At 36.3% G+C, this 72,089-nt stretch overlaps 1 protein-coding gene across 1 annotated transcript; it reads right to left on the bottom strand.

Annotated features, from left to right (window-relative positions):
- Positions 1–35,018: 35,018 nt before the first annotated feature.
- On the bottom strand, positions 35,019–66,640 carry VEGFC (vascular endothelial growth factor C). The gene is made up of 7 exons (XM_049772658.1): positions 66,617–66,640; positions 66,056–66,269; positions 63,693–63,883; positions 52,916–53,067; positions 39,227–39,333; positions 38,609–38,942; positions 35,019–35,178 (listed from the first exon to the last, which is right to left on the bottom strand). The coding sequence occupies exons 1-7, from the start codon at positions 66,638–66,640 to the stop codon at positions 35,064–35,066; spliced, it is 1,137 nt and encodes a 378-aa protein (XP_049628615.1). The 3' UTR covers positions 35,019–35,063.
- Between the last annotated feature and the right edge of the window lie 5,449 nt (positions 66,641–72,089).

The following is a 72,089-nucleotide window of genomic DNA, read 5'->3' as shown; positions in this document are numbered from 1 at the left end:
GAAAGAAGCAAGAGACCACAGAAAAGCACAGGATGAAAACTGTTGAGAATTATAAATGCTTTGAATCTGCTGGAATATCTGGCAACTTTGCTCTAAAGTCTTGTTTTCATTAAAATGGTTTGGGCTGAACCTTTCTTTGATAATTTAAAATTCCTTTCCTCTCTCCCTCCAAACCCCAGTGCTTAAAACAGCATTGGTATTTTGGCAAATCAGGCAAACTGAAAAACAAACTACTTGCTTACATTTGGTTGAACATCTGTCTAACAATCACACACACACACACACACACACACACACACACACACACATATTTCCAATGCCACAATTTATATTGACTGTTATGGCACCTACAGTTGCCTATTGACCCCCCACAGGAATAGTACAATGTGTGTATTGTCAACGTGTCTCATTAGTTCTTTCCAGTCACTTGAGTCCCTCTGTTGCTTCTAGCCTTGTTTTGGTTACTAGTTACTATGTGAGAAACGGTCTATACACATCACTGTAAATCTGAGACCTGTATGCAATGCTCACTGATTCTGTGGGTAAAGAATTCATAATGGGCAGAGCACGGATAGCTAGTGAGGGTCCCATAATGCCTGAAACCTCACCTGTGGGTGATTCAAATATCTGAGGGCTGGAATCATCTAGAAGCTTCTTCACTCACATATCTGGTATCTGAGTTGGTGTAACTCCAAGGCCATAATCAGATGTTGACTGCAACTTCTAGTCATTGACTATCCGAGTGGGTTATGATGCATATGGGCAGGTGGCAAGGTCTTGTACAATGGGACATCCAAGAGGCAAAGTCTATAGAATATTTGACTCTTATTATGCTGACCTTAAAAGCAGTTCCCCCTCAAAATCACACAACAGCACTTGTACTCTAGAGTTGATTGGTTGAAACAGATACTGTGCCAGTCAGACTTAAAAGGGTGTGTGTGCAAAGAGAAAATTCTTATTGAGAACTCACAAAGTTCTTTTCAGAATAAGCATTTTGGATGGTACATATTGAGCATCTTTACAACATATCATGTGCTATGATACATTCTCTTTTGGTCACAGCCTGAATCTCATTACACAGCCCTAAGTATACAATTACCTTCTCCCAAGATCTCCTAAAGTCTCATTCTCTTTTGTTTTCCAGCTTATATTCAAGAATCAAATCTTGTCATTTATGCCAGAAGAAAGGTGTGCAATTATCTCTCAAAGTTTTTCTCACAATCTTGATTTGGAAATAAACTCTCATCTTCCTTGACAGCAAACATCCAAGGGTTAAACAGACTTAGGATAAGCATAATAGGTATTCCACTAAAAAATAGTTCCGGTTTCCCAGTGAGTCTAAAAGCCTTAAAGGGAACCAAGGCTGTTTCCAGTTCCTTGAGTAAGGTTTAGATCTCATATCTGAGAAGTGTTCCTCATAGCTGTGGGAATCATTCTAAGTTCTTTTTCTTTCCATCTAAGTCTTTTTATTATTTTGTTTTTGTTTTTGTTTTTGAGGCCACACCCTTTTGGTGCTCAGGAGTTACTCCTAGCTAAGCGCTCAGAAATTGCCCCTGGCTTAGGGGGACCATATGGGACTCTGGGGGATCGAACCGCGGTCCATTCCTTGGCTAGTGCTTGCAAGGCAGCCACCTTACCTCTAGTGCCACCTCAACATCCCCTAAGTCTTTTTATTTTTAAACTGTAGTTCTTGTTTAAAGTTGAGCATATTTTTGTGGGTTGTTTTTAGTTTTTTAATCCTCTGTCTTCTCTGTAGAAGTTCAAAATGAAATGGCCTCTTTTCATTTTTCTTTCTCTGCCTTTTTCTGTCCCAGCAGATACAAATTCTTTAAAGATTTTGTGGGTTTCTTATGTGTCAGTTTATGAACCTACCCCTTTAGACAAAAATAAAATCAATATTCTTGAGTCTCTTGAGAGAGACCTATTACCACCTTGGATTCCTGTTTGTCTCCAGATTTTTAGAAACACTTTTTTGTTTTCTTAACAAAGACATGCTCTAAAGATTATGATCTTTTTTTGGCCCTTCTGATGGCATCCAGAGGGTCCAATAATAACTTGTTGAGGACTTCACCTGGGCTCTGGAAACCCCATCTTTTAGTCTGTGCCATTTTTCTGCTAGCTCTCTGGGGGAAATCAAAGATTTCCCCTTTCCTGTCTTTTTTTTTTTTTTTTGAAGTACTATTTCTGTATGGGATTGCTTTCTTAAGCCATCAATTGTTGCTATTGAATTCTGTTTATTTAATATTGAATTATCTTGAATAATAATTATTTTTGCTCAATTTTTGCTCTCCCATTTTTTAGCTCAAGCCAGGAAGAAGGAACCACATTGCACCTCAGTTTCTTTTGGGTCAAGATACTACCTTGATTTTGGAAAGTGCTTCGGCTCTCATAGCATCTAAATTATGTATATGGCTATAGTAAGGGAGTCAATATTTTCTGGTCTATTAGGAATTCTGTTCTGTTTTCATCTTTTAAAGGGAAGTGTTTCAAAAATACTTGACTTGATACCTTGACACTAAGTCCTAAACCTTAATATATTCTCTGTGCCCTACCAATGTTCTCTTTATCACTTTGATTATATTGGCTTCCACTTTAAATTTTTTATGCCAATACACTTGGTGTCTAACTCACTCATAAGAAACACTAAACCTGAGAAAGTTGAATAGTCCATTCATTATTTTCAGATGCTATGTTTAAAAGCCTATTTTCTAATTTTCCAAACTTCTAAATGGGGACTACTGTTAATTGTATAAAGTATCTACTATAGTATTTAATACATGAGAACTTATTTTCTAATAGTTAAAAAGTAACTTATTAAAAAAAGGTTCTTTGTAATGAGGATAATTCCATATTATTAATTTAAAATGTAAGATTTTATTTATCTGTGTTACCCATTAAGCATGAAAGCCAAATTTTGGTTCTCATATCCTTCACTCAGACTTATTTTCTGGTAAATATTAGACCAATATTAAATTATGTGATATAAATAGCCTAATATTATATATATAATTATATTTTGTAGATGTTGTGACTATTTATTTACAAGCTTATAGTAAAATCTGTTTATTCTAAATTTAAATTTGGAGAAAAAAACACAATAATCTAAAACTAGTTCTATCCACTTCCAACTGCAAGAGTTTTGCCTCTTTGGGACTAAAACCATTGCCACCTACATGAAATAGTTCTTTGGGGTTTCTAGAAAATGGAGCAGGCAACAGTTGTCTTATATTTTGACTATGCAAGGTACTAGACAGTAACATATAAATTTGTGTTTGTGAACAATGAAAGAAAGGTAGAGGAAGTTGACAATGGCTGTTCCTTGTCAATGACTTGTGACCAATGAGAAAATTTCTCTCAGCTTCATATTGTCAATGTAATTCTCAAAATCCAAAAATAGAACTGAATCTCTCTCTTGTCCAAAATTTGATGAAGATGGAATTTTCTAGAGTATATGTAGAAATAGAGTGCATTCTACATAACAACATTTAGTCACAGAAATAAAAACAATGTAAATTCACAAGTACATAATCCAAGACAATGGTAAACTTTGAATCGTGATTTACTGTATGGTTAGGTGATTTCAATGTAGAGAATGAAATTAATAAAAAAAATAGAAAGCCAGTATGCAAAGTAAAACTCAATAGGGTATATATATATATATATATATATATATATATATATATATATATATATATATATAGAGGAACCAAATACCTGAGTAAACAGAACTCTAAAGAAGAAAATGAAAAATGGTGATGTGCATAAAAGAAACAATATGGTGACACACACACACAACACACACACACACACACACATATATATATAGCTGTACAACAAGTTATAACCAGATTGAATAACTTACAAAGATATATATTTTTGCTATCCAGTGGTTCCTGAGGAACAGAAATCCATATGCTTTTGGGAGAGAAATTTTGATTCTCTGTCTCTCCTATGATTATGTTCAATCCACATAATGAAGCTGAACTTGGAGATGAATATTGAAAATATTCACTGTCATTGAAAGTCATGCTAGTAGGGATAAGAAGGATTAGAAAGATAGGAGAAAGAGCCAGAAAGAGAAAGAGATTTTAGAAAAAGCATCTCTGGATTGGGAAAGATCATCAACCTGAAGTCTACAGGGTTTACACATTTGCTGGTCAGATCTGTTGATAAATGTGCACACATATTTTCTATAAATGATTAAAATATTTTATTGTAAGTGAAAATCAAATTGTTACAAGGCACATTTTTATAAAATATTATAGAAGAAAAGATTGGCATTTCTGATGGAATATTGCCCCCCAAAAATGGAGAGTATCTACATACTAGTAAGGTAAACAGGGCTTAAGTAGTACTCTACTGAATAAGTCATTTGCCTTGTGACCACTCTGAATTAAATTCCAAACACCTGACCACTCAGCCTACCTTGAGCATCACGGAGTGTGGTACTGAAACAACAAAACTGTTATTTTTTTTTGCATTCTAGATAAATACAAGATAATGTATTTGTTCCAAATATAAATAAGAATTTAACATAAACTTATTTCATTTATCTCAGATAGGGAAGATAAAAGAGGTGGAATATAGGTGTAAGATTGAGGCATGAGGGGCCGGTGAGGTGGCGCTGGAGGTAAGGTGTCTGCCTTGCAAGCGCTAGCCAAGGAAAGACCATGGTTCAATCCCCCAGCGTCCCATATGGTCCCCCCAAGCCAGGGGCAATTTCTGAGCACTTAGCCAGAAGTAACCCCTGAGCATCAAACGGGTGTGGCCCGAAAAACCAAAAAAAAAAAAAAAAGATTGAGGCATGCATACAAAGCATTATATGCAAGACAAATAACAAAAAGGAACTCCTTAAGAGGCAGTATAGCATAAAATGCATTTTATTTTTTAATAGTATTCTATATAAAAACCTTGATTAGAAATATGATTGTACTTGTGTTTCAGTCATGTAAAGAATATGCCCCTTCACCAGAGCAACATTCCCAAAACCAATGTCCCAAATCTCCCTTCAACCCAACCCACCATGGCCTGTACTCGAGAGAGGCTTTCTACTTCTCTCATTCATTCACTTTGTTATGATAGTTATCAATGTAGTTATTTCTTTAACTGCACTCAACACTCTTTGTGGTGAGCTTCATGTTGTGAGCTGGCCCTTCCAGCCCTCCTCTGTTTTGTCTCTGAAAATTATTGCAAAAATGTCTTTTATTTTCTAAAAACCCATAGATGAGTGAGACAATTTTGTATCTATCTCACTCCCTCTGACTTATTTTACACAGCATAGTACATTTGATGTACATCCATGTATAGAAAATTTCATGAATTCATCTCTCCTGATGGCTGCATAATATTCCATTGTGTATAAGTACTACAGTTTCTTTAGCCATTCATCTGTTGAAGAACATCTTGGTTGTTTCCACAGTCTGGCTATTGTAAATAGTGCTGCAATGAATATCTGTGTGAGGAAGGGATTTTTGTATTGTATTTTTGTGTTCTTAGGGTATATCCCTAGGAGTGGTATAGAAGGATCATATGGGAGTTCAATTTCCAGTTTTTGGAGGAATCTCCATATTGCTTTCCAAAATGGTTGAGCTAGATTGCATCCCCCCCAGAGTGAATAAGAGTTCTTTTTTCTCCACATTCCCACCAGCACTGCTTGTCTGCTTGTTCTCATTCTTTGTGATGTGCGCCAATCTCTATGGCATGAGATGGTACCTCATAGTTGTATTGATTTGCATCTCCCTGATGATTAGTGATGTGGATCATTTTATCATGTGCTTTTTGGCCATTTGTATTTCTTCTTTTAAAAAGTGTCTGTTCATTTTTTCTCCCCAATTATTAATGGGATTAGATTATTTTTTCCTGTAAAGTTCCATCAGTGCCTTGTATATTTTGGATGTTAGCCCCTTATCTTATGGTTATTGGGTGAATAGGTTCTCCCACTCAGTGGGTGGCTCTTGTATCCTGGGCATTGTTTCCTTTAAGATGCAGAAGCTTCTCAGCTTAATATATTCCCATCTGTTTATCTCTTCTTTCACTTGTTTGGAGAGTGAGGTTTCTTCCTTAAAGAAGACTTTAGTCTCAATAACAGGACTGCTTTACCTATGTGTTGTTCTATATGCCTATGGTTTCAGGTTTGATATCAAAGTCTTCAATCAATTTGGATTTTACCTTCGTACATGATGTTAATGGGGGGGGTCTATGTTTGCTTTTTTGCAAGTGGCTAACCAGTTCTGCTAGCACCACTTGTTGAAGAGGTTTTCCCTGCTCCACTTAGGATTTCTTGCTCCTTTATTAAAAATTATGTGATTGTATGTCTGGGGAACATTCTCTAAATACTCAAGCCTATTGAGTACTATTGCACTGATCTGAGGGTCTATCTTTATTCCAATACTATGTTGTTTTCATAACTATTGCTTTTTATACAGTTTAAAGTTGGAGAAAGTAATGCCTCCCATATTCCTTTTCCCAAAGATTGCTTTAGCTGTTCGAGGGTGTTTATTGTTCCAAATGAATTTCAGAAGTGTTTTATACACTTCTTTGAAGAATGTAATGGGTATATTTAGAAGGATCACATTAAATATGTACAATGCTTTGGGGAGTATTTCCATTTTAGTGATGTTAATTCTGCCAATCCATGATCAGGGTATGTGTTTCCATTTCCGTGTGTACTCTCTTATTTTTGGAGCAGGGTTTTATAGTTTTCTCTGTATAAGTCCTTCACATCTTTGGTCAGTTGACTCCAAGATATTTGAATTTGTGTGGAACTAATGTGAGTGTGGATGTTTTCTTAATGTCCATTTCTTCGCTATCATTATTGGTGCATAAAAAGACCATTAATTTTGTATGTGAATTTTGTAGCATGTCACATTGCTATATGAATGTATTGTTTCTAGAAGCTTATTGGTAGAGTCTTTAGGGTTTTATAAGTAGAATATCATGTCATCTACAAACAGTGAGAGCTTGACTTCTTCCTTTCTTATCTGGATTCCCTTGGTATTTTTTACTTGCCTGATTGCTATAGCAAGTACTTACAGTGCTATGTTGAATAGGAGTGGTGAGAGAGGACAGCCTTGTTTTGTGACAGAATTAAGAAGGAAGGCTTTTAGTTTTTCTCCATTGAGGATAATATTTGCCACTGGCTTGTGATAGATGGCCTTAACTATATTGAGAAAGGTTCCTTTCATTCCCATCTTGCTGAGAGTTTTGATCAAGAATGGGTGTTGGACCTTATGAAATGCTTTCTCTGCATCTATTGATATGATCATATGATTTTTATTTTTCTTGTTGTTCATGTTGTGTATTTTTTTGCATGTTGTGCATTATGTTGATAGATTTACGGATGTTAAACCATCCTTGCATTCCTGTGATGAAACTACATGATCGTAGTGAATGCTTTTCTTGAAAAGGCTTTGGATCCTATTTTCCAGGATTTTGTTGAGGATCTTTGCATCTGTGTTCAGCAAGGATATTGGTCTGTAATTTTTTTGACAGCATTTCTGTCTGGTTTTGGTAAGAAGGTGATGTTGGCTTCATAAAAGCTATTTTGAAGTGTTCTAATTTTTTCAATATCATTAAAGTGCCTGGATAGAATTGGTAGTATTTTCTCTTGAAAGGTTTGAAAGAATTTATTAGTGAATCTATCTAGGCCTGAGCTTTTGTTTTGTCACAGAAGTTTGATACCGTTTTAATTTCCTCAATAGTGATGGGGGTGTTTAGATATGCTACATCCTCCTTATTCAACCATGGAAAGTTATAAGAACCCAATAATTTATCCATTTCTTTCAGGTTCTCATGTTTAGTGGCATAGAGTTTCTCAAAGTAGTCTCTGATTACCCTTTGAATCTCTGCAATATCTGTAGTGATCTTCCCTTTTTCATTTCTAATATGGGTTATCAAGTTGCTCTCTTTTTTTGTGAGTTTTTCCAATCATCTATTAATCTTGTTTATTTTTTTTAAGAACCAAATTCTGCTTTTGTTGATCTTTTGGATTGTTTTTTGGGTTTCCACTTCATTGATATCTGCTCTAAGCTCTGTTATTTTTTTCTGTCTCCCTATTTTTGGTTCCTTTTGTTGATCATTTTCTAATTTTATAAGCTATGTCATTAAGCTACTTAGGTATGCACCTTTTTCCTTCCTGGTTTGTGCTTGCAAAGCTATAAATTTTCCTCTCAGTACCACTTTTGCTGTATCCCATAGATTCTAAAAGTTTGTGTCTTCGTTGTCATTTGTTTCCAGGAACCTTTTGATTACCTCTTTGATTTCATCTCAGACCCACTGGTTGTTCAGTAGTTGGATGTTTAATTTCCAGATGTTAAAGTTTTTCTTCTGTGTCCCTTTGTAGTTCTTATTTAATTTCAGAGCCTTGTGGTCAGCGAATGTAGCCTGCAAAATTTCTATCCTCTTTATATTATGGAGGTATGTTTTATGTGCCAGCATGTGCTTGATCCTGGAGAATGACCCATGTACATTGGAGAAGAATTTATATCCAGGTTTTTGGGTTGGAGTGTTATATATATATACTGGGCCTCTTTCTTCCGTTTCTCTTTTCAGGGCTAGTATATTTTTGTTGGTTTTCAGTCTGGTTGACCTATAAAATGCTAAGAGGTTTGTGTTGATATCTCCCACAATTATTGTGTTATCATTGATGTCCTCTTTCAAATTTGTTAATAAGTGTATTAGATATTTTGCTGGTCTCTCATTGGGTGCATATATGTTTAGTAGTGCGATTCCTTTCTGTTGCACATATACCTTTATTAATATGAAGTGTCCATCTTTGCCCCTTAGAAATTTTTGAGTCTAAAGCTTGTGTCTTCTGATATTAATATGGCCACCCCAGCTTTTTTAAGGGTGTTGTGTGCTTGGATGTTTTTCTTTCATCCTTTGATTTTGAGTCTATGCTTGTTCTGACTAGTCAGGTGTGTTTCTTGTAGGCAGCAGAAGGTTGGGTTCATCTTTTTGATTTATTAACCACTCTGTGTCTCTTAATTGGTGCATTTAGTCCATTGACATTGAGGGAGATGATTGTCATGGGATTTAATGTCATCTTTGTGTATTAGTTTGGTGTGTCTGTCTTGTCTTAAAGTAGACCTTTCAGTTTTTACTTTAAGGCTGGTTTTGCATCTGTAAAGTTTCTGAGCCGTTGCTTATCTGTGATACTGTGTATCCTTCTTTCAAACCTGAAGTGAGTCAGGCTGGGTGCAGTATCCTAGGTGAAGCATCCATTTTATTCAGTCTTGTCACAATATCCCACCACTATCTTCTGGCCTTGAGAGATTCTTGTGACGTGTATGCTGTAAATCTTAAGGATGCTCTTTTGAATGTAATTTCCCCTTTTGATCTTGCTGCTTTCAATATTCTATCTCTCTGTCGGATTCGTCATTTTGATTAAGATGTGTCTTGGGGTGTTTTTCTTTGAGTTTCTTTTAGCTGGTACTCTTCTAGCATGCACAACTTGATTGCATTCAGTCTTTAGCTCTGGGAATATCTCTGTGATGATGTTTTTGACATCTACTTCCAGTGGATCTCCTTTTTGGGCCTCTGGGACTCCAATGATTCTTAAGTTATTTCTGTTGAGTTAATCAAAAACTTCTATTTTCATCTGTTAACATTCTTTGAGTGATTTTTCCATTGTATGATCATTTGCCTTAAGGTTCTTTTCCAGTCTTTTCTGCTGTATTGCGTTGTTCTGCATTTGATCTTCCAGTTCACTGATTCTGTCCTTGGCTATTTTACCTTGCTGAAGAGGCTGTCCATTGAGTTTTTCAGTTGAGCTACTGTATTTTTCATATATGTTATTTCAGTTTGCAGTGTTCTGATTTCTGCCTTTGCATTTTATTCAGCTAGAGCTATAGTTTCTTTGATTTCCATAAGGATTCTCCGTGTTTCTATTCTAAACTTTTTATCTGAGAGATTAATCAGATGGTTGGTATTTTTGGGTCATCAGAGCTATAATCTTCATTCTCTGTGCATGGTGTTTGCCTGTGAGATTAGCCCATTTTTATGCTTGTAGCTAATTTTTTTCTGCATGCTATGGTTAGGTTCTTTAGTTAGAAAGAGTGCATGGCTGTGAAGAAAAGCAGCCATGCTCTTCTGGATCCTCTAGGAGAGAGTTTTTGCTGTGCCCTTTTTAGCCCTCCCAGGAAAGTTTCAGGAGACAGAAGAGAAGAGAAACACGCAAAGCCGACATATGAAAAAGACATTTTTATTTTGATTCTATTAAATGGTAAAGCACATAGCTGTGTGTGGCATATAGAGAACAAATGAAGTTGCCATTTGAAAATGAGCTGATGATTATACAACAAAAATTAGAAAAAAATAAATTTCATTATGAAATAACTCCTGAGTGCAGCTGGGAGTGATCCCAATAAACATGTTACTCCTGAGAGCAGCTGGAAGTGGTCCACAATAAACAAATACTTTAATGAAAGCCAACATCCCCCCCACTTACAACATAAAATCCATACTTTCTCCCTAAAATTGCACAAAATTCTAAAATGCACATATTAATAATCCTCTCAAGAAATGCTCAGGGTATTTAGGAGAACTGCTAGTGATTTTAGGTCAACCTAATCAGTGGTTCTAAGCTCAGTCTTGTCCTGTAACTCAGTGGTGCTGCCACAATCTTACAGTACTTTAGAGCTTCCAGAATTGTACTTGGTGAGACCCCAAGGCTCATTGTGGTTCTGGCAATTGAACTGGACTTGTTTCATCTGGCTCTGTTGCTTTAGATCAAAAATACATATTTTTATATTTACACAAGTAGCTTAAATCAATATCATCAATATTTCATGGATAAAGTATATAATTCATGCTGAATACTTTTGTTTAAATGCTATAAGTTTAGAAATTGTCTAGTCAAAGCATTCTTGAGTGCCATGTTCTTCAACCTGGTAAATGAATTAGAGTATAATATTTACAATAGAGTAACTATATTGAGTAGTTGAATTGTTTTAATGCTCAGAAGAATAAAAATATACAGAATTTCCTCATTCATCAAATATTTGACTTCTTAATTGTGTCTTAGTCCTACCTTCAGCCCAGTGATAATTCCCTTGCCCTCATAGCAGGACATTTCAATGTCCCAAATAAGAATGCATTTGACCCCCTTTTCCAGGAGTTGAACTTTCTTCTGTGTTTTTAGTGGCTGCAACTAAAATTCAATAGTGACCATTTCATTGCTAATTGAATCAGACTTTGTATTACACACAATAGTTTAGTCAGGCAATGTACTGAAAACAGGAAACACTGAAATGAAACCCATTCCTTTTGTCTGAGACAAGTTGGATTTTAGATAATATCTCACAAGTTAACTTTTTCAGTTTACTTGGTGATGGAGAAAACATTTCAGGGAATATGAAATTACATGGAAATTTCTGATCTGCTATAAATAGAACTTTGTGGCACAGAAGCTCATGAGGCATGGGGAATTTAAAGTTATTTTGTTATCAAAAAGCCGAGTAGTTAACAGGCGGCTGTAGAAAAGAACTAAGCTAGACAGGATAAGGTGAGGATTGAGAACCTGGCAGTGTTTTTCTGGCTGGACAAGGCTCTAAAGGTGCTGTCTAATGTACTGAAATTGGGTCAGGAGGGAGAGAGATCTGAAATGGCTCAATTCCTGACACCACTAGAGCAAGCACAGAGCCAGGAAGAGCTCACAAGAACTGCCAAATGTGGGCCCCCAAACTCAAAGATCAAGGACTAAAGTTATTCTCCATCTGCAATGAACTCTGAAGTAGATAAATAAAAGTTCAGATTTTTTTTTAGTGATAGACATTGATAGACTGCTTTGACTATTTTTAAATGGAAAAGATCTATAACATTTTGAATTTGAATCTGTCAAAGGCAGCATTGTTCAACCTTTATTGACATTTGTGGACTGGCACCTCGCATCACAGTCTGGTTACCACAACTAAGGCGGTAGACCATGGCGTTTGACCTTTCTACACTTGGAGATCAGCTCTGGTTCATGAACCAATGTTGAGGAGCATTGATAAGGGGCCAACAACTAAATTAACACCTAAATTAAAATAGTACTTTTAGAAACTTATGATTTTATTCATTTATTTTAGAGCTTTTTAGAGATTTATTTAAAATTAGATCTCAGGACTAAAAAATATGGCTCAGTGTTTGATTATGCACTACTACTAAGACACGTTAAATGTTTACAGTGTGGGCTTCCATTGCAGTTATTATAGAAACACGAAATAGATCTAAAATCAAGTTTAAAATATATTGGCTACTTAGCAGAAGACTCTGTGAGGGATATATGTCTTAGAATGTTGAAGTATGGAAAGAGGAAGAAAATAAGGGCAGTAAGAAAAATAAAATTTAGTTCTTCTCCAGTTCTCCCATTGAGACTTGACTATTTTTTATATTATGTGAAGACATCTGCATGGAAAGGTGCTGATGAACATCCTTTAAAATTGATTTTGCAACCTGAATGCCTTTGACTTCTTATGGAGAGAACATAAATGTCACCAAAAGAAAGATTTTGTAGTTCAGAGAGATCTGAAGTGATATACTTCTCCTCCTTTGTTAATTTTTTTTATTTTAAGTAGTTGAAGCTTATAACAGACACCATCCAACTTTTAATCTAACACATTACTTTGAAATATCTTACTGCTACTGAGGGGTTTCAGTGGGAGAAGACTAGAGATAAAAAAATTTCCAAGAAAGAAAATATACTTTCTTTATATTTACTAATTATATACAAAAAACCCATATGAATACTCAGAAAACTGAATGTTTTGGGGAAGCTGTCAGGTAGGTCCAAAATTAAAAAGAATGTTCAAATAGGTCCACTAATGCACACTGAATTATCAGTGTTTGTAATTGTAACACACTTTTTCAGAGTGCATTACTAGTAATTATAACTAATCCCCTTTAACTATTTAAAAACTTCAGAATTTGACAAAACACATTGTGCATATTTTTGTATGAGTAATGCAAGTATGTAATTCCAAAGTTGAGGACTTTTTTCAAAATCAAAATCTTAGTGAATTGGTGTACCTTTCAAATATAAAATTAAACTAAATTTAAAGCATGATTATATTCTGCTTAAGGATCCTCATTTTAACTTGTTAGATTAACCAACCAACAAATAGAAATTTATGTATCTGTGATAAGGCCATTTCATTCTAATAGATTTAAATCTTAGCCACAGTTATACCACAACTTGACTCTAAGCTTCCAGGGGAATCTAGATATATCTACTTTGATATCTTGCATTTCTTTGTCCTTTTAATTACAACAGGTAAATGAGAACATTGAGTATTTGTTCTTCTTTGACTTACTTTGCTTAGCTGAAATAAGTTGATCCAGACTATAATAACCAACCTTAACAAGGTAATTGTTCAAGAGAATGGGCTGAAGGGTGGGAGGGAACTTGAGGACATTGGTGGGAGAAGTCCACACCAGGGGAGGAACTGATGTTGGAATATCATATGTCATTCCTTAACTAGAAATAACTTTGTAAATCACTGTGCCTTAAGAAAAAAATCATCTATATATCTAAGGCACAAAGTCAAAACATTGAACTTGTATGGTTGAAACTTTATTTTTAGTGGAATCTCTCTTTTTCCAATCTTTCAAAAGTTCTAGACTTTAACCTTTGAAACTTTTCATCAAACTGCTTTGCACCTTTTTGATGAGTCTATACTTATTCCTTTCTAATGAATGATGTATACCAATAAATAGATAGTCTAACATTTTCTTTTTTCCCCTTTCTTTTCTTTTTTTATATAAATAATTTTTATTTTGATCAAAGTGGATTACAAATCATTCACAGTAGTATTTCAGGCACATAGTTACATTGAATCAGGGGCATTCCCACACCAATGTTGTCCTCCCTCCAACCCTGTTCCCAACATGCATCCCATATCGCCCCTCATTTGCCCCCCAGGCTGCTAGTATAAGTGGTCCCTTCTGTGGCCCTCCTTCTCACCCCCTCCTCAATGGTGGACTGCTGCTTGATAATAGAATCAGCTCCAGAAGGACCTCCAGTGCAAGAACTCTACCTGAGCCCTTTCTGCTGCAAATCACTTCAACAGGAAACTTCAACATTCAACAGGACCAGGATGTGTGATGAAAATATGCCCTAGATTCCACCCCCCACAAGAATATCCCAAAAGACAATGGGGGAATCTATATTTCCTCTGTATGTTTAAGACCTATATAAAAATATCTCTTAACCTGTTTATCTTCAAATGCAAGATAGTCTCCTCCAACACTTGGTTCCCTTAATTACTTTTTAAACTCATTTTTGTTTATTTTTCCTTTATATATATATATGAGTATATATATGTATATATACATATATATTTGGTCCTGTTTTTGCTTTCTTCACTTCCTTAACTTCACCTGTTTTGGTGTTTTGGTTCTGCTGGGTACAGAAACCTACAAGAAAAAATCTTGCCTGGGATTATAGGATAGGTCAAAACCAGGGCACATAGAAGAGGGAGCCTGAAACTCTCACCCCCAAATTCACCAGCAATATAAGATAGCACCATTTCTTTTTGCAAAGGCATACTAAAAAAAGGAGAAATTTTACATATAAAAACAAGCTCTTGGGGCCAGAGAGATAGCACAGCTGTAGCGAGTTAGACTTGCAAGTGCTGACCCAGGACCAATGGTGGTTCAAATCCCGGCATCCCATATGGTCCCCCAAGCCTGCCAGGAGGGATTTCTGAGCAGAGAGCCAGGAGTAACCGCTGAGCATCGCCGGGTGTGGCCCAAAAACCAAAATAAATAAATAAATAAATAAATAAATAAATAAATAAAACAAGCTCTTATCTACTAGGGATAAGAGTTCATACTTTTTTACAATACAGAGTCACCTCCTACCTTTAACATATGTCATGTGGTTCCCAACTTAGACTCCATATGATTGGACAATGACCATCCCAAACCCTAGATCAGGGGTCCGCAGGCCATTTGCGGCCCTCCATACATCATTAAAGAGCTAAAGAATACATGTGATCAAATCGTGCATTCCGAAGAGTACCAACTAAAAAGACCTCAGAAAAAAACCCAAGACACATCCTAGTCACAATGACGAATGCCACAGATAGAGACAGAATTCTGAAAGCAGCAAGATTAAAAAGGGAAATTACAGTCAAGGGAGCATCCTTGAGATTTACAGCAGACCTGTCACAAGAAACACTCAAGGCCAGAGGGCAGTAGTGGGAAATAGTGATAAAACTCAATGAAATAAATGCTTCGCCTAGAATACTGCACCCAACTAAACTCATCTTCAGGTTTGAAGGAAGAATATGTGGCTTCACAGATAAACAACAGCTCAGAAACTTTACAGATTCAAAACCAGTCTTAAAAGAAATACTGAAAGACCTACTTTAAGACAAGACTGACCAACAGATACACCAAACTTCGACACAAAGATGGCACTAAATCCCATGACAAGTCTTTCTCTCAATGTCAATGGACTAAATGCACCATTTAAAAGACACAGAGTGGCTAAATGGATCAAAAAGCTCAATCAAACCTTCTGCTGCCTACAAGAAATGCACCTGAATAGTCAGAGCAAACATAGACTCAAAATTAAAGGCTGGAGGAAAATCATCCAAGCAAACAACACCCATAAAATAGCTGGAGTGGCCATACTTATATCAGAAGATGCAAACTTTATACTCAGGAAAGTTGAAAGGGACAAAGATGGACATTTTTTGGGGCTGGAGAGATAGCATGGAGGTAAGGCGTTTGCCTTTCATGCAAGAGGTCATCGGTTCGAATCCCAGCGTCCCATATGGTCCCCCGTGCCTGCCAGGAGCAATTTCTGAGCATGGAGCCAGGAGTAACCCCTGAGCACTGCCGGGTGTGACCCAAAAACCACAAAAAAAAAAAAAAAGATGGACATTTTGTATTCAGCTGGAAAGAATCATTCTCATAAACATATATGCACAGAATGAGGGGCCAGCAAAATATTTAATACAATGTTGACAAATCTGAAAAAGAATATAAAAAAACAACACAATAATTGTGGGAGACCGCAACACGGCTTTCTCAACACTTGATAGGTCAACCAGATTGAAACCCAACAAGAGTATACTAGACTTGAAAAAAGAAATGAAGAAAGAGGCCTACTATATATATCTATATATCTATATCTATATCTATATATATAGATATAGATATATAGATATATATAGGACACTCCACCCCCAGAACCTGGATAGACATTTTCCTCCAATGTACATGGGACATTCTCCAGGATAAACTATATGCTGGCACATAAAACATACCTCCATAATATCAAGAGGATAGAAATTTTGCAAGCTACATTTGCTAAATACAAGGCTCTGAAATTATATGTGAATTCCAAAGGGACACAGAAGAAAAACTTTAACACCTGGAAGTTAAAAGCCTCATACTGAATAACCAGTGGGTCCAAGATAAAATCAAAGAGGAAATCAAAACTATCCTGAAAGCAAATGATAATAAAGACACGAACTATCAGAACCTATTGGACACATCAAAAGCGGTACTGAGAGGAAAATTTGTAGCTTTGCAAGGACACATCAGAAGGAAGAGGGGCCTACCTGAAAAGCTTAATGACGCAGCTAATAGAATTAGAAAGTGCTCAACAAAAGAACACAAAAATGGGAGACAGAAGGAAATAACAAAGCAGAGAGCAGAAATCAACAAAGTGGAAACCCAGAAAACAATCCGAAAGATCAACAAAAGCATAAGTTGGTTTTTCAAAAAATAAACAAGATTGATAGACCATTAACAAAACTAACAAAGAAAGAGAGAGAGAAACTTGATAACTTGTATTAGAAATGAAAAAGCAGAGATCACTACCAATATGGCAGAGATTCAAAGGGTAATCAGAAACTATTTTGAGAAACTCTATGCCACTAAAAATGAGAACCTGCAAGAAATGGATAAATTCTTGGACTCTTATAACCTTCCACGGTTGAGTATAGAGTATGTAGCATATCTAAGCACCCCCATCACTATTGGTGAAATTAAAACGGTAATCAAATGTCTGCCCAAAAACAAAAGCCCAGGCCCAGATGGATTCACTAATGAATTCTTTCAAACCTTCCATGAGGAACTACTACCAATCCTAACAAGACTCTTGCATAAAATAAAAATCAAAACAAAACAAAACAAATAAAACAAAACGGGAACACTCCAAAATTGCTTTTAAGAAGCCAACATCACCTTGATACCTAAAACAGACAGACATGCTACCAAAAAAGAAAATTACAGACCAATATCCCTGATGAACACAGATGCAAATATCCTCAACAAAATCCTGGCAAATAGGATTCAATTCCTCATCAAGAAGATCATTCATTATGGTCAAGTAGGTTCATCCCAGGAATGCAAGGATGTTTTAACATCTGTAAATCTATCAACATAATACACAATATCAACAACAAGAATAAAGAGAATCACATGATCATATAGCAATATGATAATAATAATAATAATAATAATAATAATGGATGCAGAAAAAGCATTTGATAAGGTCCAACACCCATTCTTGATCAAAACTCTCAGCAAGATGGGAATGGAAGGAACCTTTCTCAATATAGTTAATGCCATCAACCACAAGACAGTAGCAAATATTATCCTCAATGGAGAAAAACTAAAAGCCTTCCCTCTAAATTCTGGCACAAAGCAAGGCTGTCCTCTCTCACCACTCCTATTCAACAAAGCACTGGAAGTACTTGCTATAGCGATCAGGCAAGAAAAAGATATCAAGGGAATCCAAATAGAAAGGAAGAAGTCAAGCTCTTACTGTTTGCAGAAAACATGATGCTGTACTTAGAAAACCCTAAATACTCTACCAAAAAGCTTCTAGAAACAATAGACTCTTATAGCAAGGTGGCAGGCTACACAATTAACACAAAAAAATCAATGGTCTTTCTATACACCGATAATAATAGGGAAGAAATGGACATTAAGAAAACAAGGACCCAGAGAGATAGCACAGTGGCATTTGCCTTGCAAGCAGCCAATCCAGGACCAAAGGTGGTTGGTTCAAATCCCGGTGTCCCATATGGTCCCCCGTGCCTGCCAGAAGCTATTTTTGAGCAGACAGCCAGGAGTAACCCTTAAGCAACGCTGGGTGTGGCCCAAAAACAAAAAACAAAAAACAAACCCATTAACTTTAGTGCCACACAAACTCAAATATCTTGTAGTCAACTTTACTAAAGACGTGAAGGAACTATACAAAGAAAGCTATAAAATTCTTCTCCATTAAATAAGAGAGGACACACGGAAATGAAAACACATACCATGCTCAGAAATTGGCAGGATTAACATCATTAAAATGGCAATACTTCCCAAAGAATTGTACAGATTAATGAGATCCCTCTAGAGATACACATGACATTCTTCAATTAAGTGGACCAAGCACTTTTGAAATTCATTTGGAACAATAAACTCCCTCGACTAGCTAAATCAATCATTGGGAAAAAGAATATGGGAGGCATTACTTTCCCCAACTTTAAGTGTATTACAAAGCAATATTTATCAAAACAGCATGATAATGGAATAAAGACAGACCTTCAGATCAGTGGAATAGGCTTGAGTACTCAGAGATTGTTCCCCAGACATACAATCACCTAATCTTTGATAAAGGAGCAAGAAATCCTAAATGGAGCAAGAAAGCCTGTTCAACAAGCGGTGTTGGCACAACTGGCTAGCCATTTGCAAAAAAGCAAACTTAGACCCCCAGCTATCTTTAGTAAGAAGGTAAAATCCAAATGGATTAAAGACCTCAATATCAGATCTGATACCGTAAGGTATAGAACAACACATAGATAAAACAAACAAACAAACTCCATGACTTTGAGACTAAAGGCATCTTCAAGAAGGAAATTGCACTCTCCAAACAAGTGAAAACAGAGATTAACACATGGTAATATATTAAGCTGAGAAGCTTCTGCACCTCGAGCAAAATAGTGCCCAGGATACAAGAGTCACCCACTGAGTGGGAGAAACTATTCGCCCAATACCCATCAGATAAGGAAGGGGCTAATCTCCAAAATATACAGGGCACTGACAGAACTTTACAAGAAAAAGAATCTAATCCCATCAAAAAATGGGGAGAAGAAATGAAAGACACTTTGATAAAGAAGAAATACAAATGGCCAAAAGGCACATGAAAAAATGCTCCACATCACTAATCATCAGGGAGATACAAATCAAAACAACTATGAGGTACCACCTCACTCCACAGAGATTGGCACACATCACAAAGAATGAGAACAAGCAGTATTGGCGGGGATTCGGAGAGAAAGGAACTCTTATATACTGCTGGTGGGAATGCCTTCTAGTACAGCCTTTCTGAAAAGCGATATGGAGATCACTCCACAAACTGGAAATTGAGCTCCCATATGATCCGGCTGTACCTAGGAATATTCTCTAGGAACACAAAAATACAATACAAAAATCCCTTCCTTACACTTATATTCATTGCAGCACTATTTACCATATCAAGACTCTGAAACAACCAAAATGCCCTTCAACCAATGAATGGCTAAAGAAACTATGGTACATATACACAATGGAATATTATACAGCCATCAGGAGAGATCAAGTCATGAAGTTTTCCTATACATGGATGTACATGGAATCTATTATGCTGAGTGAAATAAGTCAGAAAGAGAAAGACTCAAAATGGTCTCACTCATCTATGGGTTTTATGAAAATTGAAAGACATTCTTGCAATAATTTTCAGAGACAAAGGAGAGAAGGGCTGCAGTTACAGCCTACTTCATGAACCTCACCACAAAGAGTGAGGAGTTTAGTTAGAGAAATAACTAACTATTGCGAACTATCCTAACAATGAGAATATATGAGTGAAATAGAAAGCCTGTCTAGAGTACAGGTGGGGGCGGTGTGGGGAGGAGGTATATTTGGGACATTGGTGGTGGGAATGTTGCACTGGTGATAGGGGTGTCCTCTTATATGATTGAAACACAGCCAGAATCATGTTTGTAACCAAGGTGTTTAAATAAAAAATATTATTTAAAAATATGTTTTTCAGTCCCTTTATTTCATTTTGGATTTTTCTGATTTTTGTCTTTGTGGTTTCTTCAGCTTGATCTATTCTTTCTTTGAATTCTATGAACATCCTCCATATTTCTTCTCTAAACACCTTATCTGAGATGCTAACTAGGTGTTTGGGACTTTTTGTGTTATCAGAGCTGCCATCTCTGTTCTCTATGATTGGTGTTGGCTTGCATTGTTTCTGCATTGTCTTGCTTGAAGTGTATTTTTTTTTAACGTTATGCTGGGGTTCATTGGTAGAAGATGTGGCAGCTGCTCTGTTTCTCTCAAGGTCATGCTCCTCTGACTCCACCCTTTGTGGGCAGGACAGCACACCTCTGAAGATGTGTTCCCATGAAACAATGGGCAGGGAGGACCAGGGACCAGGACACAGGAGAGTTGAGAAGGTAATCCAGAATGGCTGCATGCTGTCTTTCAGAGCTCACATCAACAACCTGTTCTATGGTCTTTAGCAGACAATTTTTCTTCTCTCTCTCTCTCTCTCTCTCTCTCTCTCTCTCTCTCTCTCTCTCTCTCTCTCTCTCTCTCTCTCTCTCCCTCTCTCTCTCTCTCTCTCCCTCTTCCTCTCCCTCTCCCTTTATTTCCTTTTAAGCATTATGGTTTGCAATATTGGTACTAAAAGTGTGTCATGCATATCACTTTATCTTCTTTCAGGAAACAGGAAGCTTGCACAAATAGCAAGGGAATGCAGTTAGTGCAGGTAGGAACCACTATAAAAATATAGTTGGAAATGATCACTCTAAGAACTTGTCTACAAATTTTCTATCCCTAAATAAGACACCTCTATAAGTATAAAAAAAAGGTACTTGGATTGATGCACTAAAAATGTGATGTGAATTGAACTAACTGTATACAATGGAATAAATTCCAAAATGTGCTACATAACACTGATTTCTATAATCACAAGTCATGATAAATTCTCTCAGAACTTCGTTGCAATCAGTCAAGTGTCTGATCATTTAAACTGTGCTCTGGAAGATAATTACTAAGACTTAAAGAATTACTTATTGAGGCATTATTTTGGATCAAACACTGTTCTACACATTAATGTATTACCAATTCTTCAGTCAGCAACCAGGAAATGAAGTAATCTCTTTGAAGTTATCCACTTTGATTCTGTTTCTTAGTTACCTATAGAATTCCAGTACTGAAGAAGTCATTAGTTTGTATTTGTTGCTTGCAAATCACTCACAGATTGCCATTTATCCCTGTAGTTTCCCTTTCAAAGTTAATAACTGCATTGGGAATGCATGAGCGCATATTATTTAGAGTTCTCTAAAAAGTCTTTTCAATGTGAGGACCTTGATGTACAACTATTTAAGCAGATAAATTAAAAAATAAATCCAACTTGGAGAAAAAAATGTTGATGAATAGAGATACAGAAGATCAGTTAATGTCCTCTTTTAAAACAAACATTCCTAGACAGATTTTCTGGTATAATTGGAATTGTTTTGGATTAATTATTTTATCTGAAATTTATTTCTTTTCTTTTACACCAGTATTCAACATTATTGAGTTACTTGACCAGCCTTGAAATAAAAATTTCCTGTGTTTAAACAAATATTTCTTGAAAATTAAATTTTGTACAGCTAAGGGTTTCTACTAAGTTTAAATATGTCTCTTCCACGTTCATAAATGCAAGTGTCAATCTCGATTGCACTTTATGTGAAAATAAGATCTTAGGTTGATTATTAAGAGTATAGGAAGCCACAGAGTGAGGCTCTGATACCCCTAGATGAGACGCTAGAGATCCTGGTTCCTCACCATGTGTACAATGACCAAGAGACGCTCAGAAGTTTAGAAGAAAATTGCCTATAAAAAATGAGAAGAAAAATCTCCAAAATTGAACCCTTATGGCACCTTCATCTTGCTCTTCTAGTTTGTTCTGAATTTTCAGGACAAAGAAATGCTGTGTGTCTGCCACTCAGTCTATGATGTTCTGCATTAACAATTTGAGATGGCAAATTAATTCTTAGTGAGATGAACTAAGGGAAAGGCAGGAAACAAAGAAAAGAGGAACAGATCTAGTGAACTATGATGAGTGATATGGATATGGTGGTGATTGTGATGTAGTGACATATTTTGCACAAGCATTTCTTAGGGGATTGTTACCTCTACTGGTGCTTAAGAATTATTCTTTGGTTTGAGGCCTGAGTGACTTTTGTTGTTGTTGTTGTTTTTGGGCTACACCAGTATGCTCAGGGGTTACTTCTGGCTATGTGCTCAGAAATCGCTCTTGGCTTGGGGGACCATATGGGATGCCAGGTTACCAAACTGTGGTCTGTCCTAAATCAGCCACGTGCAAGGCAAATGCTCTACCGCTGCATCACCACTCTGACCCCTGAAGTGACTTCTTGAAGTGCACAACAGAATATAAATTAAACCTAGGTCAGTAACATATAAGGCAAATTCCCAATCCACTGCATTATTTCTTCAGATCTGCAGTAACATATTTTGAAGATGTGTTGTGTTGGGGCTAGAGGGAAAGTACTTGCCTTGTACATTGCCTACCTGGGTTCTATCATCAGCATCTCATATGGTTCCCCAATCTTGCCAGGAGTAATTTCTGAGTGCAGCCACGTGTAATTCCTGAGTCCAACAGGATGTATACCTGAAAACTAAAAACAAACCAAAAATAGAGGTGTGATGTTATACCTCATAAACAAAGATGTTGTGTAAACTAATGTTACCCTTTTTTCTTTTTTTGGGTTACAGTAGGCAGTGATTAGGGGATACTCCTGGCTCTACACTCAGAAATTGCTCATGGCAGGTTCGAGGGACCAGATGGGATGCCAGGATTCGAACCACTGTCCTTCTCCATGCAAGGCAAACACCCTATCCCCTACCTCCATGCTATCTCTCCAGCCCCTAATGTTATCTCTAATAATAAAGATAAGAGTAAAACTAAAACAAAGCTAAGTTTTACAAAAGATAAATTTAGTTTGTACAAGCCTCTGACAAAAACTCAGCATGTGAGGATGAAGGAGGTTATTTGTTTGCAACTTTGAAGTCCTCAGAAAAATAACACTTAATAAGGGAAGCGAAAATAAAAGGACACATATTTTATTCAAGACAAATGCATCCTGACTGAAAGGAAAAAGCTAATTATGAACACAGTCCAGAAGAAGCACGATCCAACTCATAATGAGTTCTATTTGTGCCTTATTCGAATGTTTTCAACCCATGTGCCGCTTCAAAAATAAAGTTAAAACTTACCTAGTGTTCCTCATAAATTCTCTTTTTCAGACATTGTTTTGACTGCTTTTCATGAGGAATAGAAGTCATTAAAGCATTGTGACCTCATTCTGTGTCTCCACACATCAGTCGAGAGACCTTCAGTGCTATAGAAATCTTTCGTAAATGGAACCATGGTTGACCCAATAAGAGATGATGGTTTAAGGAGGGAGCAAAGGGTTATTCTAGCAATTCAATCAGGTAAACAGCCAATATCAGAGCCATAAACTTAAATCTCCTCCTCCTTCTAGCTCTTGACATACAAGAACTAAAAGCAGGGATATTTAGCTCAAATGCAGAGTGGAGGTTCTGTACCCCAATGCTATTGTGTAACATTTTATACCCCAAAAAAGACATGGTGTAACACAATGTCACCCAAGGCATTGTGGGTGACACAGGAACTGTTAGAGTAGAAATGAAAAATAATCTATGAATGAGAAGTTGCTGTGTTTTCTTATGGACACTGCCCCCCTTATTGCCTATTTTAAAGTAAATCTTGAAGCATTCAGTTCTATTCCTACTTTCTTCGTAAAAATATAAGCTAGAGTTCTAAAAGCGCTCACCTCCCCCCCGCCCCCGTATCTTTGTAGGTCTAAGTCAAACCCCTGGAGTAATTTCAAATGCAGAAAATAAACTGGATTGATTGTGCAAAAGAAAATCCCATCTCTTCTTCCTTTTCAACCTAATGGAGCTCTGTATTTCTCAGTCATAGGGAATTGCCTCCCACATACTCTGAAATTGGGCTTCTCATCCCTGTGTCCTATAAGCAGAAGGAAGATGGAGAACAGAGAGCAGAACTTGGCAAGTCTTCACCTAGAGGGCAAGTCAGTCCTAGAAATTGTTGGAGAAAAAAAAAGACATGATAAAAGCATCTGACGTCACATGCAAAAATGCTAGATTTAAACCCAGTAATGAGGAAATCCTGCTTCCCAAAACCACTTGAAAACAATCAGCTGTAAATGAAGGAGGGTAAGGCTGTAGCATAGTGACTATTCATACACATGAGTAAAGACCAAAGCTATTTCATGCCAAGATTTCAGGATTTCAAATAATCATTTTGGAATCTGTAGTGATAGGACAACGAGCCTTGCACAAGGTTGACCTAGATTTGATCCCTGGCTTTGAAATGAAGTCTCAACTCTGTTAGGAGTGATACCTGAAGGCAGAGCCAGGAATAAGCTCTAGGTGCAATAGGGTGTTGCCAATAAAAATAACACACAGGGGCCGGAGCAGTGACGCAAGTGGTAAGGAGTCTGCCTTGCCAGTGCTAGCCTAGGACAGACAGAGGTTCTATCCCCTGGCGTCCCATATGGCCCCCCAAGCCAGGAGCAATTTCTGAGTAACTCCTGAGCATCACCAGGTGTGGCCCAAAAAACCAACCAACCAAACAAATCCATACATAAATATCAAAAAAAAACCCAAAACAAAACACACAAAAACATTCAAAATAGTATTTGTCTCCTCTGTGTAGTAAGTAAGTTAGTCTGATGCAAAAACGTGCTCCTCAGATAATAAAATTTCATATTGTCATTCTTGTTAGCAAACTTCAGAAGTTAATATATAGTACCAACCCCTTCCTAGCCTTGCCCCAAAAAGTCATGCAGTCTTTTTCTTTAAAAAAAAAATAGTGATGGCCAGGAGACAGAATAGGATAAAAGACATTTGTCTGAATGTGGCTGCTTTGCTACATGCTGCTTTGCTACCTGTTATTTCATAAGGGTCCCAAGCACTGTCAAGAGTGATCCCCGAGCACAAACCAAAAAAAATAAGCCCTGAATACAGCTTAAGCTGTATTCAAAAACAAAAAGAAAAGTCTACTGTATTTATTTTTCCCCCCTTAGTTTCTGATCTTTTCTCTGGTTTCTTATTGTATTTATTTATTTATTTTTGTTTGTTTTGGGTTCTCATCAGCCTTGATGCTCAAGAATTATTCCTGGTAGTGCTTAGGGGACCATATGATGGAAACTGAACCCAGGACAGTCACAGGCAAGGCAAGCATCCTACCTGCTACACTATTTCTTGAGCCCCAGTGATTTTTCTTTCTTTGTCTTCGTTTTTTTTTCCACCCTTCTTTGGTCTCCCTCTTACTTATAATTCTGAATGTTAGGCTCTGATTACCAATGATATGAAGAAGACAGATACCAAACCATCATAAAAATTGAGACACTCTCTTAAGATGGATGTGATTTGTTTGTCCAGAACCTAGCACAAAATCAGAGAAATTCGGGCTGGTTTAAGCTGAGCTGACAAACTGTCTCTATTTCTGTAAGCTTTCTCCTTCCTCCTTTATCACTGAGCAAAGACTGCCTAAACTAGTGTGGATTAAAATAAACAGAGCATGGAAATTAGATATAATCTGCTATGAAACATCATTGCTTAAGACAAGTGGAAGATTAAAAAAAAGGCATTTTCTTAAATTTAAAAGCCATTAGGCAGCAGAGCCAGGTTCAATCTATGGCATTCTATATGGTTCCCTGAGCCCACCAGAGGTGATCCCTGAATGCAGAGAACTATGTAAGTCCTGAGAACTGCATGGTGTGGCCTAAAAATATTAAAGTCATAAGTCAGGGGAGAGAGCTTAAAGGCTGAAGCATTTCGTTCCTATGCTCTAAGCATGAATTTCAATCAACATCGCATGCTCCCCAAAGTACCACTGGTTAGAACCCTGCTGGCCCTACATCCTATTGAGTCTCTTCCTGGTCTGAACACTGAGCCATTAAGCTCCAAACTGAACAAAATACTGCTGGGTGACCCTCTAGGTCTATAAGCATTGCTTGGTGGAACCACTCCCTACTTTTGACATGCCCACCCACTCAAAAAAGAGAAAAAAGAAAGTCATAGAAAGGAAATATGAAAAGCAAAAAATGGGGATTCTTTTGATAAGTAGTGGAAAGGGCTGGTTCTCAAAAGAAACCTTTCAGATTGCATTAATAATTCTTGATGGCAATGATTTATAGATGATCTCCAGGGCCCTGGCCTCAAAAGTGTTGGATCCTTAGATCCACATCAATTGTGTAATAAAATAGAAGATACAGTCTTCTTATTAAAGAAAGAACATTTTTCCTTCATTTTAAAATGAAGAAAACTGCAAGTTTCCATGGCATGGATGGAAATAGAAGAAATCATGCTGAATAAAGTCAGTTATAAGGAACAGAATAGACACAAAATAATCTCATGCATATGAGACACACAGCAAAGTAGGAGCATAAAAGCAATGGCTATACAATAAGCAAATCATCCACTGATATTGGAAAAGGGGAATGTTCAGAGAGGAAATTTGGTGGCCTGGGAGGAGGGAAGTGGGTATAGAATGATGGGTTTGGTTTTGGAATATAAATGATTTTGGGGGGGGCTGGAGAGATAGCATGAAGGTAGGGCATTTGCCTTGCATGCAGAACAACAGTGGTTCAAATCCCAGCATCCCATATGGTCCCCTGAACCTGCTAGGAGCAATTTCTGAGCATAAAGCTAGTAGTGACCCCTGAATGCCACCGGGTGTGACCCCAAAACCAAAAAAATGAATTTTTGAATATAAGGCTAACCAACATTTAAACTTTTATAAATAATAACTCAATAAAATAAATTAATAAAATTACATATCATAATAATAAAAATAAAATAATTTCAAGCACTTCCAAAATCCTGGAGATATCCCTATACCAAGAATTTTTTGATAAATATTAAACTTTATAACTAACTATAATTAAAAAAAATGACAGTCACCAACATTTTTGGAAATATACTATTCTCTTCCAAAAGCTTTTCCACTTAAAATAAATACAAAAATTGAGTAAATGAAAAATATCTTTAAGCATACAATTATGCATGGAACTGCTTTAAACATGGAAAAAATTCACTATTCCAACTCCCCATTAGAAATTTGTTGAGTAAATCAAAAGTCACGTGTCTGCATATATGGTTCCAAAATTTGTTTTCTTCTTTGCTGAACATTTTAGACAGTTTGCTTGTAATTATTTCCAGTTGAGACCATTTCCAGTTCTTTTGTATCCAGATAGTTCTTCTTTGGTAGATTGTCAGGAAGTTTTTAATGCTATCTTATACAATTAGTTTTCCCAAATCAAAACAGTTAACACTGTCCTGTGGATATTTAATGTCACACCAAACTCGATATATAATCAGCCACTCTGAGTGACCTCATGGAAAGCCCTTGAGCATTTGATAACAAGGCTGATAAATATGTAGGTGCCGGGTGTGGACAGACAGGAGGAATATTTAGTCAAAACTATCAAAAAGGCAGAAGGCAGCAACATAGAAAGTCAATTTCTGCTTCACTAACTGCCTGGATAAAATGTTTGTACCTTCTCTGGCTGCAGTTTGACAGCTGTGCACTAAAGGTCTTAATTTTTTACTATCTAGTGAAGTTTTCTTTCTTTATTTTTTTTTTCAAGACATCCAATTTTCCAACAGTTTCAAGAAGTTGTCTAAAGTGCCCATGTGTGGTCACATTCTATAGTGAAACACACATACACACAAAGTCAGACATACACACAATGTCAGAGAGAATGCTTAATATTTTGCTTAATATTTTGGTATGTAAGACAGACTTTAATTTTAGTAGCTAGGACAGAGAGGTTTTTCACTTACAATTTCTTATATGACACATGAAAAGTATTTAACATTTTCTTTTGGTCTCAAAAATAGAACTTCCCTACCTGAAGTCTTAAAAACTGACTTCACCTGGGTGCCAGCTCAGATGGCCAGAAGTGGGTTCAGGTGGACTCTTAGTGGTCCTCAAGCTTCCCCCCTCCCTTCGTACTCCAGGGGGGAGGTGCATGGGGAGGAGGGCGGGTAGTCATCTGGCTTCCGATTTCCTCCTTGATTCTGGAGACCAGCTCTTGCCAGGTATGGGGTTTGGGGAGGCCCCATACCAGAGCCCTTCTCCCTGACCTGGGGAGTGCTGGGAGGCTTGGCAGGCCCCCAGCCTTCTTTGTCTTTTTCCCTGACTCCAGGCCTTCCCTGGGAGCCAGCTCAGATGGCCAGAAGTGGGTTCAGGTGGACTCTTAGTGGTTCTCAGGCTTCTCCCCCTACCTCTCCCTACACTAATGGGAATGCGCTTTGGGAGGAGGGAGGGCCATTCTAGCATTGCCTTATGTTGGGACAGTCACTGGAATTTTTTTCTCCTTGTTTTTTGATTGATAGTATTGTATGCATATATTTTATATATCCATAACATCCATCTTGTATTGTGACCTTGATACTACCCTACAAATCTCATTTCTAATATTTTACTGCCTCAGTCCCAACCCTTATTTCCCCCATCTTCCCATGTAGGTGCAGCTCATGACATGAAGCTCACCACATAGAGTGATAAGTGCAGTTAGAGAAATAACTACACTGAAAACTATCATAACAATGTGAATGAATGAGGGAAAAAGAAAGCCTGTCTTGAGTACAGGTGTGGGTGGGGTGGGGAGTAGGTAGATCCAGGAAATTGGTGGTGGGAATCCTGCACTGGTGAAGGGGGTGTTCTTTACATGACTGTAATCATACAAGTACAATTATATTTGTAATCACGGTGTTTAAATAAAGATAATTTATTAAAAACAACTGACTTCACTCACCACCTCTTTGAGCTTTAGTATAAAGTTTTGTAAATTCAGAAGTGGGTCCCCTTGGACATCATTCTTTGACTAAGAAATACAGATATAACAGGTTTTAGTGATGGGTACAGGGACAAAGTATAAAGATCAAGGTGGGTAGAGTGTTTGCCTTGAACAAGGTTGACTCGGGTTCAATCTTGGCATCCCATCTAGTCCTGAGGCTGCCAGGAGTGATTCCTGAGCACAGTGCCAGAGGGAAATCCTCAAGCACCATCTGGTGTGGCCCCCAAACAAAACAGGTTCTTTGAGGTTTGAAACTGCTTTAGGGCCAGAGAGGTAATCCAGGGATTAAGGCACATGCTTTTCATGAGCATGGATATTTTCCTTTTCTACCACATAGATTCCCACAGTTCCCTAGAGAATAAATTGTTGGGTACGGTCCTTGAAGGTCCCCTGATTACCGCTGAGCATGTCCTTCCAATAAACCCAATCAAATTTATATTCCCAAATTGCTATTTTTTTTTTATTGCAGTGTGTTTTTTGAAACGATGTTGCTTTGGTTTTGGGTGATTGTTTTTTGGGATGGGGGGATGCTAGATCCTATCCTGCTGTACTTGAGGATCTTTTTCTGCACTCAGGAAACTAATTCATTTTGCTCAGGTGGTGAGGATCACACCAGGTTCTACAGAAAGCTGTGCTCTGGGTGCCGAATGAAGAGAAAATAGCATATAAAAGTTTGGTTTTAAAACATTTCCAGACCACTCAACATTGGATCAAGTACTACAAGCTAATGGATTTGTATTCCTCACCAGAAATTCAGCATGAAGAGATAAACTATCTACAACATTTCACTAACTTCTGGGTATGTAATATGCATGTTTTGGATCCAATCAAGTTGTCTGTTTTCCATTGGATTTGAACCTTCCAGAATCTTCTGTAATCTATCTCTACAAAAAATTATAGTTAGTTGCAGTCTATTGTAAATTACTACTTTAAATTCCATTTTAATTTTTCTGTTATGCTCATCTTCATTTAAAAGATACAATTCTTAAGAATCTTGCTTTGATGAAACCTACTAATAAAAAATCAGTTCTTGTGGAATTGTACAGAAGACAGTACAGTAATACAGGAACCTAAGGGATCTTTGCCTTAGTCTTTCTTAGGTAGTCAAGCCAAGAACCTTTACTGAAGGAGTTGCATAAGCTTCTTGGCAACATACTCAAAACAGCAGCACTAAGATGAACTGTCTGACCAGTTCTACAAGGTTCTTTTCTGAGACTCATTAAGAAAAATTCCTTAGGAGCAAGTTATTCCCAGAGAAAGTCTTGTGTGAAGGGAGGTAAGTGGAGATTTCTCTTCGTATACAGCAATGTCAGTGAATACCTTCTCATATTAACCACTCAAGCTTTTATGAAGAGATTTGAATGCAGATGAAAAGGCCATTTTCCAACAATTTTCACAATAAAATATGATTCATTAACAGTGAACAAATGTAAAAATCTTCTTCAAAAAAAAAAAAACCCTGGAAGTTAAATCTTACACAACTGTTTACCAAAATCTTTTTTCTTTTAGTCTTTTAAACTATATTTGCAGCATTACGTGTCTAAACATAAAATTTTGTTTATAGATGTTCCAAGATTTCAATATATTAATGATTGCTTCTATGACTGAATTTTCTTACTATTATTCCACTGTCTATATTCATCAGATTTGGATTACTAGCTCCAGATTTTAGCAGAACTAACAAATATTCGTTATGTATGTGAGAATTAACCTTTTTGTTCATTTATGTTGAATATTTTAAAGCATTTTTAGATTTATCTCTAGTTCATCTTTTTAACTGGTACCACAAAATCTCAATTATTCTAATGTCAAGAATTGAGAGTTTTATGAGGCACATAAAGTTGCAAGTCTGGCAATGTTTAGTCTTTACCCAAGTTATTATTGCTTTTAATCAAAATGATTACATCTCCAGGCACAAAACGAATGTGATTTTTCTGGCATGCTTCAGACTTTAATTTTGGTCTAGTGATTTGTTTTTGGGGGGAGCTAAGAAAATGCTCCAAAAATAGAATGCTACCCTAGATAATCATATTTTCTGAGAAACTACTTGTCAACACATAGTTTAGAAAAAAAAATTGGAGAGTAGATTTTGGGTCATACCCAAAGGGAGTACTGGGCTTACTCCTTGCTCTGTGCCTAGGGATCACTCCTGGCAATGGTTAGGGGATCATAAATAGTGTCTAATTTGTCATATACGGGGCAGAGAATAGACTGGGAATGGTTGCATCAAAGATGTTCACCTTAGCTCCTGTAGTATTTCTCTAGTCACAGTTTAAAGACCTTTCTGTTTGTTTGTATTTTCGGCCACACCAATAAGTGCTCAGGAATTACCCTGGTCAAAATTACTCCTTTCAGTTGGCTGCATGCCATGCTATCACTCCAGCTGAAACCTTTTTTTTTTTTAAATACAATTTATTGAGATCCTATTTACAATACTTAGAATATTTTAAGATGAAAATTTTTAATAGTCTGTACCAACTTCTAATATTTTTGTATGTTCTCAAAACTAAAATGATCAACTAGGTTAAAATACGGCTGTTTTTTGCTTGAATTTTTGGTTTTAGTGGAATAAAGTTTGATTTGATTGGCTCAGCTGAATTTGAGGCAGTGACTTTTTGTATATTAGCTCCTTTAGCTCCTTGTTCTGTAGAAGATTTTTTATCTTTTATTATTTAATTTTCCCTTTATTAATACTTTCTGAAAACATTCTCCCAGAGAAATATTCATAAAACCACAAGTATTGCTAAAGATACAGTTTTTTACCCATTTTTTAAGGTCTAAGTTTGAAAATTTCCCAGACCTTAGGTGGTGCACAGAAGGTAAATGCATACTATTTTTGTTTAAAGTCTTTTTAATCCTCTTTACAAAAAACGAAAGATTACTCAAATGTTGACTGAGAAATTTCAAGATAGTTTTTCCCCAATATATGAAAAAATATTACTTTATAAATTAAATGTTGTTTTGCAAAAGCCGGCTCCCTGTGTGTGACACCAGGCGGGGAAAATCCACGAAAGTACACTGGCCCAGTGGGGCCCAACTGTGAAAAACTGTGAGTGTGACCTGTCTATGTCTGTCTACTGTCCTCTTGCGTGAAACTCTTGCGAGTGGGGCAAAAAGAGGCTCCAGCGGAGCACGGCCTCTCCGCTTCGCTACGCGGCCGTGCACTCTTTCTAAGGAAAGAACTCCATTGCAACAAGAAGGAAAAATCACACTAACAACGGCGCTATATCACAGAAGCAAACATTTCTCTCCGGACTGTCTTCTCTGTTGCATGCTCGGGCCTAAGATTTGACCCAGTGTGAGGCTTCATCCACGGAGGACTCCCCTCCCTTAGAGGCAAGTCAGCCCATCCAGAAAGGGAGGAGCCAGAGGAGTGTGCTGCCTGCATCATATAGACAATGAATACCACCACAACACGTAGAAAAACCCACAATACAAGTGTGACAATGGGGAAACAACGCAGGCCAGCATCAGACATAGAGAATGAAGATGACAATTCTGAGGACCAGATAATGACCAACCAACTAATCAACCTCTCAGATAAGGACTTTAGACTAGCAATATGGAAGATGCTCAACGGACTCCAAGAAACCATGGATCGAGTTGAACAGAACACTAATAAGAACCAAGAAAATATGAAGACAGAAATCACAGAACTCCTAACTGAAATAACATGTCAACTAACAGGACTGAAAAAGTCAGTAAACGAAGTGAATGACAAAATGGATAAGCTCTGGGACAGGGCATCAGAAGCTGAGAATAGACTTGGTGCTGTGGAAGATGAGATACATAACAATTCCATACAGCAGGAGAGATTGGACAAAAAACTTAAAGCAAATAAATTAAATGTTAAAGTTTTGAAGATAATACAGTAGAATTTAATAAACCTTGGAGTATTACGTTAAAAGTATGAAAATTTTCAATATTTCAGAACATAAATCTTTAAATGAAGCATTTATAAACACTTCATATATAATTACTATCATTTTATATTGTACTGAATAGTTACCTATACTAAAAAACTATAAAAATTTCAAGCTTTGAGAGATTTGTCACATCAGTAGCAAACTATGACAGATCATGAAGACTAGAGTTACTTTTTTTATTTTTTTTTGGTTTTGGGCCAACACCCGGTGATGCGCAGGGGTTACTCCTGCCTATGTGCTCAGAAATTCTCCTGACTTGGGGAACCATATGGGACTCCAGACATCAAACTCAGGTCCATCCTGGGTCAGCTGCATGCAAGGCAAATGCCCTACCACTGTGCTACGACTCTGGACCCTAGTGCGACTTTTATGTATTTGCTAGTAATCATAAGATATTATACAAATAATCAATTATCAATTCTCCAGTTACTAGTTTAGAATTTATGTATTCAAGTATAGTAGTTATTTCTAGATAAAAAGTAATTCAATACATTGATTTTTAAAAACTAAAATAACCATGTAGCTCAAGTGTTTCCTTAATTCAAATATATAAGAGTATTTAAATGTTATTTCTAGTTTCAAATGTATTGGCTGATAATATTCCAGCTCCCATGGTTGAGATATGGTTCAGCATAAAACCTGTGCATGAAAAATCAACCAATCTTACTAACCAATCAACCCATTTTAGCTAATTAGACCTTATGGGGCCAGAGATACAGTATAGGAGATATGGTATTTTCCTTGTATCATGTTCATCCTGGTCCAATCCCCTTAGAACAGAACTAGGAGTATAAGTCTGTAAGTCCTGAGCATTACTAAATATGATCTAATATGCCTCTCTCCCCCAAGTCACAATAGAAGTTCAAAATTTCCTTACCAGGCAGCACTCAGAGCTTATTCCTGTTTCTGTGTTAAGAGGTCACTCCTGTGAATGTTTGGAGATCAAAGAGGTTGTCAAAAAACATACAGGCTCAGCTGCATGCAACTAAAACAGCCTATACTGTCTCTTCAGTGCAGAAATTTAATATTTGGAAAATTAAGTAATATTTAAATAGTAACCCTATACTATATCTTGGAAATATAATGTTTGGAAAATTAAATAATATTTAAATATTAACACTATACTGTCTCTTCAGTGCGGAAATTTAATATTTGAAAAATTAAGTAATATTTAAAGTCATTTATATATATATATGTGTGTATGTATATGGAAGATTTTATTCCAAGTTAAAAGTTTGATAGATAGTACAAGAGAGATAGTAATATTTAAAGTCATATACATCTGTATATATATGTATGTATATGGAGGATTTTATTCCAAGTTAAGAATTTGATAGATAGCATGGAGAGATAGCACAGTTTTAAGGTCTTGCCTATGATTGACCCAGGTTTAATCTTGGACACCTCAAATGGTCCCCCGAGTACCACCAGGAGTGATTCCTGAGTACAGAACTCAGAGTAATCCCTGAGCACTGCTGGATGTTCTATCCTTCACAAAAAAAGTTTGAATTGTTCCAGTAAACTGATAAAAAAAGTTGATCACATAGATATTCTATACTAATCATTGATGCCTCAATCCCTAAAATTCTAAAGGCTCTGATGCTCAAATATTTGTAACTATTAAATATGTTGTGAGACAGATTTACGTCTGAAACTTCCTTTTTTTTTTATAATATCACTCTTAACAAAATTCATCAACTCTGACATCTGGTTATAGAAAAAGAAAGGGAGATGAGTGTTTTCATAGTATCAAATTTTGCTTAGAGTGCAAGATATTAATGGACGGACGTTAGCAGCTTATAATACAATTTCATTTTATTTTAAACATATTTTGCATGATATAAAAATATTGATCACAGTGAGTTACCAATTGTTATTGCTATAAAAATGAATGGAGAAACAATACTTTTAGTAGAAATAAATTATGTAGTCATTTTCTTTTTAAATCACAAGAGTAAAACCTTGGCTGTTTGGTTGTTGGCAAAAAAAAAAAGAAAAAAAAAAGAAAAAAGAAAAAAACAACAAAAAAACAAAAATAAAAAAGTTTTTCTAAGAGGTCTTTTGCAGATGATTTCCAGTCCATTTCTATAGAGTTCTCCACATGGTTTAGACAACACTGGTTTTTGTGTCTGTGATCATGGTCCCACAAAGGTCTCTCTGTTCATTAGACAGTTCAGCTGTGGGAACATGGTTTTCCATAAGTGACATAAGTTGACGAACCAGCAAATAGTACATCTTAGTTCATATGTGGTCTTTTCCAATAGGAAGGAACACAGCGACACACTTCTTCACGAAAGGACAGTCCCTGCTCACAGTGCTTCGGCCGGTTTGGACAGGGTCTTCTGTAACAGCTACAAAAACAAAAAGGAACATCCTTTTGTATCTAAGTGATGATTTCATTAGGTTGCAAATAGCCCTTTCATATTTGTCAACATTTCAGACTAGAACAAAATGACTCCCTTAATCATAAAACTTGCTAAGATACTGTTAAAGTTAGTGCTCAGAAAGACAGACTGCAAGAGAACTGGGAAAGCCTTTCAGATAGAAAATCTTGATTGCTGATAGAACCAATAGAAGAATAAGATGTTGTAAGCGGTGGTTCATTGGATTCGCTCTCTGTTTGGTGTATGAAAGGCAAATAAAACTGACATTTGTAAAATGACTATTTAAGGTCTTATGATAGACTGTGATCACCAAGCATGGGTGAGTTTACAAGAGTATGGGACTCATATGGAATGCAGATATCAGAGCTGTTATTACGCACTATTATTTTGGCAGTGCTCATCTGAAGACCAGGCCTGCTCATCTTTGCCTCTCTGCTGGGTAAGCAGCTGGTGGCAGGATGTGAATCACTTTCTTCTCCATCTGGGGCCCCATGTGACAAAAACATGAGAAGGGAGGACAAGGACCAGGACTCATCATCTCTTCTCCCCATAGACTTCCTGTTTCTTGCCATGGTGTAAGGACAACTGACCAAATAGCTAAGAATATCAGTAGTGCTGTTGCTCCAACCCAAGAACTACATTTACATTATGTTTTGGAGTATTACATAGAAGATACATAACACATGGAAATAGGGAAAGGTGTAAGATAACGAGAAGACCAGAAAATTTTAAAGTAGATGAGAGAAAAGCCACCAGTGTAGTTTCCAAAGGCCATTTCTTTTACTGAAGGAAAGCATATCTAGTTTCAAAAAAATACTCTTTTTAAGTTCCAAGTACAAATGTTTTGTTATAAGACAACTGGTATACTTAATGAGAAAGATAAAATGTTCAGTGATGAAAGAAAATGGCTGAAGTTAGAGAACCAAAAGTGCCCACAACACTCCTACAACAAAATTAGAAGAAAATGAAGAATTCCTACATTTTCAAAATATTAAATCATCTTATACTTCCATACATATGTAAAATCTGGAGTTAGAGACTTTAAAAATAAATATAGAGAATGCTTTGGATAAAATTTTTCATGAAACAAGGTATCCTATTTCTAGAAATACAATGATATAAATCTTTTTTTCCTAAGGTAACACAAGATTTCTATGTAAAAATATGACGACTGCTAGTTTTCTATAAATATTAAAATTTTAAGAGTTTCAATATATCCTAGGTTCACTCAGGGCCTCAACATATTAAAGGTTTTAGCAAGCTTTCAAAAGAGTTAGCATTTCTAATTCATTGGTGGTCTTCAAAATATGCATTTACTCATGAGAGTAGAAATATTCCGGAAAGCTGAAATTAAGTATTTGTTTAAAATATGCCAAAAAGAATTTCTATAAAGTTCTTAGAAATAATAATGGAAAGAAAAGTCATGGATGAGATCTCTCTATTCACTGAAGTCTCCTTATAGAGCTAAAATGCTAGTGCAGGGGGTGGTGAACAAGTTCGACACAAAGAGCCAAAATTTTAAACTGTGAGAGTCAGAGAGTCACACCATGCAGCGACCTGCCAAAACAAACACTCACACAAAAGCATATAATTTTAACAGTAATATATTAAACACATATTGCATTTTGCCATTTTAAGTGAGGGTAAAAATCCTGTTCGCCACGTCTGTCTAGTGTGATCAGAAAAAGACATTAAATCAAGAGCACAAAGACTTTGAATGTCAAAATACAGACACTTCACTTAGAAAAAGATTGTTGAACAGGGATTGAGATACTAAACTGTAAATAAGTTAAAGGTAAGTTGCAAATCCTATGAGCTATCATTTGTTCAACTGACATTATTATTCATCTTTAAAGAGTGGCTGGGAGAGAAACCTGTGAGGGTGATGAATAACAAACAATCTAAAATGAAAAGGATGGATAGCATGAACAACAGTATGGGAACTGCCCCAGGAAAGAGGCGAAAATTTGCAGAAAAAGTGCTCAGGCCAGTGAGAGAGGACAAAGCAGAAGGCACTAGAATTGCACTCAGCTGATCTGGATTGGGTTCCCAGACTGCATATGCTCCCCTGAGTATCTACAGGGGTCACTTCAGAGAACAGAGCCAGCTCATGAGCCCTGCTGAGCACATGCTAAATACATATTCCCTTCTCAATAAAGATTAAAAAATGCTATGAAGAGGTGAAAGAGAGGAACACAAATATTAAATGATTAGTGTTCCAGCTATCCTGAAGTTTGGTCTGCTAAAGTAAACTCAGCTTCCCAGTAAGAAACTTATAAAAGAGATGAAATCTAAATTTTTATAAATTGAAGAAAATTGAAAGAGTTGGAGATGTTACAGCAGAGATTTGGGAAGAGTAGTTAGGAATGATGTTAAAGAAATAGGAGGTAATGGTTTAAAGCACTGATTTGGCTCAAAAAAAAACACTACCTTATCTTAAGATTAAAGACAAAGAAATTTAATGGTGAATATTGGTCATGCCTGACACCATGTAGATGAACTTAAAGTGATTATGATAAATGAGATAAGACAGAGAGCTAGAGAGACAATTAATTACTGAATGGTTCCCGTCTTGTAGGGGATAAAAATAGAGAAACCCACAACCAGGGAAATATAACAAAAAACCCTCTACGATAAAAAATATTTGGTTACTGGCAATAAATGGAAAGGGAGAGAGAAATGCTAAAGAGAGGGCTTCTTTTGGGTAGAAAAACAAGAAGTTGTGGTGGTTGATTGGCAAAGCATATACACATATGGAAGAATAAAATTGTACCTCTGAATTCATAGTGTCATAAGTCAAAGGCAAATTAATGAACCTTGTTATGAAAAGACTATGTCCAATGATGTAATTTTTCAAGGCAATAAAATTAAAATTTAAGGAGTGACTCATGTTATTTCTAAGCATATTAATGTATTTCTCAAATTCCATTAAATGCTTAGTTTAAATATTTTTATTTCTAGTTATAATTCTATAGTAAATGGCACTATCTAATTATTTATATAAATTTTGCATGGAATTTTTCTATGTATTGAAAAGTTCTCCTAAATTAAAATTTGAAAGGTTTCATTGTTTTTGGTGGGGGAAGGTGTGTCCTGCATGGAGGTAACTGAAAAAGATGCCCAGGGTTCTCTGATTCATGTCTTATTTATACTGAGTTCTATTGCCATATATTCTCAACACAACAGTGCTAAGAGGTTCTAAACTTGGGTCTGATTTTAGTTTCTAGATATCTTGTTCTGTTCATATCAGAAAAAAACCCATCTCAAAAAGTTTTCTATTAATTATAAAACATCAGAATTCATCTTGCATAGCCTACAGATCTCAGAACAGGAAACCACTCCTTGGAGAAAAGCACATACATGAAGATGACTGAGAAGGCTTAGGAAGAATACACACCTGCATGTTTGATGATAAAACTTTTTTCCTTTTAATAGGCATTTCTGGGGACTTTCTGTACATTCACAGGCACAATTCCCAGGGTTTAGGGGTTGATTTTTGGGGCAGGTTCTTTTACATACACACTGGCATGTGTTTTCATCAAATTCTCTGTTGGCCCCACATGAACTGGGGAAAAGTTCGTTTTTACAGACGCACTGGCATGTGTTTCTGTCCAGTACTTTGTGAGGTCCACAGCTGGATGGCTGGAGTCCCCCTCTGCAGACACACTGACATGTTTCTTCATCCAATTCCTTGTTGGGTCCACAGACATCATGAAATCCATCTGACAAGTCTAGACAAACAGTGAGAACATCTTTCAGGTTCTACCTTACACAGTTCTGTGTGATGTGAAACTACCAAAAGCCCTTACAAGTACTTTTCCTATTTGTTGACTTCCGAGGTTGGTGCACAAACATGGACCTGATCCTTGACAACAAAGCTCTCATCAATGATGTAGAACATACCCTAATTTGCACACACCTCATTGAAGGAGTGATGATGAGAATATGGTGCATGTTGTTTTCATAGTTATCATAGCTTGACACTTAAAAGTCTTACAAACATCCATCTGCTTACCATCTCCAGTTTCCGAGGAGAAAAGAAAATCTTGCTGAGCCAGGCATCTGCAAATGCGATGATTCCACATGTAATTGGTGGGGCAAGTCTTGTTAGCACTTTGGCATCTTTGGAAGAGAGAGACACCTTAAGCAGTAGCACAACAGATCCAGGGGAATCTCACTTGTTTATCTTTTGCATTACCAAATTCACAGATACTTACAAGAGCACTCTAAAGAATATAAGAATAAATTAATCAATATGTTAAAATTAGCCTCAGAAATCACTTTTGGCAGGCTCAGGTTACGATGAGATGCCAGAGATTGAATCCAGATGGGCCACATGTAAGACAAAATTCTGTGCTATCTTTCAGTCCCTTAAAAGACTTTTTAAATTGTACAATCCCATGAGTAGAGAAATACATCCTTAAATGAAATCACAGCAAATATGGTTTAATTAAATGTAGACCAAATTAAATAAAAATATAGACCATATCAGTGAAAGTCACCTCTGACAACAGAAAGAGAGCATGTGTCATCTGAGAGGCAGACTTGCCTGAGAATCACTGGGTGTGGCTTGAAAAAATCTTTTAAATTGCATTTCTTTGTGATGCATTATCAATGTTTGATTTGTGCAACTATTTTATACCTATTTACAAAGGCCATGTAAAATATATTAGGGATCATGAATTGCATAGTTTTAAGAAGCTCTGGCAAATACATTATCTGAATTATTTTTGTGTATTTTATTTTATTGTTAATACATTTATTTGTATAAGCCCAATGTTTCATTTTGTGGAAAGGAGATAAAGCCTTTATATCTCTCTGAAGCTGAAGCCTTCTTTTTCTATTAAATCATGTATGCTTCTGGATAGCTTTGTATGTCATTTAACAATATGATAATTTATTTTTAGTAGCTGCACAGTATTCTAAAATAGATAAGCTATTAATTTTATTAAAAAATAAAAATAAGGGCCCGGAGAGATAACACAGCGGTGCTTGCCTTGCAAGCAGCTGATCCAGAACCTAAGGTGGTTGGTTCGAATCCTGGTGTCCCATATGGTCCCCCGTGCCTGCCAGGAGCTAGTTCTGAGCAGATAGCCAGGAGTAACCCCTGAGCGCCACCGCGTGTGGCCCAAAAACCAAAAAATAAAATAAAAATAAAAATAAATTCTAATTAATAAAATTAATTACTCCTAAGCATTTTTTCAAACAAATACATAGCCTTTACTGTCTTATTTATGAGTCAGATTGCCCTAATATAAAGCTTCTATTAATACAAAACCCTATTTTATTTCAAAGAAAATGCCTCCCTCCCTCCCTCCATTCCTTCCTTCCTTCCTTTCTTCCTTCCATCCTTCCTTCCTTCCTTCCTTCCTTCCTTCCTTCCTTCCTTCCTTCCTTCCTTCCTTCCTTCCTTCCTTCCTTCCTTCCTTCCTTCCTTCCTTTTCCTTCCTTCCTTTTCCTTCCTTCCTTCCTTCCTTCCTTCCTTCCTTCCTTCCTTCCTTCCTTCCTTTTCCTTCCTTCCTTTTCCTTCCTTCCTTCCTTCCTTCCTTCCTTCCTTCCTTCCTTTTCCTTCCTTTCTTTTCCTTCCTTCCTTCCTTCCTTCCTTCCTTCCTTCCTTCCTTCCTTCCTTCCTTCCTTCCTTCCTTCCTTTCCTTTGTTTTCCTTCCTTCCTTTATCTTTCCTTCATTTCTTTTCCTTCCTTCCTTCCTTCCTTCCTTCCTTCCTTCCTTCCTTCCTTCCTTCCTTCCTTCCTTCCTTCCTTCCTTCCTTCCTTCCTTCCTTCCTTCCTTCCTTCCTTCCTTCCTTCCTTCCTTCCTTCCTTCCTCCCCCCTTCTTCTTTTCCTTTCTTACTTTTTCTGGTCCTTATAAGCACGAGCTCTGTAACGAACTTTTGAAAAAAAAAAAAAGATAATCTGTATTTGTAATCATTTCTTCTTTTAACTTGTCCAGCACTTCTAAGCACTATTTAATTTATTGTGTCCATAAGTTTCCACTGTTCCTCCAAGGTATGAAGCTTGTCCACTCAGTGCTTTAAGTAGGAGAGTTGATTGTTGCCCTTTCTCCTACCATCATTATTTTTGAGTATCAATGATTGTTTGGATCTCTTTCTGTTCTTAAATTTCTTCAAGAATCACATACCTTGTAGCTATTTAAGTAACTGTATATGATGGAGAGTTTACTTAAATAAAAAAATTAGAAATTTCTGATTACTATGTAATAAGAGCCTCATCATCTGCATGCAAATCACACTTGAAACTGTGTAATGACCACTTTAATAGTCACTGGCAGTTCAGGAAACAGTTGTTAAACATTCCATAGTCAATCAAGAAAGTTAATTTTCTATAAACATTACCAACTCCCAATAATCTTGAAGTGAGTTCCTGCCATGCATCATCATATTTTTACTGAAAACAACCGAAGTGATGTTTACAGTTTATAATTTTGGGGTAACAACTTGTTGGCCCTAGTCAGAAAATATCTGTACCTATTTTTAGGAATGGTAAGAAACTGCAATTCTAAAACATGCAGTCATTTAAACTGAGGGTATCACAATTTCCAAAAAGAAAAATTAAAGTTTCAAAAAACTGTCACTCATGCAATATATTTCCAAGTGAAAAAATGAATCATATCTTGATTATGTCACACTAGTTATCTTACTAAATATCTTCAATCAGTACATAGGTAATTTTAAATAAATGCTAAGATTCTTCAAAAAATTTCAATTTGCAGTACTCAATGAATTTAATAGAAATCAAATCTAGGTATTAATAATTGCCATCTGCTATTATTTTATATAGTTCTCCATGTATTAATCTAGTTTTCTTCCTCAAATCATTATGATAAATCTTGCATAAGTCTGAAGAACCTATCCAGCTTCATAAAAGTATTACTAAAAGGTCTCATCCTTTTTTTTTTTTTTTTTTTTTTTGGTTTTTGGGTCACGCCCGGCAGTGCTCAGGGGTTACTCCAAGCCTCCCAGGAGTATTTTTCTTGAGTGTAGAGCCAGGAGTAACCCCTAAATGCCTCCATTTGTGGCCCAACCCCCCAAATAATTTGGTAAAAATATAAACAGAATTATATGTTCTCAAATGCCACATATAAATGACATCTGAATTTCACCCACTATGATTAACACCACTCAAACTTGTAATAATATTTGAAAGAATAGTAACACAGACCATTTTTTTTGTTGTCATTGTTCAAGATTGCTGTGTGTCCAGCAGTTGGGAATATATTAATATTACATGATAAAAACCACAGTTCATTCCTTCAATACCAATCTATTCCCCTTATAATGACCAAAGATTTCTACTTGCTTACACCCCTCTTTCTTAAGACCAGTGGCTAAACTTGCTTCATAAATAAATTATTGCTAAACAGCAATCCACTTATGCCCACACTATCTCCCAATTTTTCTTCCTAATTTTGGGAAAAGCAATAAAATGCTCCTTCTTTCAATTCCCAAAGCTAGCTGCCTTATAAGTGCTAGGATGCTTAAAATCTTTCTACTTAAAGGAGCAACACAATGCTCTTTTCTGGTTTTGTTTTGGGGTCACACCTAACAGTACCCAGGTCTTACTCCTGGCTCTGCACTCAGAAATCATTCCTGGATGGGCTCTCGGGAATGTATGTGGTGCTAGGGATTTAACCTAAATTGGCCACATGGCATGTAAACACATGACCCGCTTTACTAGTTCTCCAGCCCCAATTCTTTACTCTTTTGGTTATTCCTCACTCTCTAGCTCTTCTCAATTATACTGTGTTTGGTAGATTAGGAAACTAGGACCATTATATGCAGAGCCAGGGGTCTAACTGGGGTTGGTTATAAAAAGACAACTGTCTTAGTCCTCCATGTACAAGCTCTTTAGCCCCAGTAGCTTTATTATTTAAATGCTGTTATATCTACACACTGTTCCTCCCATCCCACTTGGCAAAAGTCTAATTTATTTTTTGTCCCATCATTTTCCTGGGAATAGATCCTAGTAACTTCCATAGAAACTTTTGTCCCACAGCTCTTCTTTGGCATATCTTGCTAATTAATTAATTCAGGATAATTATGTATTCTTGGTCTTCCAGGACCCTATTTCTATTTATTTTCTCCTTCTCTCGTTTATGTTTTATCTTCTGGAATATTCTAGAAATTTCATCTCCTAATCTTTTTTCTTCTTCTCATCTACCAACTACATCACCTAACCAGGCTATTCTTTCTCTGATTAAAAAAATCAAAAACAAGCAAACAAAAAAGATCATCATGCCCCAATTGGCATATTTTGGTGGTTCAGGAAGGAGATTCCTAAATAATAAAATGCCTATCTTGGCATGATATATTTTATTCTGTTGATCTCCTGAACTTCAAGAAGACCATCCTATCTCTTTAACTTCACAGTTAAACTTACTCCAACACATAATCCACAAGATAAATTTCATTGTTTCTATTTTCCTTTTTTAAAATAATTTCTTTATTTAAACACCGTGATTACAAACATAATTGTAGTTGGGTTTCAGTCATAACAAGAAACCCCCCTTCAACGTACAACCTTCCCTCACCAATGACCTCATCTCTTCCCTCCCTAACCTCTGCCTATATTCAAGATAGGCTGTCTATATCCCTCATTCATTTGTTTCTGTTTTCAACACACTTGTAATTGGATTGTTTGGACCCTACTGTTTGGTCTCAAACCTTACACAAGTTTAAAGTCTAATGGATATAAAATAACTGCGTGAAGAATGACAATTTCAAATACTCATATTAGAAATATTGAAATATGGTTGTTCTCTTACTGAGTTCCTTTAGTTCAGGAATTATTTCATTCATTTTTTAATATACCAAGTTTCTTTGTTATGTAATTGGAAGACAACATACATATTTCATGAATGAGTAAATAAATACAACTTTAACCAAGTAGAACTCTCTAAGGCATCACTTCTTAACCACAAATGTTTCCTTCCATAAAACAAAAACCTCCACCAAGGGGTCTGAGAGTTCATTTTGAAGAAAAATTAAAAAAAATAGTTGGCGAATGACTAAATATGAAAGCATTACCATGAGGATTGATAGCAAAGCATTTCGGCTACAGATAATCTTGACTAGCTCTGGAATTTACGATATGTTTTGATACTATTGCTATTTAGAGGTGCGGATTTTGTTGTATCACTCATCCTGAGAAATTCGGAGAAAACATGGGTAAAAAACAAAGGCTGGATTTTTTTTTCTTGTTTTGTTTTGATTTGTTAGTTTTACTTTATTTTCCTTCTCTTTTTTCTTCCACTTTTTTCTTTCTTTTTCACTCTTGTGGTTATTATTTGGTGACTTATTTTTATTTTTATTTGCCAGGTGCATTTTTTTCTTCCCTTTTTCTTTCATTTTTCTTTTTTTCCTCTCTTTATTTGGTAGTTGTTGCCAAATTTTTTTCTCCCTTTTTTCTTATCCTTTTTTTTAAATCTCCAATGATGGTAGAATGGATGCTCAATCTATAACAAGCTGTAAAGTGGAGACCAGTTGCACTAGCATTCTGGGGGGTAACGGAGGAAGATATGGGATACATGCTGGGAACAGGGGTGGAGGGAGGACAGCACTGGTGGTGGGAATGCCCTTCATTCATTATCACTATGTACCATAAATGATGCAGTGAAAGATTTGTAATGCACTTTGATCACAATAAAAATTAAAAAAAATTAAAAAATAAAATGGTCTTAGAAATTATATATTAAATTTGAAACTTTATTGTAATGTGACATTGCTTGTAAATTTGGTGGCAGTTCAACTTCTAAATAAAAATTTATAGGTCACTTATAAAAAAAGACAGGATTTTTATCTTTTTCTGGCATGCTTGTCTATTTAGCACTGTAAATGCTAATTAACATTCTTCAGACTCCATTTACTCATTTGTTAAATGTTAGTTAAAAATGGCAGCCCACTGCTAAATTTAGCAAGTACAAATAATTATGAATACCACTGTATGTGTATGAGGAAAGTGTTATTATGAGTATGTGATGATCTAATTTCTATATATAACACTACTGAATAGGTTCTGATGATTAGATTATAAATCTTACATGACATCTCTATACAAAATATGTTTTCATCACACCCAGTGGTGCTCAGAATTTACTTCTGATTCTATATTCATACATCACTTCTGACAGGGATGAGGGCCTTATAGGAAAGAATCTCGTTTGGTTGCATGCAAGGCAAATACTCTAACCACATTATAGCTCTCTGGCCCCCTATTTTTCTATTCAAGATTTTTTTTTTTTTGGTTTTTGGGCCACGCAGTTACTTCTGGCTATGCAGAAATCGCTCAGAAATCGCTCCTGGCTCAAAAGACCATATGGGATGCTGGGGATCGAATACAGGTCTATCCTGGGTCAGCCAAATGCAAGGCAAATGCCCTAGCACTGTGCTATATCACTGTGGTCCCTACTCAAGATTTATTTTATAGAAAAGAAAAAGTTTACAAAAATGAGCAAAACTGAAAGTCCTAACAAACAGTGATTAACTGCTCTGAACAGTTACTGCCTGCAGTGTTAATTCCCCTCTCCATACCCCTGACACTCTGTGAGGTTTATTCAGAATGCAACAACCTGGCAATGCCAATATTTTCATAAGATAATGTTGGGTAGATGCTTTAGTAACCTAAATTTTAGAAGGACTAAAAGATAAATATAAAAGGGAAGTACTCTGAAGGCAGTCAAGTTCATCCATGACTTCTCACATATAAGCTAGAAAGCAGATCTGAAGATCTAATCTAGGAGTTAATGGGCTGACCTAGTTCAATCCCTGGCACAACATATAGTCTATCCCACAATACTACCAGTGGTCAGAGTGTGAACACACACACACACACACACACACACACACAATTATTAGCTACAGAACTTCTTGACTCATTTTAGAGACTCAATAGTTATTCAATGAATGAATTATTCTTTGAATGACTGAATCATGCTTATAAATCATGTCAAATAAATGTTCTGCTCCTTATTTAACTTCATAATCATGGACAAGGAGTGCCAAAGATTTGGAAAGGTCCTGCTTGCTTCCTCCAGAGAAGGAATACTGCTTCATTGGTACAAAACTGAAAACTCATCACCAAAACTGCCAGAAGTCTTCCCCTCTGAAGAATCATTATGATATTTCTCCATAATTGGCTTACCATAAAATTTTTATAGAAGCTACTAAGTCCTAAATAATAGTTAATAAAAGCAATCTTTTTTTTTGGGGGGGGGAGCTCACACCCGGTGATGCTCAGGGTTTACTACTGGCCATGAGGTCAGAAATCACTCCTGACTTGGGGGACCATATGGTATGCCTGGGATCTAACCGAGGTCCATTATGGGTCAGCCTTGGGCAAGGCAAATGCCCTACAGCTGTGCTATAGATCGGGCCCCAAGGCAGTTTTTATACCTCTTTTCTAAAATAAATAAACAACAACAACTAAACCAAATCAACTTTACTGATGGATAAATTTTCTTTCAGTCAGCTGTTCTAGTTTGAAATTCACTAAGAGTTTAGATCTCTAGGCTAGACAGATGGCAGTTTTGGAAAGACATGCCTGGAAGGTTGATTCTTGGCATCACCATGTAAATGGTGCTGGGTATGGCTCATGTCATACTCCCCTAAAAACCTATGCAACCCTCATCATAAACAGACACCGAGTTTCTTTCCAAAAGTTTTGTTTCATCGCTGTTTAATCCATGCTTGCTTCTTCATCTCAGATGATTGAACTGCTCTCATCTAGATGATAATTGTCTCTTTCAGGGTTTTCCATCAGCATAATCATCTAAAACATGATTTCTTTCATGTGGCATCTTTCACTCAGCTTAGTACTGTTGTGATCCACTGACACTATGCATATGAGTTTATTCTTATTCTTTTATATTGCTTGGGAATGTTCCTTGTACAGACACATTGTGGTTTGAGTATCCTTTCACCTTCGATAAACATGAGTTTCTTTTAGCTATTGGCCAACAAAGTTCATTAGGACATTTGTGACCAGTACATTATATGGAAATAGGTTGTTTCTCTTTGATAGATATGGAGAAGAATTTTTGGATCATGTTTAGTTTTTGGATATATTTGAGTACATTAACAACTTCCCAGAAGTTTGAGAAATGTCTGGATCATTTTATTTTGCTGACATATAAGAGTTCCAGCTGTCCAATACAGTCTCTTCACTCATGGCTCTATCAGTTCTTTTTAATTTTAGAAATTGAGGACATACCCTCAACTCTTCAAAAGCAATGCCTTAAGAAATTAATATATTTACCACATAAAATTAGTTTAATTGGAAATTTAAATAAAAACAAGTTTTATATATAGCTACAGAAAATATAGCTATCATGATGTGATTTGCTATCAATAGCAGAAATTGATATGACTTAAAAATTTTCTTTTATGAATAGAAGATATTCATGAAGCAAAACAGTAACACAGAATATATTCTTTCAGAATGTATAGTTGATCCAAATATTTAGATAGGTTGCCACTATTTATTTGTGCATGAATATTGTCTTAAAGGATATTTAGAGATGGGGGGAACCATCAGATACTAAAGAGACTCTCTTGAACCACTTCCATTAATATGTGGCTAACTAGACCAGGTGATTGAGTGTTTTGGTGGTATATGGGACTGCTCAGGCCTACATTATTCTATTAGAGACCACAAGGAAATGCCAGCAGAATTCAGGGGCCCAGAGTACTGCTGGGGTGTGGCATATGGTTTTAGGCTGGAACCGCAGTTTTGCAGTTGCAACCCTGGTGGCTGAGTCATTTCCTTAGACCCTAAATGGTTTTATAAATCCCATAAAAAACCAATAATGGACAATTTTGGCTTTACTTCTCACATAGGAAAATGTAAAAAAAAAATAAACCCAAACCCACATTGAGTAGTAAGGACAAGGAAATTAATGACTTTATAATATAGCTATGTGTTCCTCATAGAATATCATCTTTAGTGTAGTTTTTTTTTGGGAATAAATTACATTTGACACTAGGTGAAACTAACATTATTTTAAAGGAGAGAAATTAGAAAGTATTTGAGGACACTGCATGAAATAAAGTTTGGTTCAGAAAAGGGAGAGAAGGATTCCAAAGGAGCATGATACTCTATTGAACTGGGTAATGAGGAGTATTAAGTGTGGAGGAGGAGGAATCCATACTGATCACTGACTGAGAAGGAATCTTAGGTTTTAAACAGCTGTAGGGCTTCCCAAATCCAGGAAAAACTTATTCCAAAGTATCTTATTTCTGTTGGGTTTTTCTGGCAGCAACAACATTGGAAGACACCCAAAGCATATGCAAGACGAGATGTGTAAACTGTTGGTGAGTGATGGCTGTGATAAGGTCATCTGATTTGGTCAATTATTGAACATGAGAGTTATTCAGTGAGAGATGCCTTTTGGCTGAGACCAGGTGGTTAATGCCTGTGCTTGATCCCTGGTACTTTTGTGTATGTCAGGAGCTTTGAGAATTAAATCATTTATATTTCATTATTTAGGTTGCCAAAAGCTATTTGAAGCCAGCACTATGCCAAAAACTGGAGAAAATGTGAACTGTGTCAACAAAATATCTAAATAGTTAATTTGATATATTATCACTTAAAAATTTCCCAGCAGAGTTACACAGCTAGGTTAATGTGAAGTGATTTTACAGCTCTTTTAACTTTTTAACTATGAATTTATAACATCACTTTTTATTTGGTACTGAATTAAGCTTCGCGAAGGCAGATATACACATAGTACCTAAATGGATATAAATATATGTTATATGAAAATATCATGGGTGAAGTTAAGCTAAACTGTATAAAAAAATCCTTAGTGATACAATAATGTAAAAAGATTGAACAGCATGACATATAAAGTAAAATATTTGCAAATAATGCCCCATTATATTTTCAAATGTTAATAGTTCACTGCATGTGAACTTTATGGTCATATACTTTAAGACTTTTAAAAAGTACAGCAAGACACTTGTCTTGCATGCAGTTGACCTGGGTTCAAACTCCAGCACTTCATATGGTTCCCTGAGCTGTCCAGGGGGTTATTCCTATGTGCAGAACTAGGAGCAAGCCCTAAGCACTGCTCAATGTGGCCCCATATAATTTTTTGGCCCAAATCTTTTGTAAAAGCCTCTACTATAAATAAATAAATTTCATATTGTAGATAGTGATAAAATATGAAAAACCAGGGAAATGAAATAAATCAGATGTGAAAATTAATAACAATGAACTTCTCTTTAGCGATTCAGATGTTTAGATATTGTGTTAAGCATATCACCAACATGCAGTATTTCTCTCAATACTCTCTGCACAGTTATACTGTAGCAAACTGAGATACAAGACATAAAATCCCTATCTTTAGGAATAGTAAATATTTACTACACTGAGAACTACCATAACCATGTGAATGAATGAGGGAACTGGAAAGCCTGTCTAGAGTACAGGTGGGGGTGGGGTGGGATGGAGGGAGATTTGGGATACTGGTGGTGGGAATGTTTCACTGGTGAAGGGGGGTGTTCTTTACATGACTGAAACCTAATCACAATTATATTTGTAATCAAGATGCTTAAATAAAGATATTATAAATAAAAAAATCTAATCAGTGACAGACCTAAATTTAGATTCAAATTTGTCTTGTTCTACAGCTCAGAACTTCTTTTGCTCTAAATATTGGCCTCAATATTTTATAATATACTAGTCATGTGAATAAATAGTGATGCAAACATGCAGAGAACATGCCAAATACAAGGTTAGTATAATGGCTAGGAAGATTACCAATTTCATCTGTAAAAAAGTTGAGTATTACTACCACCAACAAACTGATAACTTCTGTGAGGATTAAACTAAACCAAGAATGCAAATGGCTAAAAAAATTATTCAAGAGCTAGTATAATAGGCAAGGCATGGCAAGTGATTGACTCTGGTTCTGTCCCTGGATCCCTGAATCACAGGAGTGATTCCAAAGCACAGAATCAGGGATGCACAGTATGCTTGAAGCATACCCCACTGATTGTAGCCCAATCCTCCCCGAAAATTACAGCAACACTCCACAATAAAAAAAAAAAACCTAGACCTTATTAAAGGATCATTAATACTGAAATACTAATGTGTCACCTGCTACATTAGCAAATCTTCTGGACATAGACAAGGACAAAGGAAATACAATACTTGCAAATATGCTAATTAAGCAAAGGCAACCATGGCATTTGGACAAGAGAAATGCAAGGCAATGACTTTTACCTAAACTCATAAAAATGACCTGAGCTTACTAAGGAAGGAAAAAAAATTTTTTAAAAGAAATCAAGGAGGGGCCGGGCGGTGGCGCTGGAGGTAAGGTGCCTGCCTTGCCTGCGCTAGCCTAGGACGGACCGCGGTTCGATCCCCCGGCGTCCCATATGGTCCCCCAAGAAGCCAGGAGCAACTTCTGAGCGCATAGCCAGGAGTAACCCCTGAGCGTCACAGGGTGTGGCCCAAAAACCAAAAAAAAAAAAAAAAAAAAAAAAAAAAAAAAAAGAAATCAAGGACAGAATAGAAACAAGATATAGAGCAGAATGCAGTTGATACTTAGGGAACCAGACTTATGAAACACAGACTTGGTGAGTAACGGGAAATAAAACAAGAAAGGATGAGTGTGATACAGCAGAAGGTGAAGAGAAGTTTGGGCTAAGACCTTTCAACAGTTGAAAGTCACTGACAGTTTCTGGACTCAGGAATGAAGGGCAGCCTTTGAAATCTCTCTTGTGACATTACACAGGAGTTGGAGTTAGATTTGACAAAAGAAAATGGGTACTGACATTACTGCATTAAGTCAGACACACATACAGAGTGAAGTGGATGAGGACAGCAACAAGACAGAAACAAAATACAAGGTAAGATTGGAGTAGATGGTACCCCAAGGGCCCCAAAGAATGCAAAAGCCTGGGTGCAACATAAGAAGAGAAGTAGTTCATAACAACTATCTTTTCAAGGAGTCAAGGCATTTCAATGACTGCTATAGATAACACAGAAGGGAGTACAGAGATATCATTGATCTTAGATTCTTACTAAGTAGAACTAAAATACTTATAAATAGAGCAATTAATGATAAGTAGAGAAGAAAAATATTCAAAGTCAATGTAGTGGCCAGATCTGGAGGTGCGATTTGGGGACCCATCAGTAGGGCTCTCCAATTGAAGGAGATGCCACATGAGCAAAGGATAACTGAGGTGAAGAGAATTCTCACACCTGTGTGCATAGAGGTGTACATACAATTTCAGGGATAGTGCAATCTGTGTGGACAGCAGGAATTTCTTCAAAAATCCCTCTAATAATTTTCCCTTCTTACATCAAGGAAGACAAAACTCTCACATTAGTTACCTAATTTCCACTGTCGTAATTTCTGGCGTATAAGACGATTTTTGAAACGAAAAAAGTCAACCGAAAATCGGGGGTCATCGAGTATATCCCGAAAAACGTTTCGATATGCATAAACGAAGATAATCTGGATATTGCCACGAAACGAATTTTCCAACTAGATCCTACACCAATCACTGCAAGGCTGCTCTGACCGCCTTTCTAACTCAGTCAATCCAAGCAGGCTTTTTATGCATGCAATTTAGACAATGTTCTGTACCCAAATCTACACTGAACATAGAGCCAGGAGTAACCCCTGAGCGCTGCTGGTTCACTGTGGTACATACAGTTACAGCACAGGAACGTTGTAAACTTTGCCAAGGAACATAATAACTGTGCTGTGGCAAGACAATATGGAGTAACAGAAAAGATGGTCCGAGACTGTAAAATTAGGGGGTCGTCTTATACACTGGAAAATATAGTATTTCCTGCATTGTCCCGTTGTATTGAGCAATAGAGAGACTCCAAGACCACTAATGGGATTGCACTTCATTATCAAGGTGCATACTCATTTTTAAAATATTAATGAATGCATAATTAATGACTCAATAATACATATTCATATGCTCATTCCCTATGCATCAGGGATCCCACAAAACAGAGAATTCGCCCTCATTTGAGATAGGAAGTTCCTAGATCTCTAATGTCAATGCATAAATTATTGATTATAAACTAACTATAGGACTGATGCTTGAAGAATTACTCAGGTTTATTTTTTATATGTTCAAACAAAGTAAATTCTGTTGTTCCCAAAATTAAGAAATCAGATGAACAGGAGTATAAATTATCAAACATGACTTTGAATGACAATTTTAGGTACTATTAAGAGAAATTATTTTAAAGTTATGTGATGTTTCAATATCTAGTTCTTACTGTAATAGAGATGACATTAAATAGAGTAACATAATTGAGCTAGCAGAAACTCATACAACTATATAGGTATCAACTAATTTATACTTTTCATTTGCAATAAAAATGGCTTCAAGAAAAATACTTTTAGCTTGAATAAAATTTATATATTAGTGTTCTCATGCATATGTATCGATTAAGCTAAATTACTGAGAATATGAATTACTGAGATATTACTGAGAATTGGTGAGATATTACTGAGAATTGGTGTTTTAGGTATCAATCCACAGAAATTCTTTCTTCTGTCTATAAAACGGGCTTCTCTGTTTCTATTTAATTCTTTCCACGATTGAGCATTCAATTTATCTTCACAAAATATCTAAAGCCAATCTCACAATTGTGATTATGTGAAAATAATTTTATATTTGTTGAGGATGCAGAACAGAGATTAAATTCATACTCACTGCGGTAGGTTTGCTGGCAGGGAACGTCTAATAATTGAATGAACTTGTCTGTAAACATCCAGTTTAGACATACAGCGGCAGGATGTGTGATTGGCAAAAGCAATTGTTACTGGTTTGGGGCCTTGAGAAAGAGGCACGGTAATTTCAAACAACTATAAAGAAGAGACAAAAGAAGAGAAAATTATAAAGATGCAATAAAGTGTTTTCATGTTGCATGCCAGAATCTGAGAAGAGTGAGATAAAATATATATTATCTAGATATTATATAAGATGCTAGAGCATTTGTTCATTACAAAATAAATACTGCTTGGCCTCTAAGTATTCTTTATCAGACTAAACATCAGTTCACAATATTAATCCAGTATTGTTATTCTAAACAATATTATAATGTTTGATAGCCAAAAGTATTCACTAATAACTGGTATGATTATAGTGCAGAGAAGTAAAAGGTCAGAATGTTTATGGGGAAGAGTTATTTCAGAGTTCTGCATTTTATATTTAAAAAATTTTTAAATTTTGGGGAGCTTAACAAGTGGCATAAGCAGCTCAATCTTAGTGATGGAATAGCAAACCTTGGGGAATACAATCTCAAAATATTTTGTTAAATCCATAAACTGATTTCAGAGACATAAAAAAACACCAATATAATTTGACCTTTTTTTTTTTTCAAATAAGACACACATTAAGCTCAAAGTCGTTTTACATGTATCTAAGCTCTTCTATGAATTTATTGAATTAAAACATAAATAATGTTTATTATTTAGCCGACCTGGATTTGCAATCTGGCTTCCTGAGCACTGCCAGGAGTCAACCCTGAGCTCAGAACGGATCAGAACTAACCCCTAAGCACTTCCTGATATGGCCTCAAACCAACCATAACTAGTCCTTGGTGATAAAAATCTCAGTACATACTTCATTTAAATATCCTAACTTCTTAGTTGATGAACTTATGCAGAAACATTCTGTAATTTCTACAAGGGACATGGAGACTAAAAAAAAAATCAGAGAAGAAATAACCTTAAAGGTATAATCCTAAAACAATGGAAAAAGTTAAATATCTGAATATTCATTGTTAGTCTCAGCTGAGTAAATCAACCACATAATCAACTAATAAGCTAGTCCAGGAAAAAAAATCATCTGCCTTAAAAATAATTGATATATCTATTGGTTTGGGTTCTTTTTATTATCTAGCTAATACCTTATGTTCAATAACCACAAATTAATATTTGTATTAATTAGCTAAACTTCAAAACAAAGTACATTCTATTTGTTGAACACGTATGAACTCATGGGTTTTATGATTTCTGCAGAGTTTTGTTGGTTAATAGAAAAGCTATGTAATATAATTCATGACATTTGATGCTACGGCTGCATATTTTACTTAGGTTTAAGTCCATCTATTATAAAATTTGTCTGAAAGAGGCATTTCAATACAAATAACATGTAGAATGATATGCTGGCATATTACAAGACACATTTTTTTTTCTTTTTGAGATGGCAATGGAAATTAGTTTAGATCTGCTATCTTGCTTCATTTTTGAGTATTATGCTCCATTCTTCCTATTGATATTTGTGACTATTTTCTTCTGAAGTTACAGTGTATTATAATATAAGAACCAGATTCAATGACATTGCTCTTTTAAGTCAGTATATTGGAATATAGATCAAGCTCCCAGATCAATCTGCCTTCTTCATGTTTGTATTAAAGAACGCATAAAGGTCTAGTTTCAGGAGAACTCAACCCAAGATTTCCTTGAATTTAGTATCTCTTTTTTAGTCCTGAATTCAGTAAGGTCATGTTAGGCATATGCTCACATGTCAATAGCTTGTTAATCCAAATTTTGGCTTGTAGGCACAAATACGGGCTCTTTTTTTTTTTTTTTTTTTCTTTCTGATTTTGTCCTCTAAAGTGGTATATTCTGTTCAACTCACTTTCTTTTTCTTGGTCTTATCTCTTAATTCTACAAAGTTTCATCAGAAAACACATTTAGAGCGTGTGCTTATGAGAGAGATTGAGAAGAAGACCAAACGACTTTAATTTCAAAGCTACTTAGCCATGAGCACGGGGCCTTGAAGAGTTGTTATTGATTAGCTCCCTTTGGAATGCTTTGCTCATATGGTTTTACTTTGCTACTGAGACTGAGTTTCTCACACATTCTGGAAATCTGTCCTCCTTATTGTAAAAACAAAACAAAACTATAGAAGTTAAGAAGCCTCTATAAAAAACTTCAGTTTGAGCTGACGCTAGGTATTTATTTTTTCCTAAGAATCCAGTTGATGCCTTTGGTTGCTGTGTCTGGGACACCTTTCATTAAAGGATATTTTTTTAAATTTAGAAATGATTAAAATCAGAAATCTCATTTTATGTCTAAAAGAAATCATTGCATGCTTATTTATATATCATTGCTAATCTAGTAAACAAAATCAGCTCACAAAGTGTGAAGTACATGCTTTTATGAACTATGATATTAGTAAAAAAAAAAAAAAAAAACCTTAAATGCATACAAAAATGTCATTTTCCAGAGTTTCTGGTTGTTCTTCTTTGATTTGTCAACTCCTTGATATGCCTATCTCAGAAGTGTGTGTTATTCAGAAGTGTGCGTTACTCAGGACTTCACATGTGCAAACCATTTGTTTTACCATCGAATCAAAACCCTGACCCTTCTATGAACTTTTGCTCTTATCTTACACACATTTTATCCAACTTCTAATTGTTTAATAAAGCTGATTCTTTCTTTCTCTCCAGTGATTCAAGGACCAAACACTACTGCACTCATTCTACAGGACAGAAAGCTGCTTAATGCACACTTGCTTTACTGAATGTCAATGATTTTTTTTATAAGATCCCTTTATTAAAAATATATTCTGGGGGCCGGAGGGATAGCATGGAGGTAAGGTGTTTGCCTTTCATGGAGAAGGTCGGTGTTTCGAATCCCGGCATCCCAGAATCCCGGCATCCCTGATGGTCCCCTGAGCCTTCCAGGAGTGATTTCTGAGCATAGAGCTAGGAGTAACCCCTGAGTGCTGCCGGGTGTGACCCAAAAACCAATATATATATATATATATATATATATATATATATATATATATATATATATATATATATTCAGCAGAGGGGGCTAGAAAAATAGTGCTAAGGATTAAGAGGCATGCTTATGCCCGCTGAGCTCCACCAGAGATCATTCCTGGACAGATAACTAGGAGTAAGCCCTGAGGATTGCCAGGTTTGGCACTCAAACATGCAAACAAATAAGCCTTCTAATTTAAGTTGTTTCATGGCCAACAGACAAGGACAAGAAAAAGAAAGGAAGATATACATAGGACTAGAAAAGACTGGTTATTGGCTTTCCTTTGGAATGGCATCGTATTTCTCTTTACCATGAATTCTCTGGGCTTTGGGGACCAGCACTTTGAATATTCCTCAATAGGATGCTTTTTTGCAAATCCACTATCAATTTCTCTTAGAAACCCAGGGGGTGGTTTCATCCACATTGGGAAATGCTGAATCAGATGAATGATATCATATAGTCATACTGGAAAAAGGCAAGAAGGGGTACTTTTGTTGTTGTTGTTGTTGAATGGGGTAGGGAATGGGAGAATGGTTTTAGCTTCAAAGTGACAATGACTCTGACCTTTCTAATAGTGCTAAAGGTTAAGAGGGTTGATGGTAGATTGTCAAAGAAATGAGAGAATGGTGCACTGGGCAGAACCATGGGTTTTATCACCTCGAAGAGTAAAGGGCAAAGATGAGAAGACCTTAAAGATCATGTGTGGACTCAAAAAAGGACAGAGCGCTATGGAATAAGTGTCTTGTTTTCTATTAGCTTCAGTTTTAATTCCAGAAGTCTGCAATTATTTAAAAAATGGAAATGCTAAGAGAAAATGACTACAGTGTTGTAATGACATAAAAAATGTTTCTCAAAGTGGAAGATATAATGCTGAGAGGGTGCTGTAACAACATGGGGCACTGATATCCTAGAGAGAAAATGGGAGTGCCCTTGGTTTGCTTAAAGAATTAAATTTTTAGGAGAAGGCTTAGTAATTGTTTTCCCTAAAAAGACAGCAGTAGGACAAATGTTTGGGAACTTCAAAAAACCTTTAAAGACACTACTACTTTGCTGATCACAATTACTAAAATACTGATTTTTTTTAATTTAATTTCTTTTCTTTTTTAAAGTATCTTAAGCACCATGGTTACAAACATGTTTGTAGTTGGGTTTTACTCCCCCTTTCACCAGTGCAACCTTACTGCCCCCAATGTCCCTCATCTCCCTCCTCCCTCACCTCCTGCCTGTCTTTGAGACAGGCATTCTATTTCTCTTACAACTATTGGCATGATGATTGTTGGGGTAGTTATTCTAATTACACTCACCAATCTTTGTGGTAAGCTTCCTATCACGGGCTTGTCTTTCCAGCCCTAATCTCTATTGACTCTGGATATTATTATCATACTGTCTTTTATTTTTCTTAAATACCACAGATGAGTGAGACTATTTTGTGTCTACCTCTCTCCTTTTGAGGATCCAGTCAATCAAGAAGAATTGGTATGAAATGTTAAAACAACACAAATAAGATACCAGATTTCATAGGTTAATCCTGATTTTTTTATGACCACTGAGTGGGAGGAAGTTGAAAAGAGAAATAATATGAAAATCATTAAACTGGAATAAATGTAGTCCTGGAAACTCAGGTCTCTCATCTGTGAGATGCTGTGCGAACTGATTTCTAGTCTGGTCTAAAGTAGTCTTAATTTTTGAGCTGGAAAAAAAAGTGACATTTGGTTTCCAAGTAGTGCAGATTTAGAATCAATTTCCATATTCACTAGTGTACTCTAACTTTAGCACTACATGCTCTTGTTAAATCCTAAAGTTTCTAGTTCTAAAGTCCTCTACAGCTCCAATTGAACCCAGAAATGGGTATACTGTATTTTTCTATTATTCTTTGAATAAATCCTTTCACTTCAATACCAAAAAGCTGAATAAAAGAACTAAGTAGGTCAACAGGAACAATCAACAAGCAATTGGTGGTTATTAAAACCCAACTTTATTTTTTATTAGCCATTTAGTGAAGCAAGGTAAGTTTTTTTGAACAAAATTTGCTTAGAAAATGTGAAATGGTAGTGATTAAATAATGGGTAGGGTCCTTGCCTTGCAGGTGGCTGGCCCGGGTTCAATCCCCAGCATTCCATACAGTTCCTTGATCACCAATAGGAGTAATTCCTGAGGGCAGAGTTGGGACTAACTTCTGAGCATCGCCAAATGAAGCAAAGTAAAAACAAACAAACAACAACAAAAGAAAGAGGTGAAAATAGAGGAAGAAGGGACGTGTGTTTTGAGAGACAACAGACAACAACAACAACAACAACACCAAAAACAGAGACAAGCAAGCAAGGTAATGGCTTGGAAAGCAAGCCAAGACCAATTTTTAAATATTTTGCTTACTAACAATGTCCTCATTTTGTTGTTTGTTTTATAATAAATTTTAATTGAATCACCATTACATAGTTAAACAAAGTTGTTCATGATTTTATTTTTGCAGGTTAGATTTGTAATTCACTTTATCTATCTGGAACACATGAATGCCAAGCATATACTTAGAGAGAGGAATAATTAGAGAACCCTAAAGACTCTACCAAAAAGCTTCTAGAAACAATATATTCATATAGCAATATGGCAGGCTACAATATTAATACACAGATATCAATGGCCTTTTTTATACACCAATAATGATAGGGAAGAAATGGACATTAAGAAAAAATTCAAATTCCAAACTCTGGATTCTACAATCCACAATTCCATAGTGAGAAGAATATATCCACTCTCCTTTTACAGAGGAATGCTATGGCCATCAAATAAGCAATAATTAGTGAGTATATGAAAGCATGGGACATCATAAAAAATTTCAGTGAATCAAAAGTATGAGAAAACAGGGGCTGTAGTAACAGCACAGAGGTAAGGCATTTGCCTTGCATGCAGCCAACCTGGGATAGATCAGAGTTCAATTTCTGGAATCCCATATGTCCCAGAACCTGCCAGGAGTTATTTCTAAGCAGAAAGTCAGGTTTAAACCCTGAGAACTGCACTGGGTATGGGCCAAAAAATAATAAAAGTAGTAGTAGTAAACTAACCACAGCTTCCTTGAACTACATGTTTGGGGACAGACAAATTCAGAACTAGATTAGGAAAGGAGAAGGCACAGAATCAGAAAAATCAAAATGTTGTAACATTTGTTTGAAAGAGCATCAAACGTCAATGGTTGGCAAATATTATCCTCAATGGAGAAAAATAAAAGCCTTTCCTCTAAATTCTGGTACAAGACAAGGCTGTCCTCTTTCACCACTCCTATTCAACATAGTAATGGAAGTACTTGCTATAGTGTGATTAGGCAAGAAAAAAATATCAAGGAATACAGATAGGAAAGGAAGAAGTCAAGCTCTCACTGTTTGCAGATGACATTATACTATAGTTAGAAAACCCTAAAGACTCTATCAAAAAGTTCTAGAAACAATAGAATCATATAGCAAGGTGGCAGGCTACAAAATTAACACACAAAAATCAATGGCCTTTTTATACACCAATAATGATAGGGAAGAAATGGACATTAAGAAAACAACCCCATTATGTGACACAATAGTGTCAAATATTTTTGAATCAACTGACCAAAGACATGAAGGATCTATACAAGAAAACTATAAAACTCTGCTTCAAAAAATGAGAGGACACATGGAAATGGAAACACATACTCTGCTCATGGATTGCCAGGATTAACATCACTAAAATGGCAACACTCTCCAAAGTATTGCACATATTTAATGTGATCCCTCTAAATATACACATGACATTCTTCAAAGAAGTGGATCAAACACTTCTGAAATTCATTTGGAACAATAAACACCACAAATAGCTAAAGCAATCCTTGGGAAAAGGAATATGGGGGGCATTACTTTCCCCAACTTTAAACTGTACTACAAATCAAGAGTTATCAAAACAGCATGGTATTGGAATCAAGACAGACCCTCAGATCAGTGGAATAGGTTTGAATACTCAGAGAATGTTCCCTAGAGAATCACCTAATTTTCGATAAAGGAACAAGAAATCCTAAATGAAGCAAAGAAAGCCTCTTCAAAAAGTGGTGTTGGCTCAACTGGTTAGACACTTGCAAAAAAACAAACTTAGATTCCCAACTAACATCATGTACCAAGGTAAAACCCAAATAGATTAAAGACTTTGATATCAGACCTGAAACCTTAAGGTATATAGAACAACACATAGGTAAAACAGTCCATGACATTGAGACTAAAGGCATCTTCAAGGAGGAAACTGCACTCTAAAAACAAGTGGAAGCAGAGATAAACAGATGGGAATATATTAAGCTGAGAAGCTTTTGCACCTGAAAGTAAACAGTGCCCAGGATACAAGTGCCACTCATTGAGCGGTAGAAACTATTTACCCAATACCCATCAGATAAGGGACTAATATCCAAAATATACAAGGCTCTGATGGAACATTACAAGAAAAAACATATAATCCCATCAAAAATGGGGAGAAGAAATGGGCAGACACTTTGATATAGAAGAAATACAAAAGGCAAGTGAAAAAATGCTCCACATCACTAATCATCAGGGAGATGCAAATCAAAACAACTACAACTTACCATCTGATGCCACTAAGATTAGCACACATTACAAAGAATGAGAACAACCAGTGCTGGTGGGGAATGGAGAGAAAGGAACTCTTATTCACTGCTGCTGGGAATGCCGTCTAGTCCAACCTTTATGGAAAGCACTATGGAGATTCTTCCAAAACCTGGAAATTGAGCTCTCATATGATCCAGTTATACCACTCCTAGGGTCATACCCTAGGGACACAAATATACAATACAAACTCCCTTCCTCACACCTATATTCATTGCAGCACTATGTACAATACCAACTCTGGAAACAACCACGATGCCCTTCAACAGATGAATGGCTAAAGAAACTGTGGTACATATACACAATGAACTATTATGAAGCTGTAAGGAGAGATGAAGTCATGAAATTTTCTTATACATGGATGTACATGGAATCCATTAAGCTGATTGAAATAAGTCAGAAGGAGAGAGATAGACGCAGAATAGTCTGACTCATCTATGGTTTTAAGAAAAATAAGACATTTTTAGAATAATTCAGAGAAAAAAGAGAGGAGGGTGGGAAGGTCCAGCTCAGGACATGAAGCTCACCACAAAGAGTGATGAGTGCAGTTAGAGAAATAACTACATTGAGAACTATCATAACAATGTGAATGAATGAGGGAAGTAGAAAGCCTGTCTGGAATACGAGGTGGGGGGTGGGGTGGAGATAGATTTGGGACATTGGTGATGGGAATTTGCACTGGTGAAGGGGGGTGTTCGTTACATGACTAAAACCCAACTACAATTATATTTGTAATCAAGGTGTTTAAATAAAGATATTAAAAAAAAAGTCAATGGCAAATTAGGAGATTCAGAAACTCGCCTAGGAGAGAGAAAATTAGTACCTAAATTGGCAACAAAGTGGATTTGGCAAACCTTAGATAACTTATACCCATGTTTCTGACTGGAAATTAAATCTTTAATGAAAGAAATAAAACTGGACAGGATAGTTTTTATAGTGTTGTGATTTAAGACGAGTTCATTTTATGAAGAAAAAGACATGTGTGGAGGGAGGACAACATTGGTGGTGGGAATGCCCCTGATTCAATGTCACTATGTACCTGAAATACTACTGTGAATTATTTGTAATCCACTTTGGTCATAATAAAAATTATTAGTAAAAAAAAAAGTAAACCTTGAGCACTGTTGGGTATGATTCCCAAAACAAAACAAAGAAACAGATTAGTTAATTAAATTATATTAAAACTATTTTCAATTTCAAAAAAAAAAAGAAAAAGAAAAAGACTTGTTTTGAGAAAGCATCTGAAAAAGAATATATTTGGAAATATTTTACTTTAAATATTAAATTGATATTCAGTACATATTTATCTGTTGCCTTACCTGTTTTAAAGAATAATAGTCAAATATTACATTAACAAAAACAAAAACAAAAGAATGATAGAAGAATTGTGAAGAAAGTAAGTATAAAAAAATAGCCTTGGATAGTGCTACTGAAATTTTTCACCCAAAACAAATTAATTATAAGAAGAGAAGACATTTCAAATAATGAATGAATGAGACAAGAAAATGACAACACTACCAAAGGTATTAGGCATTATCTACTAGGTACTATCTACTATTATCTATTAGATATTATTTACTTTAAGAACACCTTATTAATAGAATTCCCCCAAATCACCCAAAGTTAGCAATATAAAGAAATAGAACTTTTGTTTGGAAAAAATGTAGTTCGAATGGTACAGCAGAACAATGTCAGCTGAGATAACCTCTTATTACACCAAATCATTTAGAAATGTTCAACCCTATTGCAAAATGAAATTAAAAAAAGAACAATATTAGCCTTCATTTCTATCTAGTTTTATTATTTATTTATTATTATATAAATATTTATATTATATATTATATAAAAATAAGAAAAGGTCTTATTTATAGGAACTATGTCAGTCAATAAAAGTTTGTATTAAAAATTGCTGTGTATTCTAAATATAAACATTATTTGATTGAAGATGTTAGTTTGCTTGCATATTGTGCAAATCAAATCTAATATCAGTGTTTTGAAATAATTTTTATTTTTTTTTGGTTTTTGGTTTTTGGGCCACACCCAGCGGTGCTCAGGGGTTACTCCTGGCTGTCTGCTCAGAAATAGCTCCTGGCAGGCACGGGGACCATATGGTACTCAGGGATTCGAACCAACCACCTTAGGTCCTGGATCGGCTGCTTGCAAGGCAAACACCGCTGTGCTATCTCTCCGGGCCCATATTTCATTTTTTATAATGAATGGTCAAAAACAAGTTCTGAATGAGCTGAATTTCAAGGATTATTCCAACTGTAAAAATAGTTTAGAAAAGCTTTTGTGTTATCATAGTTTGGTCTTTCTGAAAAATGTTTGCATCAGTACAGGTTATATTTTGTGCTTCTCCGAAGATTTCTGCACAGACACCAGGGGTGCAGCCTATCTTAAGTAGAGTTCCTTGATCTTTCTTTGCACTTTGCATCGTGGTAACCACCAATTCTGTGAGTGGGCTTTGAAAATCCCATTCCAAATTGTACCTTCTAAGATTCTTGGCTCAACTGAGAAATCTAATAGATTTTTAAAGATTCTTGAAATGACTAGAGACTGATTTCTGGGTTTTGGCTACCAAAACAAAACTAATGGGCATGTTTATTATGTGTAAAAGATAATTTTAATACAACTTTCCAGATGTCTATTTCCAGCATATAATTTGTGTCACTAGATAATGAGAAAACAAAAACTGAAAGCCATTTCATTGCTGGGGAAAAGTATTTAACCTTAAGAGATCAACATTTGTGTGCCTAAATGTATGTGAGATCCATGGGCATATCCATAGGGAAGCATATCTGATAACATGTAGACACAATTCTATAAAAAGAGAAATATATGCATGCATATACAATCTCTTTATCATTTTGATAGCATATAATCAGAGACCAAAAATCATTCATTCTATTGTTTTCTTTTTTTCTGTGATCTTATTTCATTAAATCCACAAAATACAATTTTGACATTCCTGAAAAAGAAAACACAACCCCCCCTTAGAAAATCTAAAGAGCGCTAAGAACCTCAAAAGTTCTTTCCCAAGAGGAAGCCAGTTGTCGGGAGCAGGCACCGGAGGGAGGCACCTACCGTCTTGCTGAGGTAGGCCGTGCTGATGTTCATGCACTGTAACCCCTCACTGTTGCAGCAGCCTCCACATCTGTAGACGGACACACATGGAGGTTTAAAGAAGGTGTTTGTGGCTGCTCCAAACTCCTTCCCCACATCTATACACACCTCACGTGGCATGCATTGAGTTTTTCTCCACTCATTATCAATACCTGTCGAGTCATAGGGAAGTCCGTCAGTTACAACGAAGGCACGGAGAGGGAAAAATCCCACAGCCCTTGCAAGTCGTTCGCTTTTGCTTTCAGATGTCCGGATTTAAGCACACAACTCACTTGCACTCAATACTGTCTATTGAACAATGCAGCAAGGAAATTTACCGAACAACCCACCAACACATAAAATACTTCCTTTCCACTGCCATAGAATGAGTTGTATTTAGAAGTATGCTTCCTTTCAAATTACAGCAGTATTTCACAGATCATATGTTCGAATTTCTTTACTTAAGAAAAGAAAAAGAAAATTTATAGATGTTTGCTTACAAGACCTGCAGAGAGAATAAGACAGAGAAAAAGAGAAAGAGAGAAAGAAAACAAAGCAATCATGTTCATTTGCAACACAGGCATTATATTTTGTATTCTTTAAGCAAATATAAAAAAATGCAATTTGATTTTTCTTTCTAAACTTCCATAGAAATAAGATGGATCTGCTTTTGGATTCAATTCACTTATCTTTTACAGACCAGCCACCTGCCAGCTTTCATTAATATTATGATGGTGGCTGCTTCAAATTCAGGGATACCAGCCACCAACTTGGACTGGAGTCCTGATAAGATTTTTCAAGAAAAACCAATTTCCCTCTTTCTTCCAATTGCACCTGTAATTTTGTTTCCAATAAATTTGTATTTTACACTTTATGTAGCTCTAAAATATTATGGTTTTATTTCTCCCACATGTGTCCTTAAAAGAAAATATTTCGAAGTAAGATATAAACAAAGGTTTCCTAAACTGTGAAGTCATTTTTGGCAAGCTTCTGTTTCAAAATATTTTTCAATTTCCAACATTTATACTGTTGTTCGTTAATACCCAGCAACTGAAGCATGATTTTCTGGTTTGTTTTTGTTACACTAGGGTCATAGATATTTTCATTGGGCATATCCTGTACACCTGGGATTTGAACTCAAGAACTTAAAGCACAGATTGCAAGGTAGGTGCTCTAAGCAAATGCATGGATCTTCTGGGTGAAGGTAATTTTGCAGGCCAGCTTCTACCCACAATAATGAATCTGTAAAGCAGTGGAGGAGGCCAGGAGGGTAAGACAGTAGTAAAGGGATATTGGCTCTATGCTCATGAATGTAGTACCACAACATTAATACCATTGCAAATCACGAGATCTCAATTTGAAAAAGTAGCTCCCTGGGGCTGGAGCCATAGGACAGAGAGAGGGCAGGGCACTTGCCTTGCACACGGCTGACCCCAGTTTGATCTCCAGCAACACATAAGGTCTGCTGAGTACAAACAGAAATGATTCCTGAGTGCAGAGCCAGAAATAACCCCTGAGCAATACTGGGTGTGGCTCCAAAACAAAAACAAAGTAGTTCATCAATTTAAATAATGTGATAAATCTAAGTGAAGTGTTTCAGTAAGTATCTTAGTAACTAAGAAAATACATCTCTTGAGATGAGATGATAGTACAGTTGTCAAGGCCCTTGTCTTGTACACAATTGACCTGGGTTCAATCCTCAGCTCCCCATATGGTAGTCTGAACTCTCAAAAATCAAAAATGAATTATCAAAAATCAGTAATGAACTTGCCATCATTTAAAACAAAGATATTTTTAATAATTTACAAGATAAAGAATTTTTCTTTGTTTTGATTTTGAACCACACCAAACAGTCCTCAGATCTTACTCCTGGTTTTGAGTTTAAGGATCACTCCTGGAGGTGATCAGGGGAATCACCTGATGGTGATCAGATCATATGCCAGGGATTGGACCTGGTCAGCCACATGCCAGGCAAAGACCCTCCTTGATGGACTATCACTGCGGCCCAGTAAATAAAATATGTCTAAATCCCAAACAGAATGAAGTATGTGCAAATCTTTTGAAAGACAAAGAAAATAAAGGGATTAAACTCAGCATACATAATAGATGCATCTTTTTATTTTTTAGCAATAGGAAGGCCCCACAATTAAAAAAATTAGTGTGAATGGTGTTTGATGGCACATACATATTTATTCTTCCGATTTTAGCAAATCATCATAACCACTCCAAACAATAATGGACAATTTTAAGAATTTTTAAAATTTTTTCTATCTTCTTTATCTTCAGCCTCAAAGTTCTTCAGGGGTACAAAGCCTCTTACCGCATACTTTTGTTTTCAAACTTACTTTTCAAGATCTCTGCATTATAATGTGCTGCAGCAAATCTGATTGTCTCTTCTGTCCTGGTATTGATGTTGGGCTGTTCTTTACTTTGCTGCCAGCTTCCTTTTCTTAACTGGCACTTGTACATTTTCCAATATTCTGGGTAGAGCACAGTCATGAGTTCATCTACACTGGACACAGACCGCAACTGCTCCTCCAGCTCTTTGCTTGCATAAGCCTGTCAGAGAAATAAAGCAATTAGATTTATTACCAGATGAAAAAAATTGGAAATAGATGTATTAAAAATTAAATTTAATGTTAGTGATGCTTGATTCCTATCAAAAATGCTATATCTCTAAGTGCAAGTGAGTTGGTTGAAGACAGTTCGGGTGCTTTTCAACAGTCTCTGAAATTTTGCCTGCCAAAACAGCAATCTAAGATCTCTAGTTCAATCAGAACAATGGAATTTTTATTAAGAAATTCTGAAGTAAATTAATGTGAAAGTAAGCTGTAACTTTAACTGCACTACTAATGAAAGCATGATCTTAGGACAACGAAAAACGTGGTGCAAAAAAATCCTCGCACCTTTCTGCATAAACTGTTAGTCATGACTGACTTCATGTGCTGCTATTGTGTTTACACACATTCCTGCAATATAGACTGTCGAGTACAAAAAAAAATGCTATATCCCCAAATTAGCTAACTCTTCTCTGTATATTCAACGTTCAGTCTTAATCAAATCATTACATTTGGTGTTACTTTCAATAGTACAATTAAAATAGAAATTAAGACAACCCCATGACCAATTAGGTTTCATTCCAAAGATGAAATGATGGTTTAATATATTATCAGTAAACATAATACACCATATTAACAAAAGGAAAAATAAAAATATGTGATCATATCAATACATCCAGAGAACACTAGTTTCTGATAAAAAACTTTCAACAAGATGGGAATGGAAGGAACTTTACTCAGTATAGTCAAGGCCATTTACCATAAGCCCATGGTAAATATTATACTCAATGGAGATAAACTAAAAGATTTTCCTCTAAAATATGATACAAATAGAACAACACGTCGGTAGAGATTTTAGAGACTAAAGGCATCTTCAAGGAGGAAACTGCACTTTTCAAACAAGTGGAAGCAGAGATCAACAGATGGGAATACATTAAACTGAGAAGCTCCTGCACCTCAAAAGAAATAGTGCCCAGGATACAAGAGTCACCCACCTAGTGGGAGAAACTTTCACCCAACACCCATCATATAAGGGTCTAATATCCAAAATATACAGGGCACTGACAGAACTTTACAAGAAAAAAAACATCTAATCTCATCAAAAAATGGGGAGAAGAAATGAACAGTTGCTTTGATAAAAAAGAAATACAAATGGCCAAAAGGCACATGAAAAAATGCTCCTCGTCACTAATCATCAGGGAGATGCAAATCAAAACAATGATGAGATATCACCTCACACCACAGAGATTGGCGCACATCCCAAAGAATGAGAACAATCAGTGCTGGCAGGGATGTGGAGAGAAAGGAACTCTTATCCACTGCTGGTGGGAATGCTGTCTAGTAAAACCTCTATGGAAAGCAATATGGAGATTCCTACAAAATCTGGAAATTGAGCTCCCATTTAACCCAGCTATTCCACTCCTAGGGATATACCCTAACAACACAAGAACACAATACAAAAACCCCTTCCTCACACCTATATTTATTGCAGCACTATTCACAATAGCCAGGCTCTGGAAACAACCAAGATGCCCTTGAACAGACGAATGGCTAAAGAAACTGTGGTACATATACACAATGGAATATTATGCAGCTGTCAGGAGAGATGAAGTCATTAAATTTTTCTATACATGGATGTACACGGAGTCTATCATGCTGAGTGAAATAAGTCAGAGGAGAGAGAGAGACGCAGAATAGTCTCACTCATCTATGGGTTTTAAAAAAATAAAAGTCATTTTTGCAACAATCCTCAGAGACAATGAGAGGAGGGCTGGAACTTCCAGATCACTTCATGAAGTTCACCACAAAGAGTGGTGAGTGCAGTTATAGAAATAACTACACAGAGAACTACCATAATCATGTGAATGAATGAGGGAACCGGAAAGCCTATCTAGAGTACAGGTGAGGGTGGGGTGGGATGGAGGGAGATTTGGGACATTGGTGGTGGGAATGTTACACTGGTGAAGGGGGTGTTCTTTACATGACTGAAACCTAATCACAATCATATATGTAATCAAGATGTTTAAATAAAGAAAAAAGTTTTAAATAAAAAAATAAAATATAATACAAGATAAGGCTGCCTTTTCTCACCACTCCTGCTTAATATGATACTGGAAGTAATTGCCAGAGCAATTAGGCAAGAAAAAGATAATAAGAATATCCAGATAGGAAAGGAAGAAGTCAAGCTCTAACTATTTGCAGATAACATGATACTATATTTCAGGGGTGGTGAACAAGTTCGACACAAAGAACCAAAATTTTAAACTGTGAGAGTCAGAGAGCCACATCACACAGTGACCTGCCAAAACAGACAAACACTCACACAAAACATCTAATTTTAACAATAATATATTAAACACATATTGCATTTTGCCATTTTGAGTGAGGGTAAAAATCCTGCAATGATGGTGAGGGTGTGCTGTGTCCTCCACACTAAGAACTGAGTGCAAGATGTGACACAACATATGACACCTGGGTCCTCCCCCTTCCTCCCCTGCTGGCACATGCAGTTGTTTCTGAGGGATGGGAGACGGGAGGACGCAGCCTGGGGCCAGGACTATAGGCTCGGAGATCTCTCCTCAGAGGTCCCTCCTCAGAAGCAGCAGAACAAAATCAAAACTTGGAAAAGAGCCACAGGATACAAAATAATGATAAGAGGCAAAGAGCTGCATTTATTTTGGCCGGGAGCCCCATGCGCCTCCAGAGCCCTGTGTTCGCCACCCCTGCTATATTTAGAAAAAGAAAAACCCTAAAGACTATCAAAAAGCTTATAGAAACAATAGATTTTTTATGACAAAGTGGCAGGTTACAACATTAAAATGCAAAATTCAATGACCTTCTTATATGCAAATAATGATAGAGAAGAAAGGAACATTAAAAATTGCAATTCACAATAATGCCAAAGAAACTCTAATACCTTGGAGTCAACTTAACTGGAGAGGTGAAGAACCTACACAAAGAAAACTACAAAGCACTGCATCAAGAAATAAAAGACAGGGGCCAGAGAGATAGCATGGAGGTAAGGCGTTTGCCTTTCATGCAGAAGGTCATTGGTTCGAATCCCGGCATCCCATATGGTCCCCCAAGTTTGCCAGGAGCGATTTCTGAGCATGGAGCCAGGAGTAACTCCTGAGTGCTGCCGGTTGTGACCAGAAAAAAAAAAAAAAGAAATAAAAGACATAAGAAAATGAAGTCACATATCCTACTCATGGATTAGGAGGATTAACATCATTAACATGGTAAAATGGGGCCAGAACTGTTTGGGGGGGAGCAGTAAGGCATCTTCCTTGCCTGTGCTAGCCTAGGAGGGACTGCAGTTCAATCCTCTGGTGTCCCATATGGTCCCCCAAGCCAGGAGTGATTTCTGAGCGCATAGCTGGGAGAAACCCCTGAGTGTCACCAGGTGTGGCTAAAAGCCAAAAAAAAAAAAAAAAAAAAAAGGTAATACACCCAAAGCACTGTACAAATTTGGGGAGGTGTTTGGGCCACCGGGTATGCTCAGGGGTTACTCCTAGCTATGCACTCAGAAATTACTCCTAGCTTTGGGGAACATATGGGCCACTAGGGATCAAACCGAGGTCTTTCATGAGTCAGCAGCATGCAAGGCAAATGTCATACCACTGCACTATCACTCCGACCTAGCACTGTACAGATTTAATAAAATTCCTCTAAGGATACCCATGACATTCTTCAAAAAAGTGGATCAGGTGCCGGAGTGGTGGCTCAATGATAGGGCATTTGCCTTGTACGCGGCTGATCCATAACTGACAGAGGTTCGATCCCCCATCATCCTATAAGGTACCCCAAGCCAGGAGCGATTTCTGAATGCATAGCCAGGAATAACCCCTGAGCATCACTGGGTGTTGCCCACCCTTCCCCTGCAAAAGGTGGATCAAACACTGAAATTCATTTGGAACAATAAATGTCCACAAATAGCTAAAGCAACCCTAAGAAAAAAAATAAAAAGGGAGACATCACTTCCCCAACTTTAAATTGTACTACATAGCAATAGTCATTAAAACAACATGGTATGGGAACAAAGACAGACCTTCAGGTGAGTTTTCAGAGAATGTTCCCCAGAAATACAATCATTTTATCTATGATAAATGGGCAAGAAACAAAAAATAGAGCAAGGAAAGCCTCTTCAACGAATGGTGTTCGGACAATTGGTCAAACACATGCAAAAAAGCAAAGTTCTGCTTCCTTCTAACATGCTGCACAAAGGTTAAATTCAAATGGATTAAATATCTTGATATCAGACCCTGAGTATATGTTTTACATAGGTAAAACACTCCATAACATTGAGACTAAAGGCATCTCTTCAATACACTGTCCAAACAAGTGGAAATAGAGATAAACAAATGGGACTACATTAAACTGAGAAGCTTCTGTACTTCAAAGGAAACAGTGACTAGGATACAAAGGCCACCCACAGAATGGGAGAGACTATTCACCCAATACCTATAAGATAAGAGGCTAACATCTAAGATACATAAAGTACTGGCAGAACTTAACAAGAAAAAGAAAATCTAACATCATTAAAAAAATAGGAGAAGAAATGAATAGACACTTTCTCAGAGAAGTACAGATGGCCAACAGGGCACATAATAAACGTTCCACATCACTAATCATCAGAGAGATGCAAATCAAAACAACAAGGAAGCACCATCTCACACCAGAGAGACTCGCAAACATCACAAGGGCAATCAGTGCTGGTGGGGATGTAGAGAAAAAGTAACTGTCATTCATTGCTGGTGGAAATGCCATCTAGTCCGGCATTTATTTAAAACAATATGGAGATTCACCAAAAAACTAAAAATTGAGCTCCCATATGATCCAGCTATACCACCCCTAGTGTTATACCCTAGGAACACAAAAAACCCAATACAAAAATGTCTTCTGCACACCTATATTCATTACAGCAGTATTTAAAATAGCTAGAATCTGGAAATAACCAAGGTTCCCTTCAACAAATGAATAGCTAGAGAAACTGTGGTACATATACACAATGGAATAATATGCAGCTGTAAGAAGAGATGAAATCATGAAATTTTCCTATACATGGATGGACATGGAAACTATTAGGCTGAGTAAAATTAGTTAGAGGGAGAGAGATAGACACAGAATAGTCTCACTCTTCTATGGATATTAAGAAAAATAGAAGACATTATTGTAAGAACACCCAGAAACAATAGAGATGAGGGCTGGAAGAACCGGTTCATGATATGAAGCTCACCATAAAGAGTGGTGAGTGCAATTAGAGAAATAACTACACTAACAACTATCATGACAATATAATGAGTGAGAGAAGTAGAAAGCCTGTCTCATATACAGGCAGGGTTGGGGGAAGAGGAAGACGGGGATCATCGGAAGGTTGAACTGGTTGAAGGGGAGTGTACTTTTTATGACTAAAATACAACTACAAACATGTTTGTAATCATGGTGCTTAAGTAAAGATATTATTAAAAATAGCTTATTTTTAATTTCATGATTTTTTTCAGTAAAATAGTGAGAGATTTTGAATGAATCTATTTTATTTATAGTTAATTCACATGATTGGGAAATTTGTAAGTGAATATATTTTCAGTCATGTCACAACATATGCATACCTATAGATAAAACTACATAGAAGCACACTTAAATACCACTGTTTCATTTTAAGTGCTCAATATCAATACCATATCTTTACACAGGATGCTGAAATTAGGAAATCTTAAATTTATGAATGTTTTTTAAAAACTTTTCGCATGAAATAATGGAACATAAAAGTTCCCAATTTTGTTCTGGGAAGGTGTCTATTTTGGTGAAGCCTCCAATCTTC

Source organism: Suncus etruscus, chromosome 4, assembly GCF_024139225.1.
Source record: "Suncus etruscus isolate mSunEtr1 chromosome 4, mSunEtr1.pri.cur, whole genome shotgun sequence".
NCBI classification, from domain to species: domain Eukaryota; kingdom Metazoa; phylum Chordata; class Mammalia; order Eulipotyphla; family Soricidae; genus Suncus; species Suncus etruscus.
This window is presented reverse-complemented; position numbering and strand designations above follow the sequence as displayed.

Bases quoted from the DNA above. Each gene is read 5' to 3' on its own strand.
- VEGFC (XM_049772658.1), bottom strand. From the start codon at position 66,640: ATGACTAACAGTTTATGCAGAAAG. The intron at 63,884-66,055 runs GTAAGTTTGAAA...ATGACTCGACAG, and splicing joins TAATGCAGAGATCTTGAAAA to GTATTGATAATGAGTGGAGA. The intron at 38,943-39,226 runs GTAAGCAGATGG...CTGTTTGTCTAG, and splicing joins CTCCTCGGAAACTGGAGATG to ACTTGTCAGATGGATTTCAT.